At 44.4% G+C, this 72089-nt stretch overlaps 1 pseudogene; it reads left to right on the forward strand.

Annotated features, from left to right (window-relative positions):
• Positions 1-13550: 13550 nt before the first annotated feature.
• LOC138514707 (eukaryotic translation initiation factor 5A-1-like) lies at positions 13551-33694 on the forward strand (annotated as a pseudogene).
• Positions 33695-72089: the final 38395 nt, after the last annotated feature.

A 72089-nucleotide genomic window follows, 5' to 3' on the forward strand; every position in this document is an offset into this window, starting at 1 on the left:
TATTTTGCACTTTTTAACTGGTTTGCAATACCGGACATTACCCCAAATTTACACACATGTGCGCAAGGAGTATGGACATTAGTTGATGAAGTGTCAGATTTTTCACATGCACACATTTTGAGTAATATCCTCTTTTCCGCTAAAACCCCCCTGAACATGCCACCGGTTCTAAAAACCTCTTAAAATGTGGGCAAAAAAATCACAAGAATTATGGTATCATTTAAATAATTTTCACAAGTCCGTACTATGAGTTATTCATCTTTTTCTAAAACCATATTCTGGCTATAGAGGTGTGTCTTTTCAGGTCACATGGTACAGAAACCAGTCTTTCCAGTTTCTGCCAAGCTCAGAGACCCTGCCCCTCCCAGCTTCTGCCAAGAGGAAGCTGTTTTACGACATCTGCAATAAAACATTTGCCTGAGTCAGGACAGGGCTTTGTTCAGAGCTCCTGTATTCTGTGGGGGCTCCCCTTAATTCAATTATCAGAGAGATGGCATATCCTTAGTGTGGCCAGCAAAAGGCAGATAGGCCTGGGAACACAGCTGTGACTCAAGTTTCACTCCTGATGGGGGTAGTTGCCAGGCAGAATTCAGTTCCTTAAGCCAGGTTTCAGATAAAATGTCACTTTTTGTTACCCAGTTTAAGTCAAGGCATTTTTTTACATATGCAGCTAGAATGCTGATTCTAAGTTTAAAACTATGACATTTAAACAATTGCAACCTATGTGACACTCAAAGTAGGTCACTCATTTCTTTTAAACATTCAAATTTTTAGTGTCTTTCAGTCCAAATTTACTTAAACTGCTGAAATCCACAGCTCAGCCAGTCTTGTTATAAACCTTCAAGTCACTTCAGAATATAACTTTAGATTGGATCCACCTCTCAGTAAGTCTTTCTTTGGCTTGCTTTGGGTTCATTTATTCAGTTTTCTACAAAATCTTAAAATCTGGTGTTGTTTTAAAACGCCGGCTTTCTGATAGTGGTGAGTACTGGTACTGCACCCATTTTTGGGATTTAAGAAAATTAATTCCCAACAGTTATGGGTTTGCTTTTGGCAATCAGCATTGCCATTCCCAATGGTTTCAGACTACTGTGTGGGTAGTCCAATGGTGGTTTTAGGCAGTGTCCTTCTGTGCCCATAACATCGGCAAAAATGAGTGGCAGCCTATTCTTCATGCATTTCCCTGGGCATTTTCTGGGAAGCTCTGGCCATCATGATGTTTTCCATGTCAGTACTGCACAGTTTTGAGGTAGGGCTCCGATGCATGGGTAAATACATCCCACAGCACCACGCCACATGCATCCACTGGAGTGGCCCCAGGTGAGGCATTTTTCAAGTGGTGTCCTAGGGGTTTGCTACCGGAGGTAGGAGAGAAAGAACCCGGGGTGATCAATGACCAACAGGTCGAGATGGACCGGCGGCTGAGGATCAAGCAAGAGAACGTTCGGAGAGGGCTTCGCCCGCAGCGGCTGGAGCCTGGCGATGAGGTCCTCATTTGGAATAGGCATCCCCATGGAAAGCTCTCCCTACCATATGAGCCGGAACCGCTGGATGTCCTCGCAGTCCGGGGATCCATGGTGACTGCATTGGACGGACGGTCTGCGGTAACTCGCAATGTGAGTTTCTTCAAGAAACTGCGGGATCCAAGAACTGATCCACCTCCTGATCCAGACCCAGGAGAGATCCCTGAGGACGAAGGGGAAACACCCTGTCTGCCTGAGTCTCCGACCCAGGGCATGCCCGTGGACAGATCACACGTGCCGGAGGTGAGCAGGAGGTACCCCCTGAGGGCTGGGCGAGGGATACCTGCTCACCTCAGCGATTATGTGTTGGGTCACTTGGCTGTTTGTCCTGATGATGAGAAATGTTAAGTAAGGGGACCCGGGTGGATGTCAATAAAGGGGTGTTTTGAACATGGGGTTTCGTGAAATGTTAAGTATTCGTTTTGGTTTGGCTTGCAGTGTCTAGTACGTTCTCCCGGAAAAAGGAGGAGTGTGGCGCTGCCCGATGACTGGGCGCACAAGCGGTGGCATGACGTTGCACGCCGCCGCGTGTAACATAAATAAATGGGGTGTTCCCGGCCGCGTCAGAGCGACCGGGAAGCCCAAACCGAGTTGACGTCTCTGCCTGTGTCCTTCAGGGTTTGGGGGCTTACGTAAGGCGCTGGGGGTCCCGACCAACCCCCAACACTATGGATCCTCTTCCCTATCAGCCAATGAGTCTGCCCTCGGTTCCTTCTTCAAGTTCTCTAAAAAAAAAAATTTGGGGAGCCTCCTATTTTGGCTCTTTCTCTCCTTCCTCTCCCATGGAATGACTGTTCCTTTTCTTAAGAGTCCACCCATCCAGTGCCCTGTTTGATCCTTTTTCTCTGCCTACAATCAAAGCAATCCCATCACTTACCAGTTCCTACCTTCTCCTTCATCTAACATCCTTCCCACCTGAGACAAAATAGCCACAGTATGTTCCTTCCTCATAAAGCCTCAACAATCCTGCTTATTGCTGACCTGTCTCCCTCCTCCCCACAGCTCAAGCATCCTGCAGGATGGGTTACCAATTACCTCAAGAATAACAACCTCTGTGACACTTTTTCTTTTCTCTGTGTCAAATATTGCGTTTCATGCTGTAAAGGATATGACATTGCAAATCTGTATGAACTAATTTGCAACCATTAGGTATTTTCTCTTTTGAAAATATAGTAAAAGAATAAATGTGCTATTATTGTGTGATCATCTTTCATGATGAGATGTGTTACATACATGTCTGTGTAATGTCTGTGTGAATATTAAATGTATCCCATTCGGATCAGTTTGTGAAGTATAGCCATCATTCCACCAAAATAGTTCGGACACATGTCTCTGACATCTTACCAACTGCAAAAAATGCTAAGCTTTCATCCTCCTGGACCTGTCCTCTGTTACAAAACTTAGTAGGGTCAACAACAGCATAGAGTTATATTTTTCAAGTGGGGTTTATTGTGTTACTAACAAGGTTGGGTCAAACAAGTAACAACAAGCACTCAATATAGTTGTCCATAACATCAACAGGGTGGCTTCTCCTTGGGTCAACGGATCTTGGTTTAACAAGTTCCATTCTAGACTCCCTTTTCCAGTGAGGTTAAGGATTGAAAATAACTCACAGCGCTGGGGTTTAAAGTGTCCCTAATGCTTTTTTCAGGGTTCCTCTGACCTTGATCATCTGCTTCTTGTTATTAATGTTGAATATGCTCCCTCTAAAAGCTCTGCAGGCCACATGTCCCTGAACATTAATCCCGGCTAAGGGTTGATGTAGGAGCTGGATGAAGGCTGGCCCCAGGGTGGACCTCCTCTCCTCCTCCTCAGCTCTCTCGCTCTCTCGGTAGCTTTCCTACCATATCACCTCTGTTGTACTCTTTCCCACATTCTTCACAATAGTCCAATCAACCTCTTCCTTGGTAGTCTTTCCTCCTGCCAATTCCCTCCAACTACTTCTGCTTCACAGCTCATTCCAACTTCCTCTTGCATGTTCACCACTCTCCCCACAACTCCATGCCTCATCTCCAATGCTTTCTTTGCAATTCTCCTCATACCTCCTTGTCCCCTCCTCTCCAGTGCTCTTTCCAACACCCTCATCATAACTCCTTGCCATCTCCTCCATCCAAATTCTCCTAATCTCCTTGTCGGTGACTGCAACCACCCTCCTGGTATTCTCTCTGGCTCCTTCTTCCTGCCCTTAGCCAGCCATTTTCATCCACCTACGTCCTTGCCCCTGCAACAGTACCCACTCCCCCACAATCTCTGCACCACTCTTCCAGCTCTTCTCACCCACAAAGAAGCAGATGTCACTCATCCGGTAATCACATGCTTAGCTGTTGTGGTGCCCCCACTCAGCAGCACTCTGCCCAACCATACAATGTCGTACTTTTGGTAATAGGAAGTTTCCCACACCAACTCTTTTCAGAAGGCTCATCTGGGGTCTTAATATAAATAGAGGGTACCTTGGATCGGGCAATAAAAGGCATCCTTTGGGGAATCCCTTAAAATAACCTGTACAGCATCGGCAAACACTCTGTGACAGTTCTCTTCCACGAAAATGGGGCCTGGTGGGGTGCTCCAGAGGAACCTGCATATACCACCTTCAGGCCCAGAATCATTCTGGAAGTGGTGGCACCTGCCCCCAGTGACCACGACATCCACCATCTGCAGTGAAAGCAGGGAACATTATGACATTGCTGCATGCCATGTGGATGCATTGCCCTGACTAGCATCTTACCTCTCTTGCCAATCATTCTCCACTCTTGCAATTCTAACACCCTTGATCCCACCCACATCCAATTGGGATTGACCCAAGGCTCTCCCATGGGCATACCTTTTTTTTATTTATTTTTTATTGCTTATGGTCAAATAATCTTTACAAAATATCCACTTCAAACCAACAGAATCAAATTAACCAAATTAACAATGTTAGAAAATAAACATAATCAAACATAAAATGTGCAAATAAACCACTCCATCAAATAAACTTGTACATTTAAAAAAAATAAAACGTTATATAGCAAAATGATCACGGACTCATACTTCGAAGAATACAACTTACTTTTGTTAAAATAATAAGAAAAACACAAAAATATTATTTCAAATTATACAGTTGTGGTCTCCATGAGTTTCCGCAGTGTTGCACTCACTCAAACACTGATGCCATATTTGATGCTCAGTAGTCCATTTGTGGTTAGGGTACATTTTTGCCAAATAACATTCTCGTTTCGTATATCAGGAATGCTATGTCTACAGCCTAGGCCAGGGCATCCTGTTTGCTAAAAGCTGCTGATATTTTAATTGCAATAATTTCTTTGAATCTCTCCGTAGAGGCCCTCAATGAACACAGGACACTTCATTGAGGTAAAGGTGTTTACTGAGACACCTTGATGTAACAGGGTAGGAAATGATTTGTCCAGGGCTGGGGTAGTACTCAGAGTTAAGTCCTCTTACCTCTGTGCACTTGACATCACTGCACAGGAAATGTGCTGGGTTGTATTTACATTCCCTGCCTGCTAGAGCTCCCATGTGGCTTTCCTTCAGCCATGGTATTACACTCTGCAGTGATTGGGATCTGCTGGAGGAGCAGAGCTAAGTAGGAGGGCTGATTTCCTCACTCAGGAGGAGCACCGAGCACCGACCGTCTTCCTGGTGATTCGCTTCGGCTCCTTACGCACTTCCCATGCGTAATCTCACAAGATCTCGCTGTGCCAAGATCTTGCTGATAGGTCCTCACACACCCCCTTTGATAGGCAAAGCTGGTTTCCGAGCACATGATAAAGTCTGTGAATCTGCTTGGCTTCCTTCTTTCACGTTGGGTTTGATTCTGGTCAGTGGCTTCCTTGGGGGGATTTGTGGTTATGCGGGATGTGTCGTATGGTGTTTGGTCTGCCGAGGTTGCTTACCGGTGTGTTCCTCTAGTCCTGGGTGTGGGGCTCATGGGTAAACTCTCTCTATGGTTTTGTTTTTCTCTGACCCCCATCTCTTGCTCTTGGGGGATGCTGGCTAACTCCCATGGCTCAGTGCTATCTCCTGCTCCTGTGGAGGGGCGGGCTGTTGACGCCTTTTTCTTGTACTCAGCCTCCCTTTCCAAATTCCACCTTCTCCCGTCACTGATGTAGACATGGTTAGTGCCTTTCCATGTGACTTCTATGGCTTGGCTGTATTTGGAGCCTCTTAGGGTCTCTTTGTGGGGCAAGCGTACCTTCACCAAGTCTACTTCGTTGACTTCCATGCGATATGCTGCTCTGCGCTTATCGCCCTGAGATGTCATGATCTCGTTTGCTCTCAGTTGCTAGATGTTGTGCTTCTTGAGGAAGCTTTCCATGTCTCTGGAAACCAACTGAACTCCATTTCCCGTCACAATCTCTTCGGGGAGTCCTTCTCTTTGGAAGACAGTACTGAGTACTTCAATGACTGTGCCTATGGTGATGTCCACCACAAATTCAGCTTTGACCCACTTAGAGAGATAGTCCACCATGGCTACCACGTATTTGTTGTCACTCAACATGCCATCTAACGGGTTAATGAAATCCAGCCCTATTTTATGCCAGATGCTGTGAGGGATTTCCGTTGATATCCTGGGTGCTTGCTTCACTTTTGCTTCACTTTTGGCTGTTTGTCACTGTTTGTGCATTCATCGCACTTCTGGATCATTGCCCTCACTTCTTGGTTCATTCCAGGCCACCAGTATGCGTCACGCACTCTGTGATCTACATAGTATTAATTTGCGGATGCCTCTTCGGGGAATTACTTGGTCATCCATCTCTGCAATCTCGTCATTGACTTTCCAGTACAGTCGCAGACCTTCTGGGATTGCCCTCTTGTTTGGCAAACCTTTGCGGGCCTCTTCTGATACTTGGCCCAGGGCATCGTTATGTCTCATTTTCTCCTGCCAATGAGACTGGCTCATCTCCATAAAGTCTTTGTTTCTTAAGTCTCCTATGGATGCCACAATGCATTCATCCTCCAGGATTGTGGTGCCCGGGGTGCTTTGGTCAAGCAACATGGACATGCAACCTGCTTGGGTGTTCTTCCAGCCGTCATTGTGGGTAATCTCATATGTGTAATCTTGCAGTTTGGCAGCAATTGTTGCTAGGCATGGCGTCGCTGTTGTTGTGCCCCCGGAGATAAACATGTGCACCAGCGGTTTCCCTAGACCTACAACCTGAAGTACTCCTGGTACTGCACGCCAGCATTTCCTTCTCGACCGTGGAGTAGTTTTTCTCTGAGGTGCACAGTGCTTTTGACATGAAGGCAACAATGTTTTCGGTGTCTCCCTTTTTCTGGTGGAGGGTGGCGCCCAAGACATATGCACTGGCGTCTGTAGTAATGTATGTTCGACATTCGGGATTGAACGGTTTGAGACACAGGGCATGTAGGATTCTCTTCTTGATTTCGGTGAAAGTCTCAATTTGCTGTGAATCCTTAGAAGCTCTCTCAAGGGAGATGTGATTTCAGAAAACCTGGGAACTAATTTTGCATAATACTCTGCAAGACCATAAAATGACCAGAGATAATCTTTTGAAGTTGGGGCTGGGGTGTTGACTATAGCTTGGAGTATGTTTTTCTTTGGGCTCACTCCTTCTTTCGAAATGCGCTAACCCAGGTATTCTACTTCACATGCTCCAATTATGCAGTTCTCCTGGTGAAGGTGAACTCCAGCGCTCTGTACCTTGCCAATGGGTTTCTGTGTCTTTGGCGTACACAAGAATGCCATCTTGGAAGTACGACATGTTGTTGATGCAATGCAATAGTGAGTTCATCATTCTTTGGAATGCTGACACAGCGGATGATAACCCAAATAGCATACGTGTGCATTCAAATGTGCCGGATGGCCTGATGAATGCTGTGAGTGGGTGTGAGGCCTATTGTAGATCAATCTGATGGTAGGCAACATGCATATCGAGTTTTGAGAAGATTTTTGCTTGCTTCATCATTAGGATTATTTTGCTGATGCTGGGCAAGGGAAAGCTGTCTGTTAACACTTCCAAGTTGAGGCTGCTTAGGTCTATGCAAACTCTCAAGTCGTTGGAGGATTTCTTCTTTATAAGGACCACTGGGCATAACCATTTGGAGGACTCAACTGTCTCAATGGTACCTTGCTTGACCATTTTGCGAAGCTGGGATTCCTGCGCCAACCTTGCTGTTGCTGGAACGGGCCTGACCTTGTGCTTGACTGGCATGGCATTGGGTTTTTTAAACAGATTTTATTCACACAGTTTTTTATTTTTCCAGGTGTTTTGGAGAACAATATGGGGAATTCACTTCTCAGATCTGATGCTCCTCCTGAGGAGACCAGCAGCACTTGTTCGGCGGTGCTGGGGTCTAACCGGATGGATAGTTTGTGCTAGTCATCCCATTCCAGCACTGCTGTACCTTCGGTCCAGAAGTAGACTTTCGTTGTGGTGCATCTATCCTTAAATTAGAGTTTGGATTTGATGTAGCCTAACAGATCTATGGTGGCTCCTCCCAAGACTGTAGGCCTTTGCTTGGTGCTTCTAATCTCAACCAAGTCACATCGCATCATGTTTTTGTATGTCTGGATGGGGAGGATGGTCAGTTCGGACCCCGAATCGGCCATAACACGTGTTTCATTGCCATCCACCTTTACCACGCAATGGGGTTTCTCTCTTCTGGCTTGAGGTGAGTTTGCCATGATTACCATTGGCCTGTTGTCTGGTTCTTCCTCATCGCTCATCCCTCTGTCCCTGTCAATGTGGGTGATTTGATTTTCCTGCCACGTGCAGGCTATGGCAACGTAACCAAATCGCCTGCCCTTGGAACACTATTTGTTCCTTGCGGAACAGTCTTGATCGTTGTAATCAATGTTGTGATCGATGATGTAATCATCAAACGGTTCAGTACTTTCTTGTTTCCTCGTGTAGAACTTAAGTCTGTGGAGAGCCACATTTTCTTTGTTGGAAAACCTCTTAATTATGCAGCGAATCACTTCTTAATAGAGATCATCGCCTTCATCTGCGATGGGCACATCCTTCAAACCTGCAAAAATGCGCTGCCATTCGACTCTCATGGCGTTTAGTAGCATCGATTTTTTTCCAAGACGGCGAGTAGCCTGTTCCACCTAATGTTTCCAAATATGTGGAGAACAGTGGCTCCCATTGTTGCCAGGGAATGGCAGACATGCCGGGGGACTGGAGGAAAGCGGGAGGTAGCGTGGGGGCCTGCATGTTTGCAGCATGGGTGGTTTCTGGTCCTCATCATCAATTATGTAGTGGCCCTCAATGAACACAGGACACTTGATTGAGGTAAAGGTGTTTATTGAGACACCTTGATTTAACTGGGTAGGAAATGATGTGTCCAGGGCTGGGGGTAGTACTCACAGTTAGTTCCTGTTGCCCCTGTGCAGTGGACTTCACTGCACAAGAAATGTGCTGGGAAGTGGCTTGCCTTCAACCATGTTATTGCACTATACAGTGATAGGGATCTGCTGGAGGAGCAGACTTCAGTAGGAGGGCTGATTCCCTCATTCAAGAGGAGCGCACCTCCTGGTGCCTCGCTCCGACTCTGCCTGGTTTCCTGCTCCTTCAACTGTTCCCACGCGTAGTCTCATGAGATCTTGCTGTGCAAAGATCTTGCTGATAGGTCCTCACACTCTCCTCCCTTATTTTCTTCATAGTGGGTAGGGGAGGTGCAAGGGGATGAGGTGGCACACATGTAGAAATCAGGGGCATTATTCTATCTAAATTTGATTTTGTGTTTCTCCGTGCATTCCCTAGCTGCTGTCTGCTGTTTTATGGTTAGGTTCTGGAGTGCAGCACCATATCAGGCTTTAAGGGTTGCTAGGCCACTCAATGGCATACTCTTGTGAGATTCCATCGTTGCTATGTCAGGGATTCACCAAGATTGTTATTGTAATTTCTTCCTGTGGCTCCAGTTGTGACTGATTTCTACACAGTCTCTGAAATTCTGCCCTGGAGATACGTCCAATGGCTGTTTCTCCCCAGGAGATAGCAAGTACCACATTTGGAATGTGCCTTTGTAGTGTGGGAGCAGAAGGGGTTATGACGATAGCTCATTTGCAAACACAGAGAAAGGGGTTATAGAGCCTGTAACACAGCAGGGACAGACGAAAGGCTGGATGTGGTGTGGGTGTGGTAAGATCTTATTGGTCACAAGGTAGTGACCAGGTAAACAATCAAGAAACGTAGATGAATGACTGAGGCAGAGCCTGCTATCTTTCTTTTGAACAGTTTGGAAGGGGTTGGAAGCGATAGTATATAAAGGCTGTCACAGAGAGCCTTTGTCTCACCTACGTAATGACTGTGGTAAGGAAGACGTACACTGTGTTATTTGCAGATTATGAATGGTAATCAATATTATTCTGACTATGCCCATCTTATCGCAGTCTTTACATCCCATCTTATCGCAGTCTTTACATCCCAAACCTTTCTCGCTGCTGATTCCATATACTTCCTCTTTGAGGTGGGGAAACACAAGAAGATTTCAATGATGGACAGACCAGTATCCTTCCCTAAGTGAGTAGGCCAACACCTTTGCATTTTGGGAAAAGTAGAATTTAAGTTTCTTCGGGTGGCTCTCAATATTAAACATTTTTGTGACTGGTGTACAATGGGTAATGGTAATTACTATTCAAATGTATAGTTTTCTATAGTGACAACCTACTACTTTCTTGGGGCTGCTATAAAGGGCTCTTTGATGCTGCAAACATATATGCAAGCAAGATCATGAAATACACACCTGCAGGTTATATAATATGCATTCAATAAATGCATTAACTATTATATTTTATGAATGTCAAATGTGTGCTTAATTTACATTAGGGCAAATGCCAGTCGTCCTGAAATGTGACTGACGACTAAGCCGTTGCTGTCTTCGAGAGACACAGGTGAGGCTCACATTGACAACAAGTGCACACATTACAATACACTAATATCTAAGCCAACAGGCAAGTGTGGGCCAGTTTGATGATTTAGATCCCTGTGCCAAAGTTAGTCTTGATGACTATTGTTCATCCTATACATATAATTGTCTCCTGGCATCTGTGAATTAGAGATGCTTCTGAGGTCCTCCTCATATGAGATAGAAACCTGTATCACCAAAAGTAAGAATTTGGAAGGTCCTGATCCAAACTGAATCACCATAATTGTTCATCATTAACACCACTTCCAGAGGCACATCCTCACTTCAACCATGCTGATCACATTGTGGGGTGCCATAACTTATGAATGTGCTCCTAAATCATGTTCTTTGCACACATGCTCAATACATGCACCCATGTTACTTGCTGGACCACATACAAAATGTTTTTTGTATGTCCTCACATAGTGTCAGGGTGTAAAATGAATTCCGGAAGGAAGTTATTCTCTTCAGGCTGGGGACCTTGCACCTACTCACCCCTCCCAATGTGCATGCCAGTCTGTTTTTAGTTGACGGCACCCACCGGGCTTTCCTCAAAAGTGCTTCCTCAGTCTTTGTTTGCATCCAGATGCCTCTGTCACACCCCAGTTGTCTCCCATGTGTTTCCATCAGGAAGGAGCACACATAGGTTCCTTCCACTGAATCTCCTTAGCCTCACCAGTAACACTGTTCCTGTACATGTCTGGTGTCAGTCAGTTCCATCCAGTACTAAGGGCTCTGATTTGCACGCTTCTCTGTGGGAACGTTAGCAGGTACTTGATGTCCACCTGGAATCCACCCTAGGCCTACACTGTCCATTTGCCCTAATGACACAAGGTTCCATCAAAGCTTTGCCCCACCATTTCCCACTCAGGTAACCAGCCTAGAGTCTCTTGCCCTTGTCTCTTGGTAGTAGGTGTGAAGCTAATGGTTGCCTTTCATACAGCCATACTCTGCGGCCTCACAAGTGCTCATGAGTCATGTTCACAATGTTCACACATGTTCATGCAAAACTGTACCTTGCCATGTGCCCATGTCACATGTAACATTATGGAGATGCCTCATGTATACAACAAGAGCATTGAGAATTGCTAATGCTAACTCTAACATGCAAGAGCTCTTCTCCCTCCTAAAAAAGTGCCCACTCTCCAAGACAAAATTGTGATTAAACTAACCTCTGTCACAACCCAGCCACCTTCATTGCAACAATCCAGCTACCCTAACACAGACCCATTACATTTCCATCAGGTCTCTGAAGACAAAGTGCGTACCATCCTCAAAAGTCTCAAACACTCAAGATGTAAAGGAGATACCTTCCCCGCCCCCATTATCAAAGAATGTGCGCAAGCCCTCATCCCCTTCATCTCGAGTTTTATCAACACCTCTTTCACCTCCAGCACGGTTCCAATCTGTCTGAAGGAACCCGGGGTACTTCTCCTTCTAAATAAAAACGTGCTTGACCCTGCCACGCCCAACAACTACCACCATATCATGATAGTCCCATTCCTGCTCAAGATCCTAGATAGGGCTGCCTATCTTCAAATCCAGCAATATCTAAAATCTAATAAACTACTGTTTTTTTCAAAACGGTAGCAGACGCCCCTCTCCAGATAGAACATGGAATGATAACCTGTTCTTTGTTTTTTTCCCACTTTTAGAGTTTGCAGCCATCGCTTTTTGTTCACTGTACCTTTCACAGATGGGAAATATCCATTTACATATCAGTCTTCATCCCACCCACATGGGCAGTCCAGCACTGAAATGCTATGGCAATTCCCATCTGAACAAGAGTACCAACAGCAACCCCATACACATGTTTCAGCCTTGTTGGGCATCATCAGTGAGGTGGAGCTGTGCCTCTCTGAGCACAGTGAGCAGGGAGTCCACGTCTGGGTTCCCCCAGGTATCTCAGGGTGACCAACCTCAAGTTCCTTGCAAATATTTTTTCAAAAAGGTAGCAGGCGCCCCTCTCCAGAAAGAACATGGCATGATCACCTGTTCTGTGTTTTTTTCCCACTTTGAGAGTTCGCAGCCATCGCCTTTTGCTCACTGTACCCTTCAAAGATGGGAAATAGCCATTTGCATATGAGTCTTTGTCCCACCCACATGGGCAGTCCAGCATTGAAATGCTAGGGCAATTCCCTTCTGAACAAGAGTACCAACAGCGACCCCATGCACGTGTTTCAGCTTTGTTGGGCCTCATCAGTGAGGTGAAGCCTACCGGCAGATAAATGCCTGATTCACTGACACTGTTACTAACAGTGCCAGTGATTCAGGCAACCCCATCCGATGGAGTTCTATGGGACTCCATGGAATGGGGAGTTACCGGGGACTCCGCTGCCAGTACTTTCCTGGTAATACCGGGATATCAGGCTGTAAAGACAGTACGGTAGTTTCACTGTATACCACCGGAATTATCGCCAGGATACCAGGGAACTCATGATTAGCCCCTTAGAGACGGAGAGAGACTGCAGAGAAAGAAAGATAGAGAACGCCTTATCGGCATTTGAAACAACAAATACAGCTCGAGTTCTTTAAAAGGCACAACTATTCACAAATGTTCCTGAAATGGTATACTTTGTAAAATAAACGAGAACAAAAATCGTTTTGACGCACACCCACCTGATGGAAAGATGTATTTAGATTGGGGTCAGGATTTACTATTTAATTTTTGATCAGAACATGTTTCTCTGAAAGTGTTTCTCTTTGGGCATGGGGCACACTAGACAGGGATGTATTCATTTGGTTTTTGAGGGCTGTTATTTACCCTGATGTTACAGTGTGAGAAGTCTCTGAGTTGCTCAAGCATGTATACCTGTTGGAGGTGGGCTTTTCAATGTATTATGAAGGTTTGACAGGTACTAGAAAAATTGAGTGTAGGAGAGAGAGAGATAAGTTGTATAGATGTTAGGGTTTGGGCACTCTCTCGCTAGAGGCTCACAATAGCCAGTATTGCTGAATCATGAGTCTCTTTGTTTTTTCTGTTACACCTGAAATCGGACACTAGAAGTACTACTCACATTGTTATTGTGATTTTGCAAATGCGGGCCACTTTTTTCTTTTTTGGTACCTATGTCTACTTGTTGCCCCAGTCTGATCCTAGCCAGGGACTGTTGGGAAATGTTCCAATTCTTCACTTCTAACAGGAAACCCGAAATCATGCGGATCTGCTCCGAAGCGGAAAATCTGCAGGTGACAAACTATATGTCAAGGAGTCTTATCCTGGCAATTAGGGCCGCATGGCATCAATGCAAAGCAGCCCATTCATCAGTGTTCCGAGCAGGGTTAATTAAAGAGAACAATCCCGGCCACAATGGATAGGGCTTCTTATACAGCTATTACCTCAAGTGTCTGAGGACAAAGCAAAGGGGGGCGGCGGTGGGGGGTTATGCAGTGCACTGCTCTATTAGGTGGCTGGCACAAACAATAATGGAAACATCTATTATCCGGCCGGGTGCCATTCCCCATCCAGCCGCCAGGTGGGGAGGAAGGACGGTGCAGGGCCAGGACTGGAAACTAAGTGGGCCTGACGTCTGCGCTGCAATCTGCAGCATGTTTTTTCTGTGCATCGAGAGCAAAGAAGGCGCGCTCTCTCACCCACACAGGCTGTACTCCTGCTGTGACTCTTGTGCACTGAGTCCTAGGACCAGGCCCTCACTGTCTCACCTTTGTAGCCACACTAACGTGCCAAAGCCTGCTATCTTACTCCTAAGAGGCCTCTATCCTGTATCAAGAAATGCAGGCGGGGGGCCTGTCTTCCCATTCTCAGGTCCTAAATGTTTTACTGCCTCTTCTCTATCAATAAACTGAAGGCTAGAGTCTGTGGTGGTGTCCCCTATAAGAATGTGTGTCATGACGTTGTCATGACTGACTCCCAATAAAAGGAGCCTCAGCCTGCAAGTGCGCCAGAATGGCAGCAGAATCCATGGATGCCTCCCACTTCTGTCTTGTATCTCATTACTGGGCGTGCAGGCTGATGCAGTGGTATCATGGCCCTGCAACCCCGACCAGCAGGTTGATGCAGTTTGATCACGGTCCTGCAGACCCCCTGAATTTGTATCAGTATGTGTAACCTGGGTGCCCCCAGGCCACTGTGTAACCATGTGATCATGGCACCGTCACCGTTGGTAAGTCCGGGTGCAACTGTCTGCAGCCTTCTGACCATGGCACTGCAAGCTTATGTTGGGTGCCCCCAGCATTGATAGGAGCGGCCCGTGGGCCCATGAGCCAGCCCACAATAATGGCAACTGGATGTTATGCTGGGTGCCGCCAGCACTGATCGGAAGGGCCTTTTCACCTACTAACCACCCCACAACATTTGCGACAAAGGTACTCGATCCGGCTGTGAGCCGCGGTGTCCCGGTGTTCGGGAGACGCAGCTACAGGCTGTGGAGTGGCTGCTCTTGCCAGTAGGGGGATGAAGCGGTTGTTGCCGCCGCCCGCACCAAAGTAAATACAACTTCCACCTAGGGGGGGGGTGAGGGGAGAGCCTGCAGCAGCTCCAGGAAGTGATGAGACACACCTGGGCCTGCAGCGGCTCCAGTAAGTGATGAGACACACCTGGGCCATATTTGCGGTTAGTTGAAGGTAAACAAAAGGAAAAGGTTGCACGGTCAGCAGCAGGGCAAGTCTGCTCCCCCTTGTGATCCCGGGCCAAAAAGGTGGTGAATTATATGTTCCGAGATAGGAGCTCTTTTGGAAAAAAAGGTGACATGTGTTCAATTCGCATTCATTGGTGAAAGCAACAAAATAAAAAAAGTCAATGTGCTCCCTGAGTGCTCCATGGTTGTAGCAAAGGAAAAAAAATACAGTTTTGCTGCCAAACGGAGAAGTTCCACAAAGAAGAAGTAAGAGGCCATGGCTAAGGAAAGAAGAAAATAGAGACTAAACAAAAAAGGAAGAAAAGACAAAAAGCACATGCATGATGCCTGCCCTGGATGGAAAGTGTGAAGATGTAAGCTCATAGGTATCATCGGTAGCAGTGTCAGTCACATTGCAATAGGAGATGCACTATCTGTACTAGTTCTAATACCAGGCCCTCTATGCACTGCATCAGGAATACACAAACCTGCGTACTGCACCAGTATTAGAAATGACCAAGTTCCACCATGTGCGCTACAGGTGTAGCAGGAGACATAACATCTCTGAAAACTGCACTGGAGAAACAAGTTCCAGAGGCTAGGAGCAAGAGCTTGACGTCCTCCATGCACAGCACTAGTAACACCAAAGCCTGCACAAGAAACACAATAATCCATGGGCATCATTCACTGCACTAGTAATACCAGAGCCGGGGATCCTTCCTGCATAGCTTTAGTGAGCCACCCCACTGCCACAAGGAGACACTCATGCCTGGGGAGTCTTATTGCTGCGTGGTGCTGCCTCTCTGAAACTGACCCACCATCATGCCGGCGGTAACAGCCAGCCGTGGCCTTTCACTGAGAGGGTGCTCATACGGCTGGGTCTAGATGGAGTGAATGATACTGCTCTCCCAAACCCCCACCACCAAGATTGAAGCTGATGTGGCCCCTGGTGTCTCTGGGTGCGGCTTTGCCGGTATGTTAAATGTTCTCTCAACTATCCTGGACTGATAAGAGTGCATGGTCTTCAAATCCCATGACTGTGCCTTTCCTTGTGGCCATGATGCTCCTGCTCCCCATAGACAATGGGGTGTGATGTTAAGCCGTCATCATGCATTGCCCTAAATGCTCAAGAGGACTCAGTAAGTATGTACATTTGATGCTGTGAACCCACTGTTTTTTATGTGCTTAAAGTTGTCTCAGTAATTATGGGCATGTGTAGCTGAGATCCTGCAAATAGAGTGCAACCTTAAAAGGGATCCAGTAGCAAGTCACATTGATGCTCTACAGAGGGAGTTCCCACCTCCCCAGTATACTAAAAACACCCTTGTGATGTGTTGGCTGACCCTATGATCAAGTGCCCAAATCCCCCAAAAATAAAGGAACATTGACATGTATTCAAAGCTGTGACCCCGACTGTCGAGATGGCTCAAAATGGATGCAGCATAAGACTTCGTGTTGGTGTGGCCCAACCATCACCCACAAACTGAGCAAAGAAATGTCTAATGGTGGTTTGCGTATGCTCTAATGTAATGTATGTGGTTACTGTTTTACCACCTGGTTCAGAGTCACCCTAGTAGTATTGTTTCTTACTATTAATTTATTTGTTGTTCATTGATGTTGTCTTCATTTTTTTTGTTTTGAAAATGAGGAGTATGGTGTTGTCCCCTTTATGAATGTGTGTCATGACTTTGTTAACAAAGTTTGATTGGTGACTCAACAATTAAAAATTAGGCATTTTGCCTAAACAACATAAATATTATAAAAATACAAAGGAAACCATGTCCAATAATGGTGGGTTAGTAACAACCAAGTGCAATTTCATGTACTGCTTTATCGATAGCGATATGTAATCCTTGTCAATGAGTCACCAATTAAACTTTGTTTTACGACACAGTTTTCCCTCTTGTGGTCCTTGGACTAGCATGTATGTTGGCTAGCCTCACTGCATTACAGGTGCACCTCCTTTGTGTCTATGAAACGGGTAGCCATTGACTCTACTCTTTACTCTGTTTTTCTCCTCTGGCCACAAGCTGCCTCCTTGCAGGAATTATTTGCATTACCCACAAGGCTGCCAGCAATTCTACTGACCTTGCAGCTCTTCGAAGATGGCTGCCACCTTGTCTTTGCAGTTAAGGAAGTTCAACCCGGACTTCCCTATTTATCCTGTACTCTAATTGGCCACTATGTGCCTTTTGTTGACTAACTGGGGACCGGCATGCTCACCATCCCTCACCAAGGCCCATGCCTAAGGACCCTGTCGGCTCCCTGCCTGCTACCAGCATGCTACTTGGGGTCCTTTCTGCACCCTAGCAGCAGAACTACAATGATGTTGCCACCTCACTCTTCTAAGAAATCTGGACTGCCTTGACATTCACACCTCCTTAACTATGGGTTAGTTCCCTCATTCTGGACTCACTCCTACCCCCTTTTGACTTTCACTGTCCCTCTCTGCTTCTTTCTCCCATGTTTACATTCTGAATTGCTTTGCGTTTTTTGGACCCTTTGCTAGCATCCAAACCCAATTGTAAATTCCCATTTGCTGTTTTTACTTGTTGGTTTAAAAGTTCAATTTTACTGTTTTGCTTTTTTGGTTTAAAAGTCAAATCTTGTTGTTTTTGCTTTTTTGTTTAAAAGTCAAATCTTGCTGTTGTTCCTTTTAGTTTAAAAGTCAAATCTAGCTGTTTTTCCTTTTGGTTTAAAAGTCAAATCTTGCTTTTTTGCCTTTTTGGTTTAAAAGTCGAATCTTGCTGTTTTGCCTTTTTGGTTTAAAATTAAAATCTTGCTGTTTTTGTCTTTTTGCTTTAAAAGTCAAATCTTGCTGTTTGCTTTTTGGTTTAAAAGTCAAATCTTACTGTATTTTGCAAACTTGCTCTGTACTTTCCTTGTAATTGTTGCTTCTCTGTAACTTGCCGGCCCAGTGACTTCACTGCTCTCTTTATTCCACACTTACCTGCCTTCCCCCTCCACCGCCCCTGCTTAAAAGTCAAATCTAGCTGTTTTTCCTTTTGGTTTAAAAGTCAAATCTTGCTTTTTGCCTTTTTGGTTTAAAAGTCAAATCTTGCTTTTTTGCCTTTTTGGTTTAAAAGTAAAATCTTGCTGTTTTGTCTTTTTGCTTTAAAAGTCAAATCTTGCTGTTTGCTTTTTGGTTTAAAAGTCAAATCTTGCTGTATTTTGCAAACTTGCTCTGTACTTTGCTTGTAATTGTTGCTTCTCTGTAACTTGCCGGCCCAGTGACTTCACTGCTCTCTTTGTTCCACACTTACCTGCCTTCCCCCTCCACCCCCCCGCTTCTCCCTCCTTTTCTCGCTGCCACTCCCATGGCACTTTCCGTTTCTCCTATCTTTTCCAACTGCTTCTCCTTTGACTATCCTTCCCTTCTCACTAAGTCTGGTAGGAAGAACTTCCAAAAGGACATCTTGTCCTCCAACCCTGGTCTCCCTATTGCTGACACCTATTCCAGTGCTTCCTCCAGACAGACACTCACCGACATCCTCTTTGTCATTCCTTTGCCAGATCTATGGACTATTCATATGATCTCTGTGCTCTGTCCTGTCTCCTCCTCTCCCATTAATGGCGGCACCTGCTGGGAAGTTCTCATGGCTCCCTTTGACTCCTCTGAAGTCATCATTAATGTCTGCCTTAATGGCACTGTCGCGGTCCAAGGCCCTCATGCCAATCTTCTCCTCTTTGATAGGTGCTACATCAATTTACTTTCATCTCCTGCTGTCCCCTTCTCTTCCCCCCATTGGCTACCTTGGCCTCTCTTGCCTCCTCCTCTGCCCCAGCTTGGGCTCCTTCTCCTCCGCAGGGAGTACCTCTGATTTGTACCCCCTGCAGAAGGTTTTTAAGGCTGGCAACCTTCTTCATCTTGCCACTCTCAACTTTCGCTCTGCTGCGAAACACTCCTCTGTCATCTGCCACCTCCTGGAAGAACTTGACCTCGATGTCCTTGGTCTTACCGAGACATGGTTTACGGCCAGCTCTGTCAAGAGCTTTGACATTCTCCTATCTGATGGCTAAAAGATGCTCTCTGCACCCGGATCCACCCGGTCTGGAGGGAGTGTAGCCCTGATCTTTCCTGAGTGGATTCCTGCCTCTATCATTCCCACGCAGACATAGGGCCTCATAACACGGACGGCGGTAACCATGGCGCTATTAGCGCCATGGTTGCCGTCGGTATTTTACCGAGTCCGCCATGGTGAATGGCGGAATTACCGCCCTATTCCAAGGTGTGTGGGGGCGGTAATTCCCCATTCACCATGGCCCTTCCCCATTCCGATTTTAGCCCCCATAGGGCTTAATGGGAATGGGGAAGGTGGTAATTACGGTACCGCAAATTACAGTACCATAATTTCCTCCAAGGTCCCTTTGCGGTTCCCATCCTTAACAGCTGGTAAAACCAACCATTAAGGTAGGGTCCCACAAAGGGACCTCGTAGTATGGCGGTAAGGGTATACGGGCACTGGTACCCTTACTGGTACCGGTAAACCCTTACCACCATCCATGTAATGAGGTGTCTAGTCCTCATTTGAAGGCCTTGTCTGCAGGATTTCTATCTCTCCTAGCCACTCTTTTACTGTGGCTACTATCTATCGGCCTCCTGGTCAGATCACCTCATTTCTCTCTGAGTGGGTGGACCTCTCCTCCTCCCTCTTGGCCTCAACCACTCAGCTCCTCCTTCTTGGTGAACTCAATATCCATCTAGACACTCCTTGTTCCTCCTCTGCACTCTTCTGTGACCTCTGTGACTCCCTCTCCCTTTCTATCCTACACTCTGGCCCGACTCACTCTGGGGGACACACACTTGATGTCTTGATCTCCTTTGACCTCCCCCTCTCCATCCCTCTGACCAGTCCTCTCTTCTGGAACGATCATCACTCCCTTCTCTCCTCTCATCTTACTCTCTCTCCCTCTCTTTCCCCCAGGCCAAGCCTACCCCAACACTGCCACCTACGTTCTCGGACATCCAGCCCATGAAGTATGTGTCATTGGAGGCTTTCACCACCACCTTCTCCCACCGCCCACCTCTGGTAGACTCACATCCTGACACAGCCCTGTCTATGCTCTACTATTCTATTTCCGATACTCTTGATGCTCCTGCCCCTGTCATGAGGATCCATTTGAAGCCCAAAGCCAAGTGCAATTCCTGGTATGTCTCTGACCTAGCTCCACTTAAAAGTAAGTGTAGTTCGGCTGAGAGGAAATGGAGGGCTTCTTGTTCCTCCTCTGACAAGCTGGCCTGTCTCCTGCTCCAAAGGCAATGCCTACCCTGTACGTTTAGAGTTATAAGTTCACAGGCCAGCTCTGTCTTGTAATGATTTATGATTGTATATTAATTTTGTAACCATGTGATGATGCCATGACCTACCACGGACAAATCCTGCACATGAGCTGAAGAAGGTAGTTTAGATTATTGTGACCAATAGGAACAGGGAATTGGAGAAAGATTGGATTTCTTTTGTATAGTTCTTCACCAATCACATGTGGGGGGTGATTGTAATAAAATATATGGGAGCGTTTTACCTGTTGCAAACATGTATATTATGTGTCCGTGTGGTTCGGAGAGACTTGGGTTAGTTTGACTCTATAGAATCATCTAGCCCCGCCCGGAAAATTGTACAATAAACTTGCTTTACGTACAAATATGCACTATCTTCTTAAGTGGTGTGCTTGCTTTGGGTTAAGGTGATTAGAGGCCCACCTCCACAGGACCAGGGTACAATAAAAGTGTAAGACGTAAGAGACATGGAGACAGGTAAACTGCAGAAGGTCATGCGCTCTGGGTACCAGTAAAGAATAAAAGCTCATGAGACTGAATGAACAAGTAAAGTGTGATGGTCCTGGGACCTGGGAACAATGTGTGAAAGCTGGGCACAGTGAACAATGAGATTGCCTCCCATTCTACCAGAAGAAATAAAGTACTACAGACACAATGGCACAGTCAGGACACCAGCTCAGCAGAGACTGTGACTTTGTTGTCTAATATGGTGTTAAACCTGATCCCCTGTAAGATAAATACTGCCAAATAAAATAGCTGCAGCCTTCTTCTAACAACACATACTGTCAAATGCATTAATTGAGAAGGTGTTATTTCAGGGATAGAGCACGGTGGGGAAGGAAGCTGTAAGTAGAAAGAAGACTGAGAAGAGTACAATTCCATGCAAGTATTTATAATGTATGGGGGCTAAAGGGCCAAGTGTGTGCTGTCGCTGGTAACCTTGATCTTGTATTTCACGGCTTTAGACAGCTGCTGACAAGAGAAATAGAAGGAGCAGCGTCTGTGTGGGTGAGCGGACAGTTCGTTAGTTGATAGAGTGAGAATCACCTGGTAGGAGGGCTAGCCTAATGGCCTTCAGGGGTTGAACGAAATTCATAAATTAATGATAGGCAGGGCACAGGAGCAGACATGCCACATTTCTCGACCAGGTGGGGGGTGATTTTGCTGCAGAAAGCGGGAGAAAGGAATTTCCCCATATGATTGCATTGGGGTTTCAATTATTTTAGGCGGGTGCTAGTGCTAGAGTTTCCCCTAGGGCTCAATGGGAATGGGGAGGATGCCGTTAATGTCAGGCCCGTTGTTAGCATCCTGGACTGCTAGCTGGACCCGCTAAGGATGCCTGGTCTGACCAGGCGTTCCTTAGCGGGTCCTGCAGAATTCCTCGTAATAGGGCAACCCGTAATGAACGGTGTCGGTCCCGTACCGGCACCGTTCGTTACAGGACCGGCAGGGTCCTAATGAGGCCCATTGTACCCCTCTGCTGGAGGGTCCCAGAATTTGCGTGAGACTTGTCATTTCTACAGGAGAGGGGAGAGAGGATAAACAGCTCCAAACACACATTCAGATTTGGCATTTTGGATGGACAGTGAGGGCAGGCCAGCCTCTGAAACAAAAGAATAACAATGCCTGCTTCACACTACACTTGTCTTGAAGGCAGCGTGGGGCCCTGTTTACTACTGAACCCTCATTGCGATGTCCCTGATAGAAGCCCCTGCAAAATGAGAGGGCAGGCTTTTTTGTGGGGCAGTACATGGGCACTCGGGCCCTCCTGATCAGTGATAGGGGCACCCAGCATAACATCCAGTTGCCATTGTTGTGGGCTGGCTCGTGGGCACACGGGCCAGCACGATCGTTGCTGGGGGCACCTAGCATTCCTTTACACGGCTGAAAACAGGCACCCATATCTGTCAACAGAGACATGATCACATGGCTGGACAGTGGCCTGATGGCACCCAGGGCTGCGATCACCCCGCATTAGCCTAGAGGCCCAATAATGAGATACAGAAAGAAGTGCCATTCATTCTGGCGCACATGTCGGCTGAGGCTTCTTTTATTGGAAGACAGTCATATTGATATTTTTATTTGTATTTTATTCCTATTTTATTTGTACTGCGCTCGTTTCAGAGCACAATGAGTCCGGGGAGGGGAACAGGGGAGGACAAAAACAACGATCGTATTAGGCCAAGTGACATTGAGAACGCGCACATGCATGGGAGAGGGAAAAGGTGAAATGCATGGGGGGTGGTAGAGAAGTTGAAAGTGCTGAACAAAAAGAATAAAAATAAATAAATAATAAATAAATAATAAAACAAAAACTGTGGTAATGCAGCCAGCAAGTGGCAAGGGCTAGGTTTAAGGCGACAGACAGGATGTGTCAGATTAGTGCTGAAAAATTGGGGGCTGTAGGGTTACAGATACAAACCACAGTGCAAGGGATTGCCGAGGCATTGCGGGTGGGTTGCACAATAAGCAGGTACCTGTGCCGAAAGTTACAGAGTAACCAGGTACACGATGCAAGACAGAACAGGTCAGCAGGGGAGAGGAGGAGCGAAGGCAGAAGCAAAGAGGAAGGTCTTGAGGTGCTTCCGGAACCCGAAATGGTTCTCGTCAAGTTTCAGAGTGTCAGCGAGGCTGTTCCAGAGGGAGGCCCCAGCCAAAGTAAGGGATCTAACCCCAGCTCATTTCTTTGAAAAAGGACTGAACCTGAGGGAGTTAGATGTGGAGGAGCGAAGAGCTTGGGGGGGAAGGTAGTTACGGAGGGACTGCTAAAGTTATTTTGGCCCCAGGCCACAGAAAGCCTTGTGGACGATGCAAAGGGTCTTGCATTTAATCCTTGCAGCCGCTGGGAGCCAGTGAAGAGATTTCAGGGTTGAAGAGATATGCTCCCAGGGCTTGAGTCCAAGGACAAGTCTCACATGTTTGCAACAGTTATAATACTCCCATATATTTTATTACAACACTCCTCCCAAATGTGATTGGTCAAGACCTATACAAAAGAAATTCAATCTTTCTCCAAAATCCCCACTCTCATTGGTCACAATAATCTTAAGCAGCATCTTCAGCTCATGTAGTTTTGACTCCAGTATAGGCATTTTAAAGAGGGTTGAAGTGTCATGTGTCTGTCTGGAGATGTATGGGCAGGGAGAGGAGTGGTGATAAAGTGCAGAGGGATTAGCAACCATCTCCACCAAAACAGTTCAGCAGATGTACGAAAGCTCATATGTCTGCAAGTGGATCCAGTATGAACTATGTGGATATAGTAAAGTGGATTTTGGGGCTAAATGACATCTATGCCTTCTCCCAACAAAGCTTGAAGAGGTGCAGCTGATAATGGGATGCAGAAAATTAAGGAGGATGCCTCGAAAATAGGTGTGTCACTGCTAATAGGTAGTGAGGTAACAGTGACACGCTTGGCACCTGATGGTGACATACTCACTGTTCTCAAATGGAACTCTTAATTTTACCTTTGTAAACATTTCAGCAAACCAGTTTTTCAAATTGTTTTTACTGGATTCATCTGGTTGCATGCCAGTTTCTGGTCATCTTCTACAATGCTATGGAGATACACAGAGTTAAGTCCACCTAGTAATTCGTGACATACTCATACTTCTAAAAGTAAACGCAGTTGAAGAGATTGGTCCTCATCTCAGTGCAATCTCAGAAACAGGCAAATATCTGCCAGGTCCCTTATTTTTGACATTACCTAAAACAGGTAAAGATGTCAGTGGCATGAGTCCTTACAAAGACCAAACAAAGAACTTAAAGTACTGGTTTTTAATAAAACGTTTTCCCTTCATCTAGTTAGAACTAATATCTGGCGACCAATTCTCAAGGACTGCGATCTCTCAGTGTCTCTATGCCGAGGAACTGAGGCTAAGTCACCTCCTCTTACTCCGGCAGGGATGTGCTCAGTCAGTTAATATGTGCAGGGCACAGAATATGCATAAAAAACAGATTGAGTTGACTTTTCCTGAGTCAAAACAGAACCTCCAGGACACGCCCGGTTTTCTGACTGAATGATGGGTGAAGCCGAGCTCCTAAGTGATCTCCATATGTCCCACATCTTCAACATCATCTCTATTTCCTCCTGAATTACGGGTTCTATGTGAAAAGACCTCTTTTAAAGGTCTCAAGAGAAAAGGAAAAAGACCGATTTACATTAACCGTTTTTTTTTTTTATCGGAAAACCAGCAATGTAATGGTCTTTTTCTCTTGAGACCTTTAAAATGTGTTTTTTCTTTTTTTAGATATATTTGGGGGATTTCACCCCTGAGCCGCCTATTGTTCCATCAACTGATAGAATAGTGATGTTCTTAGGGTTTTGATTTTTAAAAGGTCAAACATTTACCTCATTATGCGACACATAAAAGAGGTTCCCTGGTCAATTAAAATTTCTTGTGAAAAACCCACCCAGTGGAAGTAGATTATTAATGCCTTCATTTTATTATGAGCACTATTGGAATATCCTTCTCACTAATCCTTTCACAGATATTACCAGTCTGGCAGTCTTTTCATACTGCAGGTCCCTGTCCAGTAGTATTGACTCCATGTAGGGTGAGATTGTGTGTCCACTTTAGGCTCTGCTTCCACTATTAGAGGAGTCCACATTTCTCAACATATTCCCAGTTGCTCTCCCTGTCATTTATAAGCAGTGCTCTGTTCAAAGGCATGTTTTAGATGATGGCCTTCCTGTTTAGCGATTGCAAAGTCAGTTGAGATAAGTAGGGATATATGGGCCCCAGGAATGTCTGAGTGACCCATGCCTGTTTGGGTTTGAGCACTTATGGTTAAAGAGTGTATAGAACCAAAATCTTGGGGACCCCTTGCTGTAAGAGCCATATTTTCTCAGTCGTTCACCATATGGTAACAGTTCTCTTCACAGATTACTTGAGCTACTCTATCCATCCTTTGGATTTCAAAAGGAACAGCCCCAAAATGTAACAGTAGCACACTGGATCCCACATTAATCAATTTACTTAAGGCTTGTGTGAATCTGGGATTGACCCTCCCATAACATTCTGTAGGGATCACAACATGGATGTACATTTCCACCAAGCACTCGTACTGTGCTGAGATGGTGTACCCTCAAACACTGCACATGTAGACTCATGCTACTTTTTCCTAGCTTCTGGTTCAAGTGTAGGCATGTGATATAGGTTTTGCAAACTTTATACCATTGCTACCTTGGGTTGCCACCATTAGCTTGATGTGGTTGTTTTCTGAGGGCTGGATTTATAAGTCAAGTCTGGTGGAATTCCACTCTTCACACCATTTCTGATGGAATCAACAAAAAGGAATACAGGACTAAAGATGTCAAAAAGTTAAATAAACATGTACTGCTATAAGGCATGCTGCTAGATTTGGCCAAGAGTTGATCGGTCACAATGCTTAACCTTATTGTTAGATCCAGACAATGTTTTATAATTTTAGTGTCTTTCTCAAGATGCCTTAGGAGATTTGATCACCATATCAAGCATGCATTGTAAAGTTTCAATGTCCCTATATTAAGATGCCGTGGGAGTCTTGGCCCATGTATCCACCATGTATTCTGACAGGCTTTAAGCATCCTGACTTCTGTGTCTAGATGGAACTGTGATGATTCAGTGTCCCAATCTTAAATCTCTTTGGGAGACGCGACCCCTGTTTCCAGCATGCATTGTAACATGTTTTAGCGGTCCTCACTCATGTATCTAGCACTTGCTGTAATCATTCAGTGTCCCCATCTTAAAATCGTATGGGAGTCTGGAATTCTGTAGCTGCATGTATTTAATCCTCCAGTGCCTCATCCTGAAGATGATTTAGTGGTCTGTGAGGTGTCAGAAAGGAGAGCCGGACTCACATGTATAGTATTCTGAAAGTCAGGCATTAGTATAAAATGAAATGGGTTGGACAAATGCCTCTCTAGCCCTATTCTAAAGAGGCTTTTCCCTACCTAAAACACTAAAACAAAGGATCTCTCTGTGTCAAGTAGTCAGTTACTTAAAAGCAGTGCTTGTGTCCAAAATGCTCTAAGCTAACACTAGAAACAAACCAACAAAGGGTGCAAGGAAATGTCTTTTACTTGATGTCAGCAAAAAGTGTTCATAACCAAAACAATAAAGAGGATTTCAACAAAGTGTTTTCCAAGGAGAGACCTTTGGATCAAGAGGGTGTTTCCCTTCCCCGAGATGTTTAGGTAGGATGGCAAGAATGTCTCTTTATCTTTTAGGTAGATTGGCAGAAAAGGTCTCTTTATATTTTAGGTAGGATTGCAAGACTGTCTCTTTATCCAACAGTTCCTTTGTGTCTTCACTGGACTTACAATGTTCTTGTTTAAACAATAAATTCCATAACAGTCTTTCGCTCACCCTTCTTGTAACTTTGGTGGATTGCCTGGTTTACTCCCCTGCCAGGAAACTTCTATGGAATTTTCAGATCTCCTGGTATACTCCATGGTATACTTCCCACAATGGCAGACTCTATGCAGTTTCAGGTGCCCATTATACTTGCCTGCAAGGACTTCTTTCATGGGCTACTCGGATCCCCTGGTATACTCCCCTGCCAGGTATCTTCCCACAATATCAGACTTGTAATGTAACTTCAGGTGCCTGGTATATTTCTCTGCCAGTACTTCTTTCATGGGCTTCTCAGATCCCCTGCTATAGTCTCCTGCCAGGTATCTTTCCACAGTATAAGAATGTATTTATACAACTTCAGGTGCCTGGTATACTTCTCTGCCAGGACTTCTTTCATGAGCTTCTCAGATCACCTGATATACTCCCCTGACAGGTATCTGTCCAGAATATCAACTGCCTTGTGAACCTGTGTACCAGGACTTCTTATGTGTTTCATTAGTCTTTTCATTATACTGTAGAAGCATATATGCGGAGGTGCTCAGTGTATTTGCCTATGGTACCACTTGCATCAGCTTTCCCTCCCACTCATGTGTCTTTACTTGCTTGGGGCTTGTTGCTGCACTCTGTCTGGTGTGCATGCAAACATTCTTCTTAGGTACCCAATTGTATTGGGTTTTGTCTGCATTCAAACCACATTTGAGTATTGTCTGTATAAGCAATCTCATACCATTCAGTCAATAAGATGCACTCATGTCGATACGCCACGGGGTCCCCAAATGATCTGGGCAGATTCAATTGTCGTTCCCAGCTTCTCTGACTCTTGGTGTGCATCTACAACAAAGCTCCCTCCCGGGTACAGCTTCTTGCACTATGCAAACGTTCCCCAAGTGTTTCCCACAGCTCTGCAATCACTCGCCATCTTTTGTCCATGGCCTGTACCGGAGAACGCTGCCTCACTGCATGACCATACCTCCAGGAACTCCTCTGCGGCTCCTGGTGCTTCCACAGTACTTTGGATTTGCCTGCTGCGCTGCTCTTCCTTTTTTGCCAAACCGGTATGTGTATTTCGTGTTTGTGAGCCGCTGCCTGGACTTGCACGTCTCCTTTCGCACTGCTTTCGCCTGCATGGTTCACTCCCACACTGCCTTTTTCATCAGTGCAAATGCCATTTTTAAAGGTCCTGCGCACTTTAGTTCAAGCAAAACAACCAGCCTGCACGGTAGGCTTTGGGCTTCTCTTGGTTTGCATAAACTCTTGCCTCATCTTCTTCGTCTTAATACTTGAGGGTTTATTAGAGTTGAAGTCCATAGATGTTATTGTATTTCTTGAATGATATTTCTCAAAGGACTCACATAAAAATACATCAGGAAAGAAGATGTTACATTTGAGTTGTGAGTGTTTGAGTCATAGGGCCTCATTCCGAGATTGGAGGCAGCCATGGCGCTATTAGCGCCATGGCTGCCTCCAATACCGGGTCCGGGTCCGGTCTGGTTGGATGGGGACTTACCGGGTCATTCAGACCCTGGAGGACCCGGTAAGTCCCCATTCAACCAGCCATTCCCCATTCCCATTGAGCCCCCAGAGGGCTCAATGGGAATGGGGAAGGCAGTAATTACGGGCCTGCTAATTGCAGGCCCGTAATTAGCACCCTGGTCCCTTAGCGGGACCCGTAAAGGACGTGTGGTCAGACCACACGTCCTTTACGGTTCCCGCTAAAGGACCTCGTAATTGGGTGGTAAGGGATTACCGGCACCGGTCTCCTTACTGGTGCCTGGTATCCCTTAATGCCCAACTCATAATGACCCACATAGATTGGGGCTTGACTAGAGTGACATAGAGGAAAGGTTTTCTCATTTTTACTATAAGCGGGTATCGTTAGGTGACAACAAGCCATCAATAACTTGGTTATTATAGGACTTTCCTCAACGAAAAGGGGAGAACATTGCATTTCAATTTATGGAGACACCACTTCCCCTGAGGAGTTGTCTCCCTCCATGTGTTCCTCCCCCACACAGCCACCCCCAGGGTCGAGATCAAGCAGCGACTGCCGTCCTCTGGCCACATGGGAGAAGGTTGCCGCCGGGGAATCAGTGATGACTCCACTGAATTCATCACAGGTCCTGGCTCCTATGTCCAGCATACATTATAATCCTTCAGTGTCTCTATTTCAAGATGATTTTAGGAGTTTAGGTGCGGTAAACTATATTTCAATATTTCTTTTCCTCAAAATGCTTTAGGGCTGCTGACAATCGCATGCAAGGTGCCCTGACAATGCTGCTTTCTTTTCAGAGTGTCTAGTACAGGGTCTTGTGGCTGCAGGTTTTAGATGTGGTTTCTTCTCCTTCCCGCTTGGATCTTCACCCTGTCTCCTCCCTCTGGAATTTGTTGTATATCCATTTGCCTCCATGTCTGGCACAGTTCTGAACACTGCTTTCACCACGTCTCCTGGTCTGCTCTCAGTCTTTGGTCCCCAAGTAGGGACTCGCTCTAGCAGGTTTGCTAGGGCCAGTGGATTGTGTCCCCAGGTAATTACCACACACACTTTTTTTCTGTGGTGCCCTGGTCTTTTTCTTACCAGCAAGAGTTCCCATCTCATCCTCACTTCTACTGTTGAGTGGTTCAGTGCCAGGCATTTAACGATCTCACATGCTGTGGCCTTGTCTAATTGCCCTTTCCTGTACCTTCTCCAGACTCTTGCAGGCCATTGTTTCATCGACTCACAAACCAGTCTTTAACACCCCTTCTGTTGCAACCCTCTTGCCAGCAAAATACTTTTGCATAGAAAGAAACCCTTGACACGTTATTTTTTCCAGACGCAGTGTCACAGCTCTGGCCGGCTAACTGTTGCCATGATAAATAGACTTTGGGCATGATAATCTGCTATATGTTGAGGGCATCTTATCACACTACCAATTCCTTCCAGCCCAAAAAATGACAAAACACAAAGAAAGGATTGTTATTGTTGAAAGTTGATAGAAAGTGGTAGGTGCACTTATGTGCCTCCCTTTCTTTAGCCATACTCCCAGAAGCCCTTGAAGTGTGGAAGGGTTCGGGCTTGAACCTATGCCCCTGTGTACAGAGCAAAGGTTTATTACAAGCAAGCTACGCCCCCCTCCTCCTGGGGAGATCCCCAATTGCAGGGATGCAAAGTGTGTTCTCTGACTCATAGGACCCATGCTGGCTACTGAAACCTTGCAGCCATCTACTAGTTGGCTGGCACCTCTGATGTTCCAAATTTCAAGCTTACTTCGAGCTCACTGTTGTGGAGACCTCATCCTAGTGGAACCTAGTGGAACTTGTGTTTACTGTCCTGTCACTGAACATGTCCTGGTCAGAGCTGTGGTGTGGAAGGAGGTGGAAGAAGAAGGCTTAGAACTCACATTTGAAACCAGCTATCTCCATTCTTGCTTACTGGATGCTTTGACTTAAATCTGCCTCTGGTTGGGAATCATGTTACTAGTTAAATAAATTGTGTCCCATTTACAAAGGGCATCCCAGTGCATGCATCATAGGTGCGCATTTTCATATTTACTCATCCCCTAACCCATGTGCAAAAATGTAAACCAGTATAGGGCTGGGGAGGAGGTGCATTCGAATACATTTAAAAAGTGCACCCCAACTCATGTTATGTTATCTTATGTTATTTTACTTGGGATTTATATAGCGCTCTATATATCATTGTTATGACCTCAAAGCGCTAGTAGGTTAAAGGCCCTGTGGAACCGTAGTTCAGGTCAGTAGAGATAGATGCTGTCATAGAGTGTGTGGGTGCACCAGTTATGTGTGCAGCTGGTGTAGTTGTCGGATGGTAGCTGAATCCTAGCGTTAGGTTTGGTGTTGAAGATACTAGTTGGATGTTTTTGCTTTCTGGTGGTTGGACATCCAGACTGGGTTTGGCGTTAGGCCTGAAGAACGCTAATGTGAGCAGCTAGGCCGGAGTGTCATGGGATAGCTGCATTTTATTAGGCAAATTAACAAGGGGGGTCCTGGGAGTCCCTCTGCCAGACATTAGTCCTGGTTACGAGAGACTTATCCAGAGTCTTTAGCTCACTATCTTTCACAGAGAAGAAATATCCCAAACATATCAGTCTTTGTCCTGCCCTGGGGCAGTCCAGCACCAAAATGCTAGGCAATTCTCCTCTGAACAAGAGTACCAACAGAAACCCCAGACACGTGTTTCGGTCTGGTTGGACCTCATCAGTAGGGTGGATCTGTGCCTGTCTAAGAATAGTGAGCAAGGGGTCCAAGTCTGGATTCCCCTAGTAACTTAGGGTGAGACCCAAAGTTACTTAAATATGCAAATTAACAAGAGGGGTCGTGGGAGTCCCTCTGCCAGACATTAGTCCTGGTTATGAGAGACTTACCCAGAGTCTTTAGCTCACTATCTTTCACAGAGAAGAAATATCCCAAACATATCAGTCTTTGTCCTGCCCTGGGGCAGTCCAGCACTGAAATGCTAGGCAATTCTCCTCTGAACAAGAGTACCAACAGAAACCCCAGACATGTGTTTCGGTCTGGTTGGACCTCATCAGTAGGGTAAGTCTCTCGTAACCAGGACTAATGTCTGGCAGAGGGACTCCCAGGACCCCCCTTGTTAATTTGCATTTTTAAGTAACTTTGGGTCTCACCCTAAGTTACTAGGGGAATCCAGACGTGGACCCCTTGCTCACTACTCTTAGAGAGGCACAGATCCACCCTACTGATGAGGTCCAACCAGACCGAAACACGTGTCTGGGGTTTCTGTTGTTACTCTTGTTCAGAGGAGAATTGCCTAGCATTTAGGTGCTGGACTGCCCCAGGGCAGGACAAAGACTGATATGTTTGGGATATTTCTTCTCTGTGAAAGATAGTGAGCTAAAGACTCTGGGTAAGTCTCTCGTAACCAGGACTAATGTCTGGCAGAGGGACTCCCAGGACCCCCTTGTTAATTTGTATTTTTAAGTAACTTTGGGTCTCATCCTAAGTTACTAGGGGAATACAGACGTGGACCCCGTGCTCACTACTCTTAGAGAGGCACAGATCCACCCTACTGATGAGGTCCAACCAGACCGAAACACATGTCTGGGGTTTCAGTTGGTACTCTTGTTCAGAGGAGAATTGCCTAGCATTTCGGTGCTGGACTGCCCCAGGGCAGGACAAAGACTGATATGTTTGGGATATTTCTTCTCTGTGAAAGATAGTGAGCTAAAGGCTCTGGGTAAGTCTCTCATAACCAGGACTAATGTCTGGCAGAGGGACTCCCAGGACCCCCCTTATTAATTTGCATTTTTAAGTAACTTTGGGTCTCACCCTAAGTTACTAGGGGAATCCAGACGTGGACCCCTTGCTCACTACTCTTAGAGAGGCACAGATCCACCCTACTGATGAGGTCCAACCAGACCGAAACACGTGTCTGGGGTTTCTGTTTGTACTCTTGTTTAGAGGAGAATTGCCTAGCATTTCGGTGCTGGACTGCCCCAGGGCAGGACAAAGGCCCTCATTACGACCCAGGCGGATTTTTTCCGCCATCGACAGACTTTCCGGCCATGGCGCAAAGTCCCTTTACGCCATGGCGGATGGCGGACTTACCGCCCCATTCCGAGGTCGGCGCGGCGGTAAGTCCCCATTGACCCATTTACCCTTCCCCATTCCCATTTCGGCCCCATAGGGCTCAATGGGAGTGGGGAAGGAGTTAATTACGCCACCGTAAAATACGGTGGCGTAATTAACACCAAGGTCCCAGAGCGCCATGGATTTTTCCGCCCGCAAAAAGCGGGCGGAAAAATGACCATGGCGCTCCAGGAACTCGTAGTTGGCGGTAAGGGGTCCGCGCAGCTAACGCTGGCGCAGACCCCTTAGCGCCAGGGTCGTAATGAGGCCCAAAGACTGTTATGTTTGGGATATTTCTTCTCTGTGAAAGATAGTGAGCTAAAGACTCTGGGTACGTCTCTCGTAACCAGGACTAATGTCTGGCAGAGGGACTCCCAGGACCCCCTTGTTAATTTGCATTTTATTAGGGTAATGAGGTGTTCTTGTATACCACGATAGACAGAATTGTCTTTTAAATGAATGACATAGCAAGTGTTGCAACTGTGACTTTTGGGATCAGGGACTGGAGGATGTACACTGTTTGGAAGGATTATGTTGTGCCCTTCGGTGACAGATGTGGTCTCAACCATCAATGGCCAATTCATGTGTCTAGCCCCCAAAGAGAGATAATATTGGTTTCAATTTTAACACATGTATCCTTCGCTTGCGCTTTAAGGGACGCTCATAGTACAATATTCTGATACTATTCAAGTGGATGCTGGGAGTCTTAAATACATTAGTGTCACATGTGTGCCTGAAAGTAAGGTATTCAATGGGGATGGCGAGCCTTGTCACACCATCCCCAAGAAATGAGCAGCTCACATTTGTACATAGGGTGACCAACCATTTTCAATTAATAAATTTCAATGAATAATGCAACTAATGAAAGTGCATCCCCTGTGCTTTTTGAATTGTGTGATTCCTTATGCATTATCCCCAAATTAAATCTCTAAGCATATCAGTTTCGCATGGCGCCCTTGTTTTACCCATTGCGCATGCCTGGACTTTGAAGCTTCCTAGCCAGGTAGCAGTGCACAGAGGTCCAGGATGAGAGTGACTTGCTCAAGACAAGGAAGGGGATACTGGTGCAGCATCCGTACACATTCCTCACCAGGGCAGAGAAAAATGATTTCTCCACTGAAGATGCTGCAGCTTCCACCAGTTTCCCTGGACAGTGCCTAGGTGCAAGAACGGATTTGCGGTACTGAAGGGACGTCCATGAAAGATCAATGAAGTGTTAACTTCCAAAACTGGCAAGCATGGTCATGCCAAGCTTTACCTGCTTTCTATTGATATATTCACTGGTAAGAAGTACACAGATATGTGTCCTTCAACCCACAACATAAATGTTCCGAATATCAGAAGACGCAATTATTAACTGGTCGGCACCTGTGAAGTCTATGTATGGCTTCTTATTGACAACCATGAAGTTGTAATGTATCTGAAGGTGGCAGCGGTTGATCTAGGTGAAGAAACTGAACCAGAATATGTGATGGAGAAGAGATGCTCATCTCTGTCCCTTGTGGAATGGGAGATGAATAGACTGTGGATATCAAGGCCAGGACCAACTAAACACAAATGTTTAACATGCTTTAGGTCAGAGTAAGGACTATGTTAACCAGCATTGCAGCTCCTTGACATAATAACTAGTGCAGTATATTGCAGAATCCAAGCACTTATTTACCCATATACTTTACATCCAACTAAACACAAGGCTGTGGAGGCCAACTGCATCCCGAAAACGACTCTTATGGATTGAGTTGAGATTGTCTCCAAAGATATGTCCTTCACAAGAAAGTTCATTTCCTTTTGGAGATCTTCAAAATAGTGCTGGATTCCTAATTAGCGTGGCAGTTTAACTGGAACGAATTGGGTTGCAATGTCTTCTGAAGTCTTCAAAGTGTTCTTGTCATTATCATTCCAACAGGTGTCAGTTTGTGTCTCCAAGAAACCAGATCATGTGTTGTTTGTGGATGATTTGCAATATGTTCCTCAATGAAATGCACTTGTTGTGTACGGATCCCGCACTAAACCATTAACAACCATTTTTCTTTGAAAATGCCATATCCCTTGTGTTGCTAGAGCAGATAATTGTGGATTTTATACTCAATGGCCGTCAGTGATGTCATGGTACGGGGATCGTGCTTTGTTCCTCTCCCGTAGGTTTCTCAATACCCGAGAGAAGGCTTTGATTGGAAGAGCCTGTATTTCATGGGTCCGATGTTTATACATGGAAAAGTAACAGTCAACCAGCAGCTGATTTTGGTGAGGGCATTTGGAAAAGTTTGATTGGCTAGTAGTGCTACACTGCGTTGTGGTTTTTGTAGGGGCTGGGACATGGAGGGCATTGTTGAGACAGAAGCTGTGACTCTGGCTATTTAGTGGATATCCCAAAGGTGGTGTTCATGGCACGGAAGCATGTAAATGGAGGTTCATGTGTCTAAGGCCCTTATTCACAGAACGTTTTCCAATGGGGGTTTGCCATTATAAAAAGCTTCTGTGACTCAGGTCTTAAGTGTTTGTGCACTGGCACCCACCTGTGGCAACCATCTTAAATTATGCAGGCATGGGGACTTGATGGGTCTACAAGGAAACAGTAGTATATGCAAGAAAACATTCTTAATAGTATTGACGTTCAGGCACGCACATCAGAAATAAATGTGTCTTTTAGATAATAGGTGAAAATATAAGCCTCATCAAAGGCTCTGGTTTTGCTGACCTCATAGGTAGGGTTTGCATGGCCCTATTGGAATTTGAACATGTGTCTGCAGGTCACACATAGAGCTTCTTTATAGGCTAAGGGAGGATATCTTGGGAGCAACGTGCTCGCCTCGGAAACAAGACGACACAGAGCAACACAGGTTCGATTCCTGGGTCCGGGTTTAGAAACCTCTGGGTATTAAGCGCGTTATAAATAACAAATCATATCTGATAGACTACAACGTAGACATTAAAATTGTACTTACCTGGCGCCAATTTCCTTTTTGAAAACATGTGCTTCTTTTATTATTTTTCGAATCAAATTGTCTCTTTCTTTTCAGAATTGTGCCCATAGTAAATTATAGCACTAGACCAGTCACACAGAGTACAGAACATTTGAAAAAAAAATCTCACTTATCCTGTTTTCATCTATTAAATGATGTGCCAGAGAGAAAAAAAAGAACATATTGGAGTTTGTGGCTTTTAAAGCCTATTTATGAAACTGTGCAAGACCCTTTGGCCATGGGGATTACAGAGGAAGCCCAGTGGGTTAGATCTGAACCTCTTTTCTCGTGTTTCGCTCATTTTTGCCTGAAGGCTGCCATTATCCTTCTCCAGGTGGTAAGCGAATCCTCTTAACGGGAGAAGATCCGCATGAATTCCGCCCTGTTATCTTCAGTCGGAGAAAATGGATCTGACAAGAGCGAGTGATTCTGCTCTCCTGTGAAATGGTTGACGGTGAACTAGATGAGTGCCTGGCTTGCAGGACCTTGAGAACCACAGTAGGCTGGATGCACGGCCAGACGTGCCGCAATGAGCAAAGGGGTGAAGGATCCAGGCTGGTGCAAACTGCAATTGACCGCTGGCAATTCTCTGCACCACATTTTGGGAGGTCCCATTATCTAAAGAATAGCAGTATAAAAAATGTGATGTTTACCACAGATCTAAGCAGGTCATAGCGCAGTCACTAATAATCAAGGTTAGATTTGCATCATAGCATCAATTTAAGTGGCCAACTAGTACACCATCATCATGGAACCAACAATCAGCAGTTTAGGCCATGGTGGACTGGCTGCAAAATTTGGCATTGGGGCTGGATGGCATACACTGGGGCAACTGGCCCGCTGCAACAAATTAAACTCCGTCCTAATTTGCTATTATGCACACATCACAACCTGCTGATAACTAAAACTGCAATGAAAACCTGCTTTGGGCTGGTGTAAAAAAAAAAAAAGTAGGTAAACAGTTCCAGCTGTCTGCACTTGTAGCCTGGGTTCCATTGGCATACCAAATAGTAGGTAGAGGAATAGGGCCGAATCTGTTCAGAAATATCAGTTGGTCAGATTACCATAATCCATGCTTCCCTCTGACGGCTTAATTGTGCAGAGTACTGCCCTTTTTGCCCAGACATTATTGAAGATACAAAACATTTCCTACTCTTTTGCCCTCATATTTACATTCATATTATGAAAATCTGACTCAACGCTCTGTTGTATAGTTTGGCACTGCGTCTTTACAATAAACACCATTGCTATGTAGATCCTCAGAACCTTGATATGTCTCTTGGTATAGTGAAGCACAGTGAATTAGAAGGTCCCAGCTGTAAGAGCAGATCTATTTAGACTAAGGGAAACTTTGAACCCTACATATATTTGTTGGCACCAAGCCTTTTTTCTATGGGACTTGCTATAATGCAATTTTATATTATTTATTCTTTTTTGTGCTAAGAATCAAGTGTTTACCATTCCAGTTTCATTTTTGTGAGTACGTTATATATTTTTTGGGGGGAGGGGGATGTATTGTTTTTTATATGAGAAGTGTTCCAATTTGTATTGATTATTGTTTGTATTTTTTGTTTTTGTGAACATTGTTACTGTTCAAAATAAAGTGCATGAACTATGACCTGGCCTCTCTCCTGAATCTCCATCATCCTCCTCCTGTACAAATATCCATTTGTCCCCATCTGGAGTTTACGGGAGCTTGACATATAGATACTCTACACATTTCCACTTACATCAATGCAGCATCCATCAGGTGGTACCTTGTGGTGGCTGTTGTGACACTGGACCGCCTCTATAAAGCCAGGGTTATCCCTGCCTATGTTCTTATTGGGGGGTCCTTAAATCAGTAACAGGTCATGCATGGATGGGATGCAGAATAACTCTTACACCAAATAAGAATGACTCAGGAATGTGGCAAAGAAGTCTCCTTCAACAGTTTTAATATCAATTGTCTAAAACAGTGAGTTACAACGGACAATAATGGACGTTCTCTCTAAGCTTTTAATAAAAAACAACATTTACATAGCAAAATATCGTCATACATAACATCATACTGCGTGGCAAATAAGAGAAACCTATGGGGGATTGTGATATGCTCAAAGGGAACATCTCAGTATACTTTCTACATAGGGATGGGTGGTGATTGTGTCTCTCCAGTCATGTGAACTTAGGTCCACCCCTAGTGCAAGTCATCCTCATCACTTATTAGGTACGCAGTATATTATTGGGTCTCACAATATACAGCCTTTCGTTATAAGGTCCTCTATAATTGGTTGGCATGCTTGAACCCTTCTGGAACATTTGGCTCACTAGCAGCACATAAGCTGGTACTCCAGGTCCCAGTGGGTGGACTTTAACCATGTCTCCCCACCCAATTATCCCAACATCTCTCATCACTCATGCCTTCTGCCATTCAGATTGTCTTTGAATTTGGCCTTGCAAAGTATCCTTGCTCCTGTGAATAAAAGGGAGTACAGGCACATGCTACCTCAAGTCCAGAGTAGCATGCCCACCTTCTATTTCCAACCTTAGCTCACGTGACATGAGGCCGTATTTCGGCCTGTTTTGCAGCATTTAATTGTCTTTAATTAACAAACTTGGCACTCATGGTGTTCTTACTTTGTAGTTGAACACGAGACGATACAGCGGCTCACGGTTAATGTTCTTCAGATAGATAACCACTTCTTGGCCACTTCATCTTTTGGCACAAGGCCAGACAGCTCTTCCAGGCCTTTTTCCTGCTTTTAACTTCATGTTGATGCAAAACAGCTTTTCCGATCCTTCCTTCTTCGTGGGTCCGAGCGTACTAAACATCTGACACCGTTGTCTAACTTCTATATAATAATGGTGGTGCGGCCTGCAGTCTATTCACTACGTTTAACTAGCCTTTATGATGTCTACTTGCGTTGCTGCATCTGTACAGATATTGAACGACTTGCATTTTGCATGTCCATCCCGCATATGATGAACGTTTACTCAATTCTTTATTTCATCATCAGATTCCATAAAGTCGATACATCTTCTTCTTTAACCATTCTTCTCAGTGTGTCACGCTTGCTTCCTATGATGTCACCAGTTTCTCTTTCTTTCATCTTCATATTCGTTCAGGGATCTCCTCCAAGACATTGTCATCTCTACGGGATACAACATATAGGATTTTCTCAATGAATAACTTTTCTCAAAGACTCTCCATGGAATAGGCAATATACCTGGTGTCGTGCATGTTGCAATTTTCGGCTTCCAGCATATAGGAAGGATGGGGCGGGACTTCCTGCAGAGGCATTGAGCTGCTCCTCTACACTAAGATCAAACTACAAATATTTTAAATGCAGCACATTCAGTATATGTTATTGGAGACGGATTTACAGCATGGCATCTAATCTTTCCTCTTATGGATTCTTGTTTAAGGAACTTAAAGTGTGCTCATTAAAATTCTAATGCTTTGAAAGAGTCATATATTTTTATTTCTCATCACAACCTACAACAATAAGGAGTGGGCAATTGTTTCACCCTGCTGCCTCCTTTGGCTGTTGTAGCCATTGCTCCAACTCCTATAAAATCAAATCCTGATTCCCAGTTACCCAAATACACCATGGCCGCCTTAGAAAGCGCCACCAAAAGTGGATAGGGTGTGATCAACCCATAGTAACCTGGAATCCCAGTTAGCATGCATTGGGTTGGTTTGGTAAATGCATTTTTCCCAGGAGGTCAGAGCTGATCAACATTTATTACCTCAAAAATTATCGCAGTATTGATGTGAGAGAGGTGGTGCTCAAAGGAAACATAACTGATGTAATACGCCATTTCTTTGGACCAGCTATGTGCAGATACACGTACATGGCTTAGTCTGTGAGGTACGTGTATGCTACTGGCAAGATCAGTAAAGGTAGCTGTGCTGCTAGAGGGTATCAGAAGAAGCTGTCAGATACCTGAACATTAGATCAGACTGAAGAACAGACACAAGTGTTGTGTGTATGCCGGTGGCCTTGCCTGCTTATCACTGGGCAGAGGCTGGGTCAAGGCACAGTAAGACCAATAAACAGAGGTTTCTACCTGCCAGCTGAGTGTGGTGGAGATATCACGCAGTATTGCATTTTGAGAGACCCCATGGGGATTGCCCGGATTGTATCCTTGGGTCAAGGCAGTCTCATATTGGAGGAAGCACATTGGGCCTCATCATGTGTTTGGCCGTATATGGTAAAAGTGGCAGTAACAGAATACTTGCCACTTTTACCACACTGCCAAATATGGACTTGCCGCTAATCCCACCGGTGGAATTAGCCCCTGCGAAATTACCACCAACATCTGGCAGAATTTGCCCTGGCTCGAATTCTGCCTTCTGGAATTACTGCCAAGAATGAAGATTGTATTTCCGCATAACACAAGTCAAAATACTGCCAAAATACTGCTGAAAATGTGCTGCAATTCTGCTGAAAACACAGTTCACTTACCTCCACCCAAAAGGTGGAGGTAAATGCATAGAGGTGACAGAAAAGTAGTCACAGGTGCACCCAATACACTCTGAAGGACTACAAAAGGCTCGCACCAGACCCAAACACACAACACCTTGCTGCCACTCGCCGTCGCTAACTGGCACATGCAGCTCACTCTACTCCACATTGAGCTGCAGTGGCAGGAACAGCAGCACAGGGCAGAGGTGGCAGAGAGGAGGATGAGGAGATGTCATACAAGGTGAGGGCACATTTTCCAGATCAGGCCCTCACCCTGGACCTTAAATGATATCCAGCTGATTACACTGTACCGGCTGAACAAAAAGACTATTGTAGAACTACTCTCCCACATCCATGATGACATACAGAACAGTATTAACATCAGAACTGCCTTAACCCTGCTGCTGAAGCTTGTGCATGTACCAACACTCTCTGAGCATGCTGGATGGTATGTTCCATTCCACGTTTTTCATATGTGAGTGTGCATGTGTTGGAAGCACTCCTGTGCCATGCCTCCTGGCACACATCCCTGTCCACAATCCCTGGCACAGATCAATGCCACAAAAGCAATTATGCTATGCAGCAGCAAACTTGACTAAGCTAATTGTCACTCTGGACTGCACCCATGTATCATTGGTCACCCCCATGCATCCAAAGAAGTATACCGCAACAGGGATCAGTAACACTCCATGAATGTCAGGGCCACTTGTGATGCAGACCTTGTGATCACACACTGCGGTGCCCTCTTCACTGGTCACACAGATGATGCTATGGTCCTGGAGAACACAACACTGCCTGCATACATGGAGGACCATACAGACCAATAGACATGAATATGGAGTGAGTACAATTTCCATCAAACAAACTGTTCTGACAGCACTAGTGAAATGATATGTGAAAGGGGAGGAGACATTACAACACCTGATCAATGCATGCCCTGTCATGCATCCAGAACCTGCTCTCTCACCCGCACATGACAGCCAACAACCCACAGGCCTAGTACATGAATGGCAATGCAGTAGTATGTCAGTGATGCATGTTGCCCCAGCAAGTAAGCAGTACACACACACGCACAGAACGTCAGGAACCACAATGCAATTGAACACATACCTACACATCGAATGTCACAGTTCAACAGTGCACAAAGGCAATGCAACACTGGCAGAAAGTAATGCCATGCACTATTGTAACTATGAATGTGAAGCCATAATGGAAGGAACTCAGACACTGCAAACCTGCACAAGAACAAATAATCACCCATCACGGCACATGCACGATAGCAACACAGAGGCCTAACACAGACAACATGCATTCTGAAATGCCCATCATGGACCATGACAGTGACAAGTGCTGATTGTGAGCTGTGTGCATGGTTTAACATGACAATGCATATGTTCCTTATAGTAAATGACAAGACATTCAATTTATTTGATGGTAAATCATGTTTTACAGCAATTTAGGAAAAATGCATGGACAGAGTGTTCATCAATATGCCTTTAGAAAAGGCAACACATTCACAATGCACTGTGACTGACACCTGTGACCTTTGCCCTGGCAGGGGACTCTGGATACCCCCAGCTACCATGGCTAGAGACACCTGTGTGCAATCCACAGACACCAGAGGAGGTGGCCTACAATGAGGCCCAAATCAGGACCAGACTCTGTATTGAGGGGACCTTTGGTCTGCTGGAGGGTTGTTTCTGGTGTCTACATTGGACAGGAGAACCTTGATGTACAGGCCAGAGAAGGTTTGAAAAATATGTCTTGCCTGTGCCAGGATGCACAACATTTGCCTCAGCCAAAATGTCTCCTGTCCCCTCATTAGGACATGCCACCCCAGAAGACATTCACTCACTACTTGCAGGTCCAGGGCTACCACACGCTGAGCGGGACTAGGAAAGGGATGGTTGTCTGGTTCGGTAAAAACGAATTGACAATTATTTCTGAACGCATCCATAATCACCTGCTGCTCAAGCATATATGGATACGTTTTGAAGACATCACATTCACACAATAAGGAATCTCAGCATTGCTTCAAGTGAACTAGTATTCAACAGTTAAGTGTGAAAATATACATCCCCAGCACCCATCCCCACCTAAAAACCCATCCTGAACACACCATCCCAGACACCCCTTTGCCCCACTTCCACATCCACAAAACCCCTCCCACACCACCTGCAACACCCCCTTGACACCCAATCCCCATCTCCAACACACCATCCCCAACAACCCCCACCACCCACTTCCTTTGTGCCCATGAATAGAGTGCCATGACATGTCACTTCTGTGGCCTCTTGCCCTTGCCAGCCAGCTCGGGCACTGTTGGGGTCAGATTGCACAAGGAGCAACATCTGGGGGTGCTGGATAATGATCCCTCTGTTGGGTTGACGGAGGTGTAGGGCTTGGACTCCTATTTAATTTTTTATTTATCAAGAGCCAAAAGCCTGTAGACATCAGGGTGCCACAAAGACACAAGGACTGTGAAAAACAGAATGCACATAAAAGGCTCAAGGAGGGAGGAGATGGCCTCTGAGGGTAGCCTAGGTAAAGAGGTGGGTTTTCAGAAGTTTCCTAAAACACGGCAAGTGGATTTCTTTCCGTTGTCCAAGTGGAATGGTGTTCCAAGGTTGGGCTGCTAGAATGGGGAAAGATCTTCCCAGTCCCCTACAACTTTTTGCTCTAGGTACCACAAACAACTCCTTGGTGCTGGAACAGAGGCACCTCAGTGGAATGTGTAGCATAAAATGATCCTTCAAGTATTTAGGGTTGTTGCCAGAGATGCACTTGTGAGTCATGGTGATGGCTTTAAAGCAGATCCTAAATGAAACAGGAAGATACATACTCTCTTTTAGATAGATCGTAGACAAAACAAACAGCATTGTTCTGTACGATCTGCAAGGACTCAATGCAATGAGGTGAGGCCCGCAGTAGCAACTAATTTCAGTAGTCCGGGCATGGGAGCATGATTGCCCGGGCCAGAGTAGCTTTGTTTCTTTGTGACAGGAGGGATTTGGCATGTCTAAGCACTTTAAGGTGGTATTGTGCGCCGTGAATGATCCTGTTGACTTTAGCTATGGAGTTTACATCTGTGTTCATGTGGACACCAAAGGTTTTCACTTTTTTTCCGTATGGGAATAGCATGGTTGTTGATGAGCAGGCAGGAGTACTCGTCTGAGAGTTTACCTCTGGGATGTCTCGAACTGAACAGCAACAATTCCGTTTTTGAGGGGTTAAGGCACATGGAGTTTAAATCCATCCAGTCGTTCATAATAAAATGTATATGCTTTAGCCAAGCAATTTCTCGATTGTAATTACCATTCAGCTCAAAGATGAGTTCAGTGTCATATGCATAATTGGAAATGTATACATTGAGTGATGTTAGCAGATCACATAGAGGCCTAATAAATAGGTTGAACTATGCTGGGCATAAATATGCACCCTGTGGAAACCCCTCCTTGATAGGTTCTGATCCCGACGAGGCCTTCCCCAACACACACGTGAGGTCCTGTTATCAAGGAAGGAGGAGATCCAGTTGGTGGCACTCTCAGAGCATTGGACTAGGGAGGTTAACTGATTCAGGAGGCAGGGATGGTCTATCGGGTCAAGGGCAGCCGACAAGTCGAGAAGTATCAGCATACCTGCCTTCCCCTGTTCTACAATGCTAAACATTAAGGTCTGGATTTCCACCAAGGCTGTCTCCGTCCCATGGGCAGCCCGGAAACCTGATTGATATGGGTGGTGAAGGTCTTTGGATTCCAGGAGGGTTTGGAACTGATTCGTGGCAACCTTATCAATCACCTTTAGCAAAAAGGGCATATTAGTTATAGGCCACAGGTTGCTCGGGTTGCTTTGGTCTAGATCAGGCTTCATCGACAAGGGCAAGACAACCACATGCTTAAGACTGTCTGGTATGATGCCATCTCTAAATGAAGAATTGACAAAAAGATCCAGGAACGGGGAGAACATTTCGGGGTTTTGTGTCACAAATTTAGAGGGCAGAATTTTTCTCGCTCAAGAAGTTGGCAGTGTAGTTTTCATGGATGTCCGTTGCAGAGACTGGGGAAAAAGTACATATACCAGTGGGTCATGGCTATCCCATGGGATGTGGGGTGCGGTATGTGTTTCATAGAGGCCGCAATCGTTTTGCGAGATAATGAGCTTTTATCGGAAAATGCTAGTTGGACTATGCCACAATCTTCGTTGGAAGGGAAAAATTGCTGGGGTTGCACCATAGCTTTTTCTTGGTCTCGATTTCTTTGTTAAAGTCATGTTTTTTTTGCATCACAAATGAGGCAGTTAGAGACAGTGCAAACCTGTGTCCAGGCGTCTTTGTTCTCCCAAGACGGGTCTTTGAACCATGCCCTTTCTGGTCTTCTCGTTTTTGTTTTGTTTGGACCAGCAAGGGAGTAAACAAGAGCTGTTTACCAGGAGTGTGCCTCACTGTTTTCTGTCTGAGGGGGGTGACTTCGTCCAAGAGATAGGTTAGGTGGGTGTTGTAGGAGTCAACCAACACTTCTGGCGAGTCTGGGTATGTTCCATGATAAGCTTCCGACACCTATACAGAGCCTCAAGGTAGACTCTATTAAGGTTTCTGCTAGCTATTTTTCGAGTTTTTGAATGCTGTCTGTTGGGCAGCTGGGGTATGGATATATCTCAAATGATGACAGAGTGGTCTGGCCAGGGGCATGCTTCAGTAAGGGGAGTGCTTAGACTGATATTCGTTGTGGTAATCCAGTCAAGGATGTGTCCCCCTGAGTGGGTTGCCTCAGTGTTAAGAATTTTGAAATTGGCAGCATGCAGTGCCTTTCCCAATTCCCTAGTGTCCCTGTCGCTTGGTATCCTCAGCCAGTGACTCATGTCTCGAATTACGATAGTGGAGTTGTTAGCGGTGTTAAGCATAGCCAAGATGCTCAGTAATGCCTCATTGAAATGTATGTCAGGTGGATGGTAAACAAGTACAAAATTAATGGGGAAGTTAGTGTTGGGAGTGAGCCTTAGATGGATACTGTCATAACCAGTGCAAGTAATAGGAGCCTCATACACATGCCATTCTGACTTGACAATAAAAGCGAGGTCCCCTCCACAACCCAGGGAATGTTTTTTTTTAAAAAGTGGTAGCCCGAAGGTACGCTGAGACCTATGTTAGGGCCACATGAGTCATTAAGCCAGGTCTCTGTGAGGCCCATGATGTCAAGGTTATTTCCTACATGTTTCGGTGGCGACCGTGTGTTCAATAGCGCCACTTTGATGGAGTGGAAAGTTTTGGCAGTGCATCCCAAAGTGGATGGTATATTCATTCCACTCAGGGGACCCAGGAAGACCTTCCCATTAGCATGGTTGGTTTGGTTGGCAGCTATAGTGCGTAAGATGGGTACATTAGTGTTGGGGTGATGCGTGTTAATTTTACTCACATCTATCCACCATGAGTCAATTAGCTCAGAGAGCCGTGGATGGGGCGGGAGGGCTGTGCTGAGGGTGCCCTCTTGATGCTACATGGAGGGCATAAGCTCCTCTGGGGGAGCCGTCTTGAGTGGATCTGATATTGCCGGAAGCAGGTTGGGGCTGATGATAGCATTGGGACTGTCTGTACCAGGGCTTGCCTCATGGTGCAGTGTTTACATACGTACGGTCGTTCGGACCAGGATACTTTCAACTATCCGCTTGAGCAGTAACATTTGTGTATTAAGGAACAATATATGTTGTGGGTGGACGCCCATGGTAATCGCAGAGCCTACCTTACTGCAGGGTGAAGTAGCCTCTGGGGTGCTGGATGCCGTGCGTCCGGCTCGGACCGGCGGAGACCAGGCTGGTCTCAGGTGCGCTGGTGCTGGTGCACTTGGAGACCCAATATGAGGAGGTAGATAACTGCTGGGAGATGTTTTCCACGCAGTGAGGTAGACGCTACGTGCTGGTTATCTAAAACCGGCTGCTTCAAGAACAAGTTAACCATCAACTTGAATGCAGCGCTGTAGTCAGGAAATATAATATCCCCACAAAGTCAAACAAGATGGAACATTAGAATCTGCTCAGAATGACTTTTCAAATCTGCTCAGAGCAGCACAAGTGGTTCACAGTACTCTACAATGTATACAGGCACATGTAGCAAGACACTCGTCTTAGTCCCAGATGTGCTGTACTGCCCACAGCCTGCAGGAATGGAGTGACTCAGCAGATGCTGACATGCCCTTGGTGTGCTCCCTCATCCTCTGTCCAACAGCAGTAGACTGGGAGAGCTGCCAGCACTGGTATATGCTCCTGGATAGTCTCTGGACACTGTCCCTGATTGCCTGCAGGAGCTGCACCTGCTGCCCTGCAAGATATTCAATGGACACTGGGAGTTGCTCCATGTCATCCAGCCTCGCCCATATCGCTGCCAGTGAGTGTTGTGGCACTGGCTGTGTGCTCTGGAGTGGGCCAGGACTGAAGCAGGGTGGCCTGAGTTTTAAATCTCCTCCAGCTCCACTGGGAACAGGAGTGAGAACAGTGGGTGTCTGTCAGTCATCATTCATGCACATAAGGCTAGCAAGACACTAATGCAGCATGAAGTCTGATCTTTCTATACACATTTTTTATGATGGGCATGGCTGGTTTCAGGCCAATGAGTACAGCTACTGCTAGGTGGGAGAAGTGTCTGCTGATGGTGTATATGGTGCATGCATGTGCACGTTGCCTGTTTGCATGTCAATATTGCTTGTTGTTGTGTTGGTGCATGGGGTTATTTTGGCAACATGGACCATCACAGCACACATGGGTGCTTCTCTTGGTTCCATGGCTTCACATGCACATTTCCCATGCACTGCATATGCATTACAACAGTATCCCACCTTCCCTGGCAGATTCATGTAATCACTGTGCTTTTGTACTGATTTCAATGTGGTTGCCATTGTGCTCATCTATGCTGATGAAAGCATGCTCTTGGCCACTGCATATGGAAGTGGGAACTGAAAGACTCACCACCATCCCATTGGCTGCTTTCTCCAACATCTGCACTGCCGATCCCCTCTATTCCTTCCATGTGGAGGATGGAGATTTCCTTCTCCTCCCATGTAGTCTGGGTGAGGGATTCCATGGTGGCACCTCCTATGGCTGAGGTCTCTATTGTGTGCATGGTGATGATTCTGCAGACATGAGCCTTGAGGTCATTCCACCTCTTATGGCAGGCTTCACTGTCCTGTGGGACAATGTCCACTGCCAGCACCTTGCCCCTGATGATGGCCCAGATGGCAGCCTTCCTCTGGCCAGAGATCCTGCACTGTCTGGTCCTGTACGGCTCCTCAGCATGGCTGATGACCTCATCAACCAGCACATCGAGTTCTGCTTCTATGAAAATTTGTTTCCAAAGCATCATCTCTGTCACCTTAGGCTTCCCCTTTTCGAGTGACATGATTGTGCCAAGCCTGGTCTCTGAATGGCGTGGAGAATCCTGTGGATTCCCCACTAAAACTCAGACTAGAGTCCCCTCCCAGGTGGACAGGAGAGGACAGACACTTCCTGATCCCAATCCTAGGGGTGGTGTACTGTGGGAGGATCAACTGGGTCGAGACAGGGCCCAGGGTGGTGGGGAGAGATTGCAAGGCGAGACATGGTACGGTTGCTTGGATAATTCCAGGAACATTCTGAGAGAGATTCTAGCTTTTTGCCATTCTGAAGAATGTCCACCTATAGCCAGAATTAAGGTAACAACACATAGGAATAACAAGTCTAAAACTGTCCTAACCCCAGAACCAATTTCTTGCCCCCCTAAAAGTATCCATCCACCCGAGACCAAAGTTGCACCAAAATGGATGATGGAAATGTGTTCATTCTTATTCCAGCTATCTCCAAGAAGACTAACTATTACTGTTCCTCTTCTAAAAATGTTAAGAGAAGTGAAACCGTGGAAAACACCATTGAAGGAGTAAAAAGATCACATTTTCCACAAAGGGACTACATCTCCCAGAACCCCTCAGGGACTGTGACGAAGAAGAGGGCTAAAGAGGCATGCAGAGGTGGGGAACAGGCAGGCAAGCCTTAAACCCTATGGCAAGGTCAGCCAATTAAGACTGGGGTTCTGCACTTAAAGCCAATCAACCCACCCGAGAAAAATAAAAGGCTGCTACAGGAGGGTGTCACAAAGAGAATTTGGAGCAGGAGCTGAAAGTGGGCAGTCCACATGCTAGTGTGACCACGGAAGCAACGCCGGAGTTGTTCCTAAGCTCAAAAACCCTGCTGCATTGGATTAGACTGGAGAAAGCCGGAAGTCTTTCCAGGTGCACCTGATTGTTGTGAATGCATAGCTGAAGTCCTGTATTTTACCTGAGATCATGTGCAGAAGCATGCAGAGGGAAACTGGAGAGAGGGAGAATCTCCATTAATGAGGCACGATCCGAAACACCAATGCTGAGGAAAGTAGTGGATCCTGAGAATGCCTGTAGTTGAAGTAGCATAGGAAAAGAAGATGACATCTGTGATGTCATCTTTGATGTCCTGGGTGTTAGTCTTAGCAGTGCACGGTGGTGGCGCGAGTTATGGTTGCTTAACTTACCGTAACTCGCGAATTTCGGAGGTTTTTAGGTTTTACTTGTAACCATAACTTCCCTTTAACATCCCTTTAACAACGTTTTTTTATTTGAACTTCATAGGTTTATATTAGTGCAACTTAACGATAACGTCCCTTTAACAAAGTTTTTTCACTGAATTTCATGGGTTTTTACCAGTGCATGCTATTTTCCTTACTAATATCATACTTACCCCAATATAGCAACACTTCTCTCCAATTTACGTTTCACCTTAACCCTCTTCCATTTCCCACCTTCAAGCATCATTTTTAACTCTTCTATACACTTTTTGCAACTTTCTCCACTATTTTTGCATCTGTCGACGTCCGCAAACGTCTGATATAATCACAGACCTTCCGGAGAGTGCACCGTGACCATGCACTCACACGCAGCATGATGATGTGTCTGCGAAGGCGTCCGCACTTCAGAATCGGGTCCATGCTTGGAAGACTGTTTGGAACTGCATTTTCCGTCTGATCTAGGATCTTTTAAGCTCAAAATGTCCCCTTGCACATCTCATAAACCTATCCTTACTCATTATCCATTAACAATCTAGTGCAAAGCACATACTTGGATGAATAGTAGTAAAACTGCTATTTCTCTTGGAAATGGCATCAGATATTGCCCTCCCTCCTCCCCAACAGCCACCACCACCACCACCAGCTGGAGGACCTACACAACAGAAAACACGCAGTACTTCCAAAGACAATGAAGAGGACCAAGAATACGTGCCTACCTCTAGCACCCAGAGAGAATCTGTAGAAAGGACAATCCTGTTCCAAGATGGCCACCATGGAAAGAGAAGGCAGGGTGCCGTACAGAGCCCCTCTTCGCTTTCTATGGCAGCCTGCAGAACCTTATGACCATATTACCACAAGCATGTTTTTTTCCCTTTCAAACCTATCCTACTTTCGAATAATTTTACCACAAAGCCGGTCCCAGGTGGACTTGGCCACTTTAACACCATTTTACATCCCTTGCGGTCATGGCCAATAGCCAGATTGTCTGTGTCATGACCGTATGCCATGACACAGACAATCTGGCTACTGTCCACGGCCAAAGCTATACCTCAGTCACCAAAGGTATATGACAATTTTTTGTACCTACATTATGACACTTGTCAAAAAATAAAACATGGGCACATTTGCAAAACTATGGTTTAATGTCCTTGCCAATGCTCCTCACGAGTTTGCTCGAAATCCACCCATGTTTTATTTTTTTCAAAAGTCTCAAAATGTACATACACACAATAGTCATATAAATTAGCCCCCACTTGACAACATCCATTCAGTCTTTACACGAACATTGAAGGTTGGGTCTATAATCTTTCTCAAAAGTTTTGTCCACATTTGACAAATAGCAACAAAGTTATAAGCTACCTAAAAATGTTGAGACCCCCCCTCTAATTTCGCTCCCTCTTGAGAAAATCCCACCAAACTTTACAAAACCATGTATATCTAGATCCAAAATCATTTTGACAAATGTGCAGATTCGTCAAATGACACCACATGTACATGCCTTTACAATATTTTGGGACACCCCCTCTAATTTTGCCCCCTCTTGACAGAATCCCATAAAACTTTGCAAAACCATTCAAGATTAGGGGCCTCATTACACGGACGGCGGTAAGGGTTAACGGTCACCGTTAATGGTACCGGTGACCGTTAACCCTTACCGCCTTACTACGAGGTCCTTTTGCGGGTTGGAGACTTTAATGCCTGCTTTTTGCAGGCATTAAAAACCAACCCGCAAAGGGACCAGGGAGATAATTACGGTACCGCAATTTGCGGTGCCGTAATTAGCACCTTCCCTATTCCCATGATGCCCTATGGGGCAAAAATGGGAATGGGGAAGGGCAATGGGGGAAGGGTGAATTACCGCCCCACCAACCTTGGAATAGGGCGGTAATTCCCCTTTCCACCAAGGCGGTGCCGGTATTTTACCGGCATGGACCAAGGTGCTAACAGCACCTTGGTCCACCGCTGTCCGTGTAATGAGGCCCTAGGTCTAGAATGAAACTGCAAAATTACAATGCAGTTTCATTGAGTGGCGCTAAAGTTATAAGCAATCCAAAAACTGCTTTTCCTTGTAATGCAGAAATAGGTACAGATGTCCTAGGATATCTGAAGTGTCCGCGGACACCAAAGGACTGCCCCAGAACATCTGGAGTGTTCGCAGACTGTTGGGAGTGAAACAACCCGTTTTTTGGCTTCTTATGGCCATATCCCATCCCATCATCATGCCCCCACCACCTCCTCAGAGATTGTTTGTTGAGTTTGACAAGTGCAATGTTGCTTTTTTTTTTCTTTTTCACTGCGCTGTCCGCGGACCCCAAAAAAGTCTGCGAATCCAACATGGTGGGTGTTTCGCCATAATCGACGCATTTCACATTGTCTCACCACCGAATCAGCAGCTGTGTGTCTATATCCAAGGACCACGCAAAAGCCAGCAAATTTTTCTGGGCCAATCGGAGGCATGTACGCAGATCGAACAGGGAAGTGAGTCCGCGGACCTGACGTAGATATCACAAATTTTTTTGCCTTACATTTTGGTTCTTTAAAAAATAAAAACTTCTGGACAGAGTTACACCAAATTAACAAAAGCACGCTTTCGGGACCAAGCCACCGCTCCTGCCGCAAATTTGGTGAAAATCCGTCCAGCAGTTTGGGCTGTAGGCATGAGCAAAGTTGTTTTCCCATTATGTCTTTGGGAAAAAATACCCCCCCTATAACTTTGCCCCCCCCTTGACCAAACCTCACCAAACTTTGCAAAAAAAAAAAAATCAGAGTGGGCCGCAAAGTTTGGTGAGGATTCGTCCAGGGGGAACAAAGTTATCAACCACCCAAAAAGTGCTCTTCCTATGTGTTTAGTATCTTAACCATAACTACATGGCCCCCACCGCAGGCCATGTTATATATATATATATATATATATGTAAAATAATTCTCTGTGGATGATTGTTTATTAGGGTCAGGGCATGTGCACATCGATTCTTCCCCTGAGACCGAGCCCACTCTCATCTTAAATTCTACTTAGGTTTACCTCACATGGGAGAGGAAATATTATTGTCAGAAATAAAAAGCAGAATTACCCTGAACTGAAATGGAATATACATTATATCAGCCATTTTAACAATACACCCACACTGTGAAACTGTCTGAATAAGTGTATACGTTTATAGCTCCAAAAACATTCATGTTTGGGTGAGGACATTGAAATGAGCATGAAGCAAAGCATGCATTATATATTTAGAGATCTAAACATACAACACCTTATTCATAAACATATTTTTCAAAGATCAGTGTTCATTCTTATCTTTTCAAAATGCGTTTACATTCTATGCAAAACACCCAGAAACCCTCATTGGTGCTAATTGTCCCATTTCTCGTAATCATAGAGGTACTTCAAAATAGTACAATGGGAGTGAACCAAACACTGCATTTTCGAATGATAATCTTCGGTCTGAAAACAATGTAAACGGTTATTCTAGGTCATGATAATATGCTTAGCTCAGTAAAACAAGGGTAACATTTCATTTTCATTATGACTACAACATATAGAGAGTGATCAATTGAAATGAACATTGCTATATATTTAGTACAGCTAAATAATTCATTTTATTAAATAGCTTCTTCTGCAGATAAACACACAGTTTTCTCTCTCAAGATATCCCGCCTTCATGGAAAAATTTGAGCTCCGATCAACACCAATGATTGTTTCTTTGTGAGCACAAAGGCAATATTTAATTGCATTTGTTTGCCGTTGATTGGTTGGAAGTGATGTGCAAAGTCTAATAACTAAGAGAAACATGGAAAATAACAAATACCTAACAAATATATGTGTAGACCATTCAGTCTGGTCTTCTGGCCCCTTCTAAGGTCTCTCAGAACCCCACTACCCATCATTGACCCTATCAGCATCCCGTTCACCTTACTCCGTGCAGGCAATGTGCTCTGAGTGGGATGTGTTTTTATTTCTAGTTGTGCTTCTGTTAGTAAATTCTGGGGTTGCTCTAGTGAATGTTCACCTCACAGTGGGACCCTCCCCCACAGCGAGAGAGAGAGAGGGAGACAGAGGGCCTCATTACACGGAAGGCGGTAATGGTTAACGGCCACCGTTAATGGTAACGGTGGCCGTTAACCATTACCGCCTTACTACGAGGTCCCTTAGCGGGTTGGTGTTTTAACGCCTGCTTTTTGCAGGCGTTAAAAACCAACCCGCTAAGGGACCTCGGAGCTAATTACGGCACCGCAAAATTGCGGTGCCGTAATTAGCGCCTTCCCCATTCCCATAGAGCCCTATGGGGCAGAAATGGGAATGGGGAAGGGCAATGGCGGAAGGGGGATTTACCGCCCCACCAACCTTGGAATGGGGCGGTAAATCCCCTTTCCGCCAAGGCGGTGCCGGCAATTTACCGGCATGGTCCAGGGTGCTAATAGCACCCTGGACCACCGCCTTCTGTGTAATGAGGCCCAGAGACATACAGTGAGATCGAGAGAGATAGCACAGACATAGAGAGAGTGAGAGAGAAAGAACTCGAGATCCGTGCATGATATTCCTGGTGCAGCTCGCCGCAATATAAATATCTGTAATAATAGTAACAAATGCACATAATGAGAAATAGAAATATGTGCATTTGAGTCAATAATGCTCAAAAACACGAGAATCAGGCATTGCATAGTCTTATCATAATGTTGACACAATGAAACAGAGATACTTTACTTACCCGAGAAAGATAGACAGATATATCTGTCATATAATTTACCTCAAATAGCAAAAAATAAAACTGATAATGATTCTCTTTTGTGGATTTAAAGAAATGCTCTTGGTCATTATAGGTGTAGACAAAGTCAAAACAATGTCAAAAGTTATGACAAACTTCCTCCTATATGCTGCCATGCATTATCAGCAATACAATAGTTTTCTGGGCGAGTATATTGTGTAGGTTTAATGCTGCATATGGTCTACAATCTTCTATTTCCAAAATAATATTTACAGTAGTTGCCATCAGCATATCAGCTCTAAGTGATGTGCTGTTTTCGTTCTAAAAAAACACCTCATCCAATGGTCTCCCCATCCATCTACTTCTTTTCTGATTCAATGAACCACATGTCTCAATCAATCAGCTGAGAACAGGGTAAATACACTGTGTAGTACATTGCATGCTCGTCTTTGACTTTGCAATTGTACTGCAATCACAGCAGCTCTGGAGAGTATTATGCAGGAATCTGTGTCATCACTAGGGTCCTTTAAAGATAAACCTAAAGATTTAATCCTAGAAAGGAACAGACTCCCCTGACACAACTTCCAGCCCTTTCGCACAACATGTGTATCCCTGGAAGAAACAACGTATCTATACCAAACACAGTGAATGGAAAGAGTTTAAAGACAATGGGCCTCATTACACGGATGGCGCTAAGGGATTACCGGCACCGGTAAGGGCACCGGTGCTGGTAATCCCTTAGCGCCATACTACGAGGTCCCTCAGCGGGTCCCGTCCTTAACGTGTGGTCAGACCACATGTTAAGGAAGGGACCCGCTGGGGGCTCAAATGGGAATGGGGAAGGGCCTTGGTGAATGGGGAATTATCGCCCCGCCAACCTTGGAATGGGGCCGTAAATCCCCCATTCAACAAGGCGGAATCGGTAAAATACCGGCGGCCATGTCCGTGTAATGAGGCCCAATGATACTCGCTGATTCAAAATGGTAAAAAAAAGCAGCGAGTCAACCAGTTGTGCCTGATATCTTCAAGTAGCAAAATATAGCACATGTAAGAGTAGGAAGACTAAGTATGATGACAGGGACAGGTATAAGGACCACTCACAGAAGGGTGCACCACCTTTATGTGACAGTAATAACTGGCAGCTTATGTTCTGTTTTCCATGATAGCTTATGTGCTCAAGCCTCAATCATTAACAAATTTAGCAAGGATGTAGGAGCACCCTACTGAGAATGATCATGGGTCAAATACCATGTTCTATGGAATTTCTGGAATATATGGATAGTGTTTTGTGTCAATCACAGCAGTAAGTTACAGTACACATTGTATTGTTCCAAAATTAAGATTCACCTACTCATGCAGGTATCAAACGGCCATGTTTTTAGATATAGGTTTTGCATTATGAATACCATTCATAGAAATGCCTGAATAATTTTAAAAAAAGTTTGCAGGTGTGAGATTGACTAGTACCGGCCCTTCTGAAAAACAGCCAAACCAGAGTAGGTGTATCCTTAGACAAATGTCAGGAGTTATTGCTGGTTTCTCTAAACAATTCTTGAGGAGTTTAATGAAGGAATCGATCACTGTCTTTAAATACCAGGCACGTTCTGCAACCCTATATGGAGCTGACTGTCTTCTCTTTCCCTGTACCTTACCCTGTTTGCACGGAATGCTAGGAGTGACTGATGTGGAATACTGTGTGTGAGAATGTTATGTTCAGAATGTAAAATGTCTTGAAACACTTGTGTATAGGAGGATTATAAGTGCCATATCATATCATATCACTGGTCTCAGTTGAGAAGATGGGCTGACTGACAGAGGATGCCGGTGGATGTCCGTCTATGTAAAATACCTGATATGGCCTAAATGTTTTCCTATGCACTGTACCCGGAGCTGGAACTCATCAAAGATATTTTCTGTTCCTACACTGGTGTCAGTGTCGTGACTGGCCAGGACTCCAACTTAACAATGGTGACGAGGATGATGCTGGCTGTGCTGGGGGGACAGTACATGGAAGGATCATCAGGAAATGGACATTCACTGCCCCCCCCATAACAAGAGAAGATCCTCTCTCAAGGTAGGAGTACTGCAGACTGCAGAGGGGTCAGTGAGGGACAGCCTTTGATGTAAAGGCTGCACCAGGGCCAGGGGTCATTCGAGTCTGCAAGGGGCAGACAGACCAGGCAGTAGTGAATTTGGCCAATGGTCAGTCGGGTCTGCAACGGGCAATTTGGCCAGGGGCAGCAGAGTAGCTGTGGTGTTGGTTAGAGTGGCCAGGAGCTCTATACTACTTAAGGTCTCACCCACAATGGTGACATCATGCAGTGTCCCTGGATAATAGCGACTGGCCCGCAAGCTTTACTGCGGGCAGGTTCTGAGCGTTTGGAAAAGAACGAAATTGTGCAGTGAGTAAAGAACCCTCCAACGTTCTGACAATGTGGCGACGTATCATGTCCTGCAACGGGTGTTCGCAATTGTTTCTGCCTTCTCATGTGCTGGACTGAAGGAGGCTGTTGCAGTGTGCGGCCATTTCAAATGGTGCTGCTTGTGGCAATAAGGAGGGCGAGCGGGCAAGCTGAGGAGAGAGAGACATGAACCTTGCAAGTGACCCGGAGCAGTCAACTTCAGCAACATCTGCAGGAGTGCTGGTGCGGCGAGGGATCAGCGAGCAGGGATGAGATTTCACTATTCCCAGGGAAGGTGGAGCTGGTCGAAGAACAAGGGGGCCATGTTCCCCAGAGGTACTGTGCTGAAAATGACAGAAGGAGCAATTGGTGTGAGCAACCTTTGTTATTTGTGAGGATCTTTTACCAATTTTGAAAGCATTCCCTTATAGCCCTGATGAGCATAGCCAGCTAGTTGTGCTGTAGCTGTTCTATGTTCGGTGTTGCCAGTTTCAGTAATTTCGGATAGCAAGTCAGTGTTCTGATGTGAGGCTTTTGGGTGTGTGTGATCAATGGAGTGGCTGGAGGTTGTGGCCTCTGTGTAGAGAACACTTTTTATGTAGTGCTGTTTACTTCATAGCTTGGACATTTGTTAACAATAGTAAGGACATTCATTTCCGAATAAGACTTTCACAGGCTGGGCATTTTAGTGGACTTTCAGTTAGAGTAAAAAGCATAGTATTAGTGTAACTGGGAAGAAAAGAACGAAAAGGTTCCTATTTTAAGGGTTCAATATCTGTTAAGTGTAATAATTATTTATACAAAGCAAGTTTAAGAATGATGTTTTTTAACATGTCTGTGTGGCTTGCTGTTGTTTTGGTGTGTGTTGTTGGTACTTGTTTTTTTTTCTCCATTTTGAGGGTGATGTGTGGTACGCTTGCACAGGCCTGTTGTGCTGTTGACACCTGGAGTACTTGGAGTGCTTTGTCTGTGGGGTGTCGGGTACCCAGGGTACTTGGAGTACTCTGCTGTGTTGGTCATGGGACACATGTTATGATGGTCAGTCAGTGAGTTGCAGTAAATGGTTAACATTGTATTTAGGGGCGGATTTGTGTTTATGGTATGATGAGTGCATGGGGAGCTGTGTGTTGGTAGATCTGTTCTCCGTGCCCTCTGAGGTAGAACTGGTATGCTGTGTGTCATGGGAAGGATTGGTGTAGTAAGTTGAGAGATATACATGTGTGAGGCTGCGTGCAAATGTGTGTCTGTTGCTTCTCGCAGTGTCCTGTGTTGTTTAAGGGGGATGATATGTTGTGTCTTGTCTTTCCCTGAACCTTGCCTTGTATGCATGGAATGGTAGGAGTGACTCATGTGGAATGCTATGCGTGAGAATGTTATGTTCTGAATGGTACTGTGTATGTCAGTTGAGAAGATGTGGTTGATTGAGAGGATGCCAGTGGATGTCTGTCTATGTAACTTGCCTGATCTGGCCTAAATGTATTCCTATGACCAGTACCCGGAGCTGGAACTCTGCAAAGATGTTTCGTGTTTCTACACCAATGTCAGTGTCATGCTTGGCCAGGACCCCAACTTAACGCTGAGATTTTGACGGAACGCTCTGTTAAGTAAAATTGAAATGGATGAAAAGATCTTTGTAAAATCTTTACTTAGTCTACCCAGAAGCACCCCCACAATCTCCTTATATTGTGAGGTATGTCTTGAAATCTGGCTAAGATCGCTAACCTGCTGATTACATCTAAAGATGAAAGAGGAATTGAGTTTCCACAAGAGAGTATTTTGGAAAGTGTGTTGACATCAGGAAGGGAGAATTTGGAAATGGACTCAGTTTATTAAATTGCTATTGAAAAAATTAGAATTACTTCATCTCTCAACGAGAAAGAGATCCTCAATGCAGAGTGTTATATTACTCTCTCAGACAGATACGTGAGCAACGGGTTCTGAGACATTTTATCCTTAATACCCCCATCTATTAAATGCCTATGGCAGGCCAAAGAATGTGGCTGCCAATCCTATTTAAATTGGATTAAGTGCCTAAGGAAATAGGCTCTGTACACCAAATGTCATCTAAACAGCTAATGCTGATGCAAAGTGAGACAAGACAAACCCTGATTCTTGTTTCTGCTGTAAATCATATAAAGAAACTGTACACCATTGTATGTGTTGCTGTCAGGTGTATACATGATTTAGACAGAAACGTGTACTTGCCAAAGTAGCTTCCACATAACTTTGACTTTGAGTGATTTATTTCCACCAGTGTATTTTGAAGTATTTTGAAGTATCAAACGACCAAGGTGTGATTTTATTTTTATTTTCTTAATTTGCAGCTTATCATATGAGGGAAATATTGATGAAGTTTAAAGTATGACAATTTGGGAATTTACTGTATAAAAGGTACGTAATTGTAACAGGTGACTGATGGATTTTAACACCATTAATGCATGCGTTATTGTTTGTATGGGTGCTGATTATTTTCTACCATTGTGTTAGGTACATACGTTTTGTATTTGATGTGATATTTTAATGTTGATTAGGTTGCAATGCGTTTATGGATGTGTGTATGTTATCAGAATAAAGCTTACAGAAAAAATAATAGCATGCCTTTGAAATTTCAGTAGAATGAATATAATACCTAGCAAGCGTGTTCTGTCTTCATGCACAAAATACTAATTGATGGTAGGTACATCAACACATCAATTAGTATTTTACTCCTTTCAATTTGATCTGGAGACTACAGCAAGTTACCCATCCCAATTTGTTCAATACAAATGTAGGGCAATCTTCGAACAGCAGGAGGATGTCTTCTATGTTATGTGTCTATTCTGGATAAGATCGTTGTGAGGTTGGACTTTGTGAGGTTGAATGTGAGTTTTGCAACACTGTTTCTATTGATGCAAATACTAAAACACTCCCCTCTCACCTTTCAGATGTGCATTTCCGGATGCCACTGCAATTCCTCTGAACTACACTTCGAGGTAAGTGGACTGGCCCACCGGTGACACCCATTACCGAAGGACAAATCTCCAGAAAAAAATATATCATCCCCAACTTACAGGAGCAAAACAACAGCAACCATTTAGGTGAAGAACAGGAGGAGGATGATGTGTCTCACTTCAAACAGGTAACACCATATATACTTCTCCCAAGTGTCTGGGCCGAAAGGAGATTGTCTCCTCCATTTTGCCTCTGGAAATTTCCAAGGCACGTCTACTGGGTTGTACTGGGACATATGTGGCTTTGCTTAAATGGCCCATACTACTCTCACATTCCCCAGCGCTCCCACCACAGGGGTGTGAGACTACAATGCACTATTGATCCCTAATCAAGGTGAAACAAGTGTATGGTTGTCTCAATCCTTGGGAGCTGTTTGTCTTGGGTTGTGTTTACATACCCACAATGCATTGCTTGATGGCTCTAAATTGGAGGTGAACTTTCAAGAATTGCTACTGGGGAGCACTGTGACATGTAGGCTTAGCTGAAATGGCCAATTCTACTCTCACATACCCTCTGGCCTCTCAATAAAGCTTCAATTCAGCTGGCTGCTAGATTCTCTCATGCTGAAGATGCTGGGATATCTGGTTTTCTGGAAGAAATAGAGAAAAGCTAGCCAGCATCATGAGATATAGGTATGGGGTGATTGACAGTAGCTCTGTAACCAAGCAGACTGGCAATATAAGGACTAAGGAATAGTGCCTTCTCCACCTCCACTTTCTTATGCAATAGGACTAGCTCTTGCTTCCAGCGTGGTTGGCATCCAGCCCACACTGAGAGGAGTCCCCATCACCTCTTGACAGATTCAGCTAAATGGAGCTGTCACATACTATAGTGGTGATTCGACAAAGTACCAAAGTATAGTGACATGACATATCATAGAATAGTTGTGTCACAAATATGTCCAGCAACCAGATTTAAATGCAGACAATGCATGTGTTTGTTGGGTGCACATAATGATAAAAACAGGAACTCTCCTAAATGAATTGCACATAACCACAGACATAACAACACACATTACATAAACTATACAACTTCACCAATTCCATCATTTATGTATCAGAAGAGCCACCAAACAAGAACTGCAACTTCAATGGGGCTCAGTAAATTTTTACAAGACCAGTCAACTATACATGAACCATGAATACTAGTGACCATGGCCGAAGCATATTAGATAGATACTCCATGCACAGAGCATACCTAAAATCATCCTAAATGAGCAGCCAAATAAACATTGTCAAATGCCCTGTTTTATCAATGCCAGACAGGTGTTTTGAATAGCGGTTTTGATCAGGTTTCCCACAATGCAAATTGTCACACCCAAATCTTGATCCATAGTTTTGATTATGGTCAATTCCACCCACCACCCAACACATATTTTCTCTCCATTGGAACCATTTTGGATGTTTGTTACCATGTAGCCTACCAAATAACTTTAATCAAGTTAGAACACTACATAATGCCAGATCTAATTTCACATATCTGTGGGACAATGATGCCAAACAATAGAAATTGATCCAACCATAGTGTAATTTGCATTAACATTGTCTGCATCTGTTGGCTTGGGGACCCTAGAGCCTATTTATTTATAGAGAGCTTAAGCCCATGGGCGTCAACGCGCTGTCACAAATAACACGAGACAAGACAAACACAACACAAAAAAACAACTTGCATGAAACAGCCAGAAAAAAAACTGTCACCAAAGGGTCAAACCATTTAAAGCACAATAACTATGTAAAGTGTTATCTGAAGAGATATGTTTTCAGCTGCTGTATAAAAGAAGCAAGATTGTAGTCAAGGCACAAGCAATATGGTATCATGTTCCACCAGTCTGTGGCTAATGTTTGAAGAGATCTGCCACAAGCATGACTACGCATGTAATGCTTATTAGTTAAAAGTTGTTGTGTGCTTGAGCAGAAAGAGTAAGATGGTTTGTAGGGTCACAATCAAGACTTAAGATATGATGGAACATTGCCATATATATCTTTATGAGTAATAGTCATGGTTTTATACATAAAAAATGCTCTAAGCAACGGGCAACCAATGTAAGTCTTTCAATGTTGGAGTAATAGGAGACCTTGGGGGAATGTTGGCCATAATCCAGGTGGTTGCATTTTAAGAAAACCTTTAAGCAGCCGTGTGGGCTTTTTTAAGAGCACCTTACGAATTTGAAATTTCTGTAAATGGCCTTTTTTTAAGATATAATGCTACATTTGGTGTCAGTAGGTTAAGATGTATTTAAATCATCCAAATTGAGCTTTATTGAGAGATGTATGCAACATTATAATTCAGGAAACTCTCCTACACATAACATGGTGGCACCCCATAATTGTCTTTGCTACATTTGCCAAATAAAAAATCTAAAGTATAGCAATGTACATTTGTAACTGCAAAATAGATAAGAGGTGCCAAAATTACAGTGCCAGAAATGGCCTCACAGTCAAGATAGAAAGCAATTAAGGAGGGATGGCCATGTAGACAAAGTATCATGCAAACATCAAAGGCAGATGCCACAATGTACTAAATGATACCTGATTGAAATGAGCACAACAACTGAGTGATTGCTAACCATTGCAAGTATAGAAGACTGCAGCCTTTTACTCTCTAGATGTTTTGCACAATTCCCATAAGCCTTGTCCAGGCTAGTCAATGATGAGGTATCATGGGAGTGCTAGTCAAAAGCATCTGAAGACCCACAGGTATGCAGACCACTAGACTGTGTTTCTATATAATGTTAACAGGATGTTCATGGATTTCATAATACAGTATTTTGTATACTCATACTCAAGCAATCACTAATAATGTGGTCATGTGAAAATGCACTGTGCACAATATTGATTTTTCAGATTGGTTTGAACTAGTGATTTCTCATTTGTGGCATATGTCCTATAACATGTGCCATGAGTATGGCAGACCTTTCTGCGTCACAAATGCAAATCACCAGTGTACCTTGAAATTCTGCATTCCATTGATAATTGCAGAGAAAAGAGCATTTGATTCCTTAAATCATACCCCTGCTGAGGAAGATTGCGAGCAAAATACTCAAATGTAGGGAATATCTGACTCTTGTGGGCAACTTGTTGGAATGCTGAAACGAAAGCTTCTAAAATATGCCCACAATAATGCAAAATAAACTCAAAAATCGGAAATGTGAAAAGTAGTTCCAAATTTTTATGAAAAATCTTAAACTTGCTTCATATAAATAATTATTAAACTTAACAGATATTGAACCCTTAAAATAGGAACCTTTTCGTTCTTTGCTTCCCAGTTACACTAATACTATGCATTTTACTCTAACTGAAAGTCCACTAAAATGCCCAGCCTGTGAGAGTCTTATTCGGAAATGAATGCCCTTACTATTGTTAACAAATGTCCAAGCTATGAAGTAAACAGCACTACATAAAATGTGTTCTCTACACAGAGGCCACAACCTCCAGCCACTCCATTGATCACACACACCCAAAAGCCTAACATCAGAACACTGACTTGCTATTCGAAATTACTGAAACTGGCAACACCGAACATAGAACAGCTACGGCACAACCAGCTGGCTATGCTCTTCAGGGCTATAAAGCAATGCTTTCAAAATTGGTAAAAGATCCTCACAAATTACAAAGTTTGCTCACACCAATTGCTCCTTCTGTCATTTTCAGTACAGTACCTCTGGGGAACATGGCCCCCTTGTTCTTCGACCAGCTCCACCTTCCCTGGGAATAGTGAAAAATCATCCCTGCTGGCTGATCCCTCGCCGCACCAGCACTCCTGCAGATGTTGCTGCAGTTGACTGCTCCGGGTCACTTGCAAGGTTCATGTTTCTCTCTCTTCAGCTTGCCCGCTCGCCCTCCTTATTGCCACAAGCAGCACCATTTGAAATAGCCGCACATTGCAACAGCCTCCTTCAGTCCAGCACATGAGAAGGCAGAAACAATTGTGAACACCCGTTGCAGGGCATGATATGTAGAGAAGTCACATCGCCACATTGTCAGAACGTTGGAGGGTTCTTTACTCACTGCACAATTTCGTTCTTTTCTGAACGCTCAGAACCTGCCCGCAGTAAAGCTTGCGGGCCAGTCGCTATTATCCAGGGACACTGCATGATGTCACCATTGTGGGTGAGACCTTAAGTAGTATAGAGCTCCTGGCCACTCTAACTAGCACCACAACTACTCTGCTGCCCCTGGCCAAATTGCCCGTTGCAGACCCGACTGACCATTGGCCAAATTCACTACTGCCTGGTCTGTCTGCCCCTTGCAGACTCGAATGACCCCTGGCCCTGGTGCTGCCTTTACATCAAAGGCTGTCCCTCACTGACCCCTCTGCAGTCTGCAGTACTCCTACCTTGAGAGAGGATCTTCTCTTGTTATAGGGGGGCAGTGAATGTCCATTTCCTGATGACCCTTCCATGTGCTGTCCCCCCGCACAGCCTGCATCATCCTCGTCACCATTGTTAAGTTGGAGTCCTGGCCAGGCACGACACTGACACCAGTGTAGGAACAGGAAATATCTTTGAGTTCCAGCTCCGGGTATAGTGCATAGGAATACATTTAGGCCATATCAGGTATTTTACATAGACGGACATCCACCGGCATCCTCTGTCAGTCAGACCATCTTCTCAACTGAGACCAGTGATATGATATGATATGGCATTTATAATCCTCCTATACACAAGTGTTTCAAGACAATTTACATTCTGAACATAACATTCTCACACATAGTATTCCACATCAGTCACTCCTAGCATTCCGTGCAAACAGGGTAAGGTGCAGGGAAAGACAAGACACTCAGCTCCAAATAGGGTTGCAGAACGTGCCTGGTGTTTAAAGACAGTGATCGATTCCTTCATTAAACTCCTCAAGAATTGTTTAGAGAAACCAGCAATAACTCCTGACATTTGTCTAAGGATACACCTACTCTGTTTTGGCTGTTTTTCAGAGGGGCCGGTACTAGTCAATCTCACACCGGCACACTTTTTTTTAAAATATTCAGGCATTTCTATGAATGGTATTCAAAATGTAAAACCTATCTAAAAACTGTAACTTACTGCTGTGATTGACACAAAACACAATCCAAATATTCCAGAAATCCCATAGAACATGGTATTTGACCCATAATCATTCTCAGTAGGGTGCTCCTACATCCTTGCTAAATTTGTTAATGATTGAGGCTTGAGAACATAAGCTATCATGGAAAACCGAACATAAGTTGCCAGCTTTTACTGTCACATAAAGGTGGTGCATCCTTCTGTGAGTGGTCCTTATACCTGTCCCTGTCATCATACTTAGTCTTCCTGCTCTTATATGTGCTATATTTTGCTACTTGAAGATATCAGGCACAACTGGTTGACTCGCTGCTTTTTTTTACCATTTTGAATCAGCGAGTATCATTGGGCCTCATTACACGGACGGCGGTAACCATGGCTGCTGGTATTTTACAGATTCCGCCTTGGTGAATGGGGGATTTACCGCCCCATTCCAAGGTTGGCAGGGCGGTAATTCCCCATTCACCAAGGCCCTTCCCCATTCCCATTTGAGCCCCCATAGGGCTCAATGGGAACGGGGAAAGTGCACATAATGGTACCGCTATTAGCGGTACCGTTATTTACCGTGGAGTCCCTCAGCGGGTCCCTTCCTTAACGTGTGGTCTAACCACACATTAAGGACGGGACCCGCTGAGGGACCTCGTAGTATGGCGCTAAGGGATTACCGGCACCGGTGCCCTTACCGGTGCCGGTAATCCCTTAGCACCATCCGTGTAATGAGGCCCAGTATCTTTAAACTCTTTCCATTCATTGTGTTTGGTATAGATACGTTGTTTCTTCCAGGGATACACATTTTGTGCGAAAGGGCTGGAAGTTGTGTCAGGGGAGTCTGTTCCTTTCTAGGATTGAATCTTTAACTTTATCTTTAAAAGGACCCTAGTGATGACACAGATCCCTGCATAATACTCTCCAGAGCTGCTGTGATTGCAGTAGAATTGCAAAGTCAAAGACGAGCATGCAATGTACTACACAGTGCCTTTACCCTGTTCTCAGCTGATTGATTGAGACATATGGTTCATTGAATCAGAAAAGAAGTAGATGGATGGGGAGGCCATTGGATGAGGTTTTATTTAGAGCGAAAACAGCACATCACCTAGAGCTGATATGCTGATGGCAACTACTGTAAATATTATTTTGGAAATAGAAGATTGTAGACCATATGCAGCATTACATGGCCTTTTTTTAAGATATAATACTACATTTGGTGTCAATAGGTTCAGATGTATTTAAATCATCCAAATTGAGCTTTATTGAGAGATGTATGCAACATTATAATTCAGGAAACTCTCCTACACATAACATGGTGTCACCCCATAATCATCTTTGCTACATTTGGCAAATAAAAACTCTAAAGTATAGCAATGTACATTTGTAACTGCCAAATAGATAAGAGGTGCCAAAATTACAGTGCCAGAAATGGCCTCACAGTGAAGATAGAAAGCAATTAAGGAGGGATGGCCATGTAGACAAAGTATCATGCAAACATGCCACAATGTACTAAATGATACCTGATTGAAATGAGCACAACAACTGAGTGATTGCTAACCATTGCAAGTATAGAAGACTGCAGCCTTTTACTCTCTAGATGTTTTGCACAATTCCCATAAGCCTTGTCCAGGCTAGTCAATGATGAGGTATCATAGGAGTGCTAGTCAAAAGCATATGAAGACCCACAGGTATACAGACCACTAGACTGTGTTACTATATAATGGTAACAGGATGTTCATGGATTTCATAATACAGTATTTTGTATACTCATACTCAAGCAATCACTAATAATGTGGTCATGTGAACATGCACTGTGCACACTATTTATTTTTCAGATTGGTTTGAACTAGTGATTTCTCATTTGTGGCATATGTCCTATAACATGTCCCATGAGTATGGCAGACCTTTCTGCTTCACAAATGCAAATCACCAGTGTACCTTGAAATTATGCATTCCATCGATAATTGCAGAGAAAAGAGCATTTGATTCCTTAAATCATACCCCTGCTGAGGAAGATTGCGAGCAAAACACTCAAATGTAGGGAATATCTGACTCTTGTGGGCAACTTGTTGGAATGCTGAAACGAAAGCTTCTAAAATATGCCCACAATAATGCAAAATAAACTCAAAAATCGGAAATGTGAAAAGTAGTTCCAAATTTTTATGAAAAACCTTAAACTTGCTTCATATAAATAATTATTAAACTTAACAGATATTGAACCCTTAAAATAGGAACCTTTTCGTTCTTTGCTTCCCAGTTACACTAATACTATGCATTTTACTCTAACTGAAAGTCCACTAAAATGCCCAGCCTGTGAGAGTCTTATTCGGAAATGAATGCCCTTACTATTGTTAACAAATGTCCAAGCTATGAAGTAAACAGCACTACATAAAATGTGTTCTCTACACAGAGGCCACAACCTCCAGCCACTCCATTGATCGCACACACCCAAAAGCCTCACATCAGAACACTGACTTGCTATTCGAAATTACTGAAACTGGCAACACCGAACATAGAACAGCTACGGCACAACCAGCTGGCTATGCTCTTCAGGGCTATAAGGGAATGCTTTCAAAATTGGTAAAAGATCCTCACAAATTACAAAGTTTGCTCACACCAATTGCTCCTTCTGTCATTTTCAGTACAGTACCTCTGGGGAACATGGCCCCCTTGTTCTTCGACCAGCTCCACCTTCCCTGGGAATAGTGAAAAATCATCCCTGCTGGCTGATCCCTCGCCGCACCAGCACTCCTGCAGATGTTGCTGCAGTTGACTGCTCCGGGTCACTTGCAAGGTTCATGTTTCTCTCTCTTCCTCTTGCCCGCTCGCCCTCCTTATTGCCACAAGCAGCACCATTTGAAATAGCCGCACATTGCAACAGCCTCCTTCAGTCCAGCACATGAGAAGGCAGAAACAATTGTGAACACCCGTTGCAGGACATGATATGTAGAGAAGTCACATCGCCACATTGTCAGAACGTTGGAGGGTTCTTTACTCACTGCACAATTTCGTTATTTTCTGAACGCTCAGAACCTGCCCGCAGTAAAGCTTGCGGGCCAGTCGCTATTATCCAGGGACACTGCATGATGTCACCATTGTGGGTGAGACCATAAGTAGTATAGAGCTCCTGGCCACTCTAACCAGCACCACAACTACTCTGCTGCCCCTGGCCAAATTGCCCGTTGCAGACCCGACTGACCATTGGCCAAATTCACTACTGCCTGGTCTGTCTGCCCCTTGCAGACTCGAATGACCCCTGGCCCTGGTGCTGCCTTTACATCAAAGGCTGTCCCTCACTGACCCCTCTGCAGTCTGCAGTACTCCTACCTTGAGAGAGGATCTTCTCTTGTTATAGGGGGGCAGTGAATGTCCATTTCCTGATGACCCTTCCATGTGCTGTCCCCCCGCACAGCCAGCATCATCCTCGTCACCATTGTTAAGTTGGACTCCTGGCCAAGCACGACACTGACACCAGTGTAGGAACAGGAAATATCTTTGAGTTCCAGCTCCGGGTATAGTGCATAGGAATACATTTAGGCCATATCAGGTATTTTACATAGACGGAGATCCACCGGCATCCTCTGTCAGTCAAACCATCTTCTCAACTGAGACCAGTGATATGATATGATATGGCATTTATAATCCTCCTATACACAAGTGTTTCAAGACAATTTACATTCTGAACATAACATTCTCACACACAGTATTCCACATCAGTCACTCCTAGCATTCCGTGCAAACAGGGTAAGGTGCAGGGAAAGACAAGACACTCAGCTCCAAATAGGGTTGCAGAACGTGCCTGGTGTTTAAAGACAGTGATCGATTCCTTCATTAAACTCCTCAAGAATTGTTTAGAGAAACCAGCAATAACTCCTGACATTTGTCTAAGGATACACCTACTCTGTTTTGGCTGTTTTTCAGAGGGGCCGGTACTAGTCAATCTCACACCGGCACACTTTTTTAAAAATTATTCAGGCATTTCTATGAATGGTATTCATAATGTAAAACCTATATCTAAAAACTGTAACTTACTGCTGTGATTGACACAAAACACAATCCAAATATTCCAGAAATCCCATAGAACATGGTATTTGACCCATAATCATTCTCAGTAGGGTGCTCCTACATCCTTGCTAAATTTGTTAATGATTGAGGCTTGAGCACATAAGCTATCATGGAAAACAGAACATAAGCTGCCAGTTATTACTGTCACATAAAGGTGGTGCACCCTTCTGTGAGTGGTCCTTATACCTGTCCCTGTCATCATACTTAGTCTTCCTGCTCTTATATGTGCTATATTTTGCTACTTGAAGATATCAGGCACAACTGGTTGACTCGCTGCTTTTTTTTACCATTTTGAATCAGCAAGTATCATTGGGCCTCATTACACGGACGGCGGTAACCATGGCTGCTGGTATTTTACAGATTCCGCCTTGGTGAATGGGGGATTTACCGCCCCATTCCAAGGTTGGCAGGGCGGTAATTCCCCATTCACCAAGGCCCTTCCCCATTCCCATTTGAGCCCCCATAGGGCTCAATGGGAACGGGGAAGGTGCAAATAACGGTACCGCTATTAGCGGTACCGTTATTTGCCGTGGAGTCCCTCAGCGGGTCCCTTCCTTAACGTGTGGTCTAACCACACGTTAAGGACGGGACCCGCTGAGGGACCTCGTAGTATGGCGCTAAGGGATTACCGGCACCGGTCCCGGTAATCCCTTAGCACCATCCGTGTAATGAGTCCCAGTGTCTTTAAACTCTTTCCATTCATTGTGTTTGGTATAGATACGTTGTTTCTTCCAGGGATACACATGTTGTGCGAAAGGGCTGGAAGTTGTGTCAGGGGAGTCTGTTCCTTTCTAGGATTGAATCTTTAACTTTATCTTTAAAAGGACCCTAGTGATGACACAGATCCCTGCATAATACTGTCCAGAGCCGCTGTGATTGCAGTAGAATTGCAAAGTCAAAGACGAGCATGCAATGTACTACACAGTGCCTTTACCCTGTTCTCAGCTGATTGATTGAGACATATGGTTCATTGAATCAGAAAAGAAGTAGATGGATGGGGAGGCCATTGGATGAGGTTTTATTTAGAGCGAAAACAACACATCACCTAGAGCTGATATGCTGATGGCAACTACTGTAAATATTATTTTGGAAATAGAAGATTGTAGACCATATGCAGCATTACATGGCCTTTTTTTAAGATATAATACTACATTTGGTGTCAATAGGTTCAGATGTATTTAAATCATCCAAATTGAGCTTTATTGAGAGATGTATGCAACATTATAATTCAGGAAACTCTCCTACACATAACATGGTGTCACCCCATAATCATCTTTGCTACATTTGGCAAATAAAAACTCTAAAGTATAGCAATGTACATTTGTAACTGCCAAATAGATAAGAGGTGCCAAAATTACAGTGCCAGAAATGGCCTCACAGTGAAGATAGAAAGCAATTAAGGAGGGATGGCCATGTAGACAAAGTATCATGCAAACATCAAATGCAGATGCCACAATGTACTAAATGATACCTGATTGAAATGAGCACAACAACTGAGTGATTGCTAACCATTGCAAGTATAGAAGACTGCAGCCGTTTACTCTCTAGATGTTTTGCACAATTCCCATAAGCCTTGTCCAGGCTAGTCAATGATGAGGTATCATAGGAGTGCTAGTCAAAAGCATATGAAGACCCACAGGTATGCAGACCACTAGACTGTGTTACTATATAATGGTAACAGGATGTTCATGGATTTCATAATACAGTATTTTGTATACTCATACTCAAGCAATCACTAATAATGTGGTCATGTGAAAATGCACTGTGCACAAAATATTGATTTTTCAGATTGGTTTGAACTAGTGATTTCTCATTTGTGGCATATGTCCTATAACATGTCCCATGAGTATGGCAGACCTTTCTGCTTCACAAATGCAAATCACCAGTGTACCTTGAAATTATGCATTCCATCGATAATTGCAGAGAAAAGAGCATTTGATTCCTTAAATCATACCCCTGCTGAGGAAAATTGCGAGAAAAATACTCAAATGTAGGGAATATCTGACTCTGTGGGCAACTTGTTGGAATGCTGAAACGAAAGCTTCTAAAATATGCCAACAAAAATGCAAAATAAACTCAAAAATCTGAAATGTGAAAAGTAGTTCCAAAATTTTATGAAAAATCTGCCCAGCCCTCCACTTTGGAATTCCACAGAAATTTAGATTATCGGACCAAAATAAGGTGACCAAGAAATCAGGCATTTCCACTGAAGTACTGGCCTAATGTCTGGCCCAGGTCAACCTTTAAGATTATCTTGCATGGTCATCGAAGTTATCAATCAACCACCCATTATTGATACGGCTGATTCTTTTTTATTTTGCCCTAGCAGTAACTTGTTGTTGTTGTTAAAGGACGCAGTACAGTATCGTAACAACATTTATTCAAGAATGCAGAGGAAAGTGCTGAATTTAAAAACAAAAACATGACCTGCAGCATCGGCATAGCATTTGAAAAAGACACGCATGAGTAAAGGTGCCATATTAGTAGTAAAAAACAGGCCCAAAAATACATCTATTCAGTTACATAGAAAAATCCATCAATCTTTTGGTTAATGGAAAACAGTCCAATTTGGGACGAGAAGCACAACAGTGTATATAAAAATGAAAAAACGAATTGGGTTTTGAGTATGAGCTTATATAAAGTCACATACAGGGATATTAAAGATACCGATGATAGGAGTTTCATTGCAAACATGTTATAATGTGTGCTGTTTTGTGGAACTTTAAATGAAATGTGTGGAAAATAAAATTACTTTCAAAAGTTGCATTTATGAATAAAGCCAGAAACATGGGCCTAGACATCCAAATGGCATCCAAATGGTACTACTTCCCCGAGCCAGTTGGTTCTCCGGAACAAGACATTGTAAGCAAAACAAATACTCTGCAATTACAACTTCCATCAGAGCTTTGGCCAGAATCCCTTAAAAAATACAATTAACTTGCTTTAGGAAGTTGTCTGCAGTGGTCTCATCTCATTTTATCTGACCCTTTGATCGGCCTGGAGAAGGAAACATCTCACCTTGGGAGACCTGGAGTCTGATACAAGGGGCAGACAGATCCTGGACTCACTGAAGGGGGTAGGAATGAGTCAGAAATAACCCTGCCTGCTCTGTACTTACTAACAATATTTCTTATGTTTATTTCATTATGTAAATTAGGCAAATGTGGATATTTTCGCACAGAAATGTTACTGATTCAACCATCTTAACATGTGTTCCAGAGAGCCCATTATTCTGAGCTGGGAATGGAATTTTTGTGTAAAATTATCAGAGCACAAAAGACAAAACTCTGTGGCACACAGATCCCATGTCGTGCTGAGATGAAAATTGCATTATTTAATTCATCTGAGCAATCTGATGAACCAATTAGTAACATAATCAAATGCGAGGAATACGATGTGTTACAAAGTTTCAATTGTTTAATGTTGAAATCTCTAAGAGGACATCACATCAAATGATAAGAAAATTGAGTTTAGAAGTCACTCCTATTAGACTACCCTCTTCATTAATATGCCCAATGAGCATTGAGGGAATGGCTTTGCGTGATGTCACTTTTGGAACACTGCCCAAACCCATCCACTGGCCAATTAGAATTAGAGACATTATATTCACCTCTAATGGGAGGAGTTTTGTATCTATAAAAAGTCCATACCCATAGATTATGGAGACTCTCTCTCACTCACTGGGTGATTGACAGAAGGATATAAAGGAGAATTGATAATGACAGAAAGGAGAATGGCATCGATGGATTTCCTTTTGGACCCGTTTTGCATTACAAACAGAAAACTGCAAGAGAGGCATACATGGAGTTAAAGTCTAAGGCCATCCTCAGTGGAAAAGACAGCCAAGACACCCCAACTTTCTTGCTGATGCCCACCTGATCCTGAAGGGGAGAATGGAACAATCCCTTAAGAGGGTTCCCACTATTCTGTGAGAAAGCCAAGCAAAATTCCTATATATAACGCCAAGGGAAAAATATATTTCTGGAAGGAAATATACTCAAATGGGAATAGGGTAAACCCCAGCCCCTGACATCTCTAAGTAATAAGGGGTGGAGGTATATAAATAGACTGTACATCCAGAGAATTTAGGGAACAATTCAGAAGTGTATGTGCTTTTATATTATATATTTGATAGAATAATTCCTATGGTGTGTATACTGAGACATCTCCTGACTCCTTCTCGGTGTAATGAGCAAACACAAAGTATTCTGGGAACCAAAAGGATACCTTACTGTGTGAATAACTAGAAAAATAAGGTCATTGAGGTTATTTCCTGGTTACATCACCAAGCAGAGGCCTGTGACCAGCACTTAATCATTCAAGAAAAGGCAAAAGGTTAATTGTCACAACCCATTTTTTCACCTTTAAATTGAACATTGAAAATGAGAAATGTACACGTTTGCACATGAATGCAATGGAAACACCATTGAAGGGAATTTAGCAAACATACACTTTCATCTTGTAAGTGATTCACATGCTTAAATGTTATGGAGCTAGTTTCAAGTGAGCTATCTATAACACGTGGGAGGTTTAGTTTCAAAGAGTAAAAAGGAGAGAGTTTTAAATAGGCAGGGATGTTCTGATTGAATTTAGTTCCCTATAAAATATCCTGAGCCCTCATATACTGTTCACCACATGGTGGATGTGTACTTGGGATAAATCAAATGTACGCATAGTGATGCATGTGCTTTAAAGCCTTTTTGTATGATCAAGTGACCATTATATGGATCATTCGTCATTGCAGCCTTGACTGTTATTGTAATT

The sequence above is a fragment of the Ambystoma mexicanum genome, chromosome 12, assembly GCF_040938575.1.
Source record: "Ambystoma mexicanum isolate Mex_15411 chromosome 12, UKY_AmexF1_1, whole genome shotgun sequence".
Taxonomy (NCBI): Eukaryota; Metazoa; Chordata; class Amphibia; order Caudata; family Ambystomatidae; genus Ambystoma; species Ambystoma mexicanum.